The sequence below is a fragment of the Pollicipes pollicipes genome, unplaced genomic scaffold (assembly GCF_011947565.3).
Source record: "Pollicipes pollicipes isolate AB1234 unplaced genomic scaffold, Ppol_2.1 Scaffold_6686;HRSCAF=7923_pilon_pilon_pilon, whole genome shotgun sequence".
In the NCBI taxonomy this organism is placed as follows: Eukaryota; Metazoa; Arthropoda; class Thecostraca; order Pollicipedomorpha; family Pollicipedidae; genus Pollicipes; species Pollicipes pollicipes.
In genome coordinates, this window is record NW_023596921.1 from 14469341 (window position 1) to 14520009 (window position 50669).

Genomic DNA, 50669 nt, shown 5'->3' on the forward strand with positions numbered 1-50669 from the left:
CCCTCTAAGATGGAATGAGAGGAGATGTCCATCCGAGATGAGAAAGGAGGAGATACCCCTCCCAGATGCACTTTGAAATTTTGATTGCATTGGCTTACCACAGCCTTTTCTTTTCACACATTTGCTTTAGTTGTCAGTGCGGATGTGTCGCTGGTGTCCAGCGGGTACCGACACGAACCACCGCAGTCGTCAATAGTGATGACATCGCTGCCTGCTCCGCCGTGTCCCGTCTGGTGGTCCAGCCGGCGTGCCTGTCTGTCGCAGCGTCGCCGCTGCCGCCGCCGTCGGCCCCCCGGCCCGGCTCGCCCGGCCGCCGCCAGCCGGGCGTGCAGGACCGTCTAGAGTCGCTTAAGGCCTGGGGCGTCACGACCTACAAGTGCTCGCGGCAGCTGATCGCCGAGCGACTGGGACGCGCCGAGCCGACTGTGGACACTGGTCAGTCTGCCAGCCGGTCGGCGGGGGGCGCCGCCGGTAGGGCTCTAACCGAGCCCTGTCCGCCGGTCAGACTGCCAGCCGGTCGGCGGGTGGGCGCCGCCGGTGGGGCTCTCACCGAGCCCTGTCCGCCGGTCAGACTGCCAGCCGGTCGGCGGGTGGGCGCCGCCGGTGGGGCTCTACCGAGCCCTGTCCGCCGGTCAGACTGCCAGCCGGCCGTCGGGTAGGCGCCGCCGGTGGAGCTCTAACCGAGCTATCCGCCGGTCAGTCTGCCAGCCGGCTGGCGGGTGTGCGCCGCCGGTAGGGCTCTAACCGAGCCCTGTCCGTCGGTCAGACTGCCAGCCGGTCGGCGGGTGGGCGCCGCCGGTGGGGCTCTCACCGAGCCCCGCCCGCCGGGAGGCTCGCGGCCTCAGCTTGTGAGGCGTTTGGTTTTGTCCGCGTTACTGTTGGTGGTTATGGGCGGGTTGTATTCTTATGTGCTTGATGGGTTGTGCGTGCGTCATGCATGCTTTTTCAGTCTCTGCCAGTGTGAGCGGTCCGACATACAGGAACGGGGGCGCGCTTGCTTGTCAGTAACTTGCGTGCTCTGTATAGCTCATACTCATGTAAGCAAAACAGCATTATGGAAAGTGTCGCTTAAGTGCGTACGCCTACGACGCTCGCATATTAGCAGCCTAAATGTGTATAGGATGATGTGTTTAACATCCCCGTGACGTTTGTTTCAGAAATAAATGCTCAAGTAATTGTTCTCCGGGATACGCAGGCGCGATATCGTGACCTCGTGAGGGTTTCGCAAGCACTGTCGTCGCATATAAGTAATATGCTTGCCTCCCAGGTAGGTGGTGCCTTCATGTTTTAATGTACCCTTCTGTATGCCGATTTGTGACTCTCGAATGTGTTGTCTAAATAGGAAGAAGGGCATCTTTCTGGGTTGATTAAAGAGAGGGATCTGCCCACACAGGGCATGAGTATGTCAGGTCAGTTATCAGGTCACTTTGACCCAGCTCACACAAAACAAATGTGCCACAGGGTTTGGCATATAGCAAGGTGGGGTTAGATCGTAGACATATCAAGCATGTGACACGTAACACACAATACGGCGTCGGACCAGTTCGTGGAGGTGCAAAGATGGCTTGTCCGCCGGTAATGATAGCTCCCTTGATGTGTTGGGGACAGCGAATCGGGTGTCTCTTTAAGGAGCGTGTGAGATGGCTAGCAGCCGGCGACAACAGCAGGCAGCTAGTGGCCAGCGACGAATATTTTCATGAAAGCTCCAGATTTTGAAAGACGAGGCGTGCCAGATAAACCGTGTGATGTTTGCTGTATTAAAAGGGAACAGAATATAATGGTCCTGCTAGAGTTCTTCAACACTTACAAATTAACTTACTACCAAATGATTGAGAGAAAATCACGAGCATGAACAGATCAACTCATAATCACACGACATTAAAACATGATATGTCGCGACTTCTGCGCCCTCTCCGGCCGTAGTGCTATGAACTGGAACGCTGCGGCAATGAAAGAGCGAATTGTACTTGCCTTCCTTTATCCCGTGTGAACGTTCAAATGGTACGGAATTGGTACAGCTTAAATGAAAAGCTCATAGCAGGACCAAGGTACCCAATGTGCCAGGAAAATTAAGATATGCCACAACTTTCTGCACAACGCATGGATTTTATGACGGGGTGAGCCCCTTTGAACTCCTTTGTAACCCCCTTGTAGTCAAAATTGTGCCTATCTACTGCCGCGTTAAGGCCTACACTGAGGCACGGCAGTCGGCGGTCAGCTCGCGCTCGGCGGCAGCTGCGGAAGCTGCTCGGCTGCAGCCGGGGAGCTGCTCGGCTGCAGCTGCGGGAGCTGCTTGGCTGCGGCTGGGGAGCTGCTCGGCTGCAGCTGGCCGTCGGGGCCTGACCTACGTCCGGTTGCAGCTGCAGTTGGGTGAGCTGTTTGAGAAGCTGGGGCAGCGCAGTCCCGAGCTGCGGGACGAGTTCGGCTGTAACGCCGCCTCGCACCGGGCGCTGCACGAGAGCGGCCGGCCGCTGCGTGAGGCGCTGGTCTTCTTCGTCTCGTCCGTCCAGACACTGTGCGAGCAGACGATCGAGGACACGCTCGCCACCGTCAGACAGTACGAGGCCGCCCGGTGAGTTGCTAGCAGGCGATCTAGGACACGCTCGCCACCGTCAGACAGTACGAGGCCGCCCGGTGAGTTGCGAGCAGACGATCGAGGACACACTCGCCACCGTCAGACAGCACGAGGCGGCCCGGTGAGTTGCGAGCGGACGATCGAGGACACGCTCGCCACCGTCAGACAGTACGAGGCCGCCCGATGAGTTGCGAGCAGACGATCGTGCGACGTCTGATCGTGTCGGTCGTGACGTAGTGCGACGCGCGCCGTGCCGACCCGTGCGCAGTGAGCTCTTACTGTCATGGTCAGACCAGTGGCCGACGGAGGGATTTTTTCCACGCTTTTTATTGCTTATTAAAACCGACTGCCAGAAACCACCTGTATCAAAATTTCAAGCACGGTGAAACGTTCAGTAGGCCAGAGGGCATCTGACTTGCATCGTAACTTGCATCGTTAATTTACTGAATGGGAAGGGTAAGTTAACGATGCAAGTTACTTGCAAAGGACAGTTCGTGTCAGCATGGCTCCTAACTCTACAAAGCTGCAGTAAAAGTAAGGGCGGGCTGCGAAAAATGCAGACGGACATAAATTACAACAAAGTTTTCAAAAGCGGATTTTCCGGCTCCGCTGTCTGGTTGAAAGATCGAGGACTGACTGTCAGCGGCAGCACTGTGCGACGCGTAAAACTCTCCGCGCTGCTGCCAGAGCGCAAGCAAACCAGCTGGTGGGCAGGGCGGTACAGCTTGGGTGGCCGGTTTAACGTACACTGTGGCAGGCTCTGCTCAACCAGTATACTACACCCTGAGACATGCACCCGAACCATTCGGAGTAAAGTAAAAAGTATTGATGTGTACAAAAAGAAGGCAGGAACAATATCCCCCATTCACGCGCATCATGTAAGCTCAATTCTAAGGTGCTGAAAATTCTGGACTTTTGACAACGACAAATTGCGACAGTCTTTGCCGGCTGGCGAAAACTGCTGCACGCAAACCTAATGCTACACGTCAAAATGTGGTAATTCAATCACCCAAGCCACTCGAAATGTGATATCAACCTTAGAAATGCAATGCGATTGCTTATTTGCCTTGTAACCGCGTTGTAGGTAAGGCGTCGGTTGTTTCATGTCGACAGCTTGTCGCTGGCCATCAAATGGCGAGATGTAAACCTAGAGCATATTTGTTGTCAACCAGATGGGAAATACAGGTCTGGAAACCCTGAAGCAGGCTTGCAAGGTATGGGTTTTGATCCACTACATGTTTTAGGGGTTTGCAGGTTCAGCTTCAGACTACATATGCATATCACGAAGGCAATGCAGTGGCACCGACGTTTATTATTCACATGATCAATGTTATATTGACATACAAGTTTCGAGGCATCAGCTAGTAGTTACTGGCATGCAGCAGATTATTCTACATTCAGCCGTCCTTCTGGTTCATGTGTGTGATATTATGCGTCTGTGTCAGCTGGTGCAGGAGGCATCCACGCTTCCGGATGGTGCACGTCGCGGCTAGCAGTCAAGGAACACACAGGCCATGGTCAATGGTCACACAAACCATGGTCAATGGTCACACAGGCCATGGTCAGTGGTCACACGGGTCGTGGTCAATGGTCACACAGGCCGTGGTCAGTGGCCACACAGGCTATGGTCAGCGGTCACACAGGCCATGGGTAACGGTCACGCAGGTCATGGTCAGTGAGGCCATGGTCATTGTTAGACAGTTCATGGTTAATGGCCACACAGGCCATGATCAGTGAGGCCATGGTCATTGTTAGACAGCTCATGGTTAATGGTCACACAGGCCATGGTCAATGGTCGTAGAGTCAGTTCGGATATTTCCTTACTTAAGTTAAAGGAAATATGATCCATTCTGATTTACGACATCAGGACATAAAATTAGCTGAAATTCTGCCACTTTGTGCCGATTTTAACCAGTTAAAACCAGAACATTGCGGACAGTTATTTTAGCTGTCTGAAATGCCAACCATGCGTACTGTTGTACCATAGCGTAGTACACCGCTTGCGGCCCTGGTCCGGTCTGTGGCTGGACCCCCGCGTCACGGTGACGTGTGGCGTGCATCGTGTGAACATCCGACAACTCGCCGGGGTGGAGTACGTCTGTTGACTGCGCTGTCCGGGTGGAGTACGACCGTTGGCTACGCCGTCAGGGTGGAGTACGTCTGTTGACTGCGCCGTCAGGGTGAAGTACGACTGTTGACTGCGCCGTCAGGGTGGAGTACAACTGCTGACTGCGCCGCCAGGGTGGAGTACGTCTGTTGACTGCGCTGTTAGGGTGGAGTACGGCTGTTGATTGCGCCGCCGGGGTGGAGTACGTCTGTTGACTGCGCCGTCAGGGCGGAGTACGACTGTTGACTGTGCCGCCAGGGTGGAATACGACGCGTACCGGGCCGACCTGGAGTGGGCGCAGCAGCAGAGCCAGGCGCCGGCCGGCGCGCCGGCCCTGCTGGCCGAGGCACAGCGGCAGCATGACCTGCGGCGCGCCGAATACGAGCGGCTCCGAGAGAAAGTCTCCGTCAAGTTGCGCCTTCTGGATGAGAACAGGGTGAGTCGGCCTGCTGATGTCACAAGGCCCGCTGACGTCATGAGGCCTGCTGACGTCATGAGGCCTGCTGATGTTATAAGGCCTGCTGACGTCATGAGGCCCGCTGACGTCATGAGGCCTGCTGATGTCATAAGGCCCGCCGACGTCGTGAGGCCTGCTGACGTCATGAAGCCCGCTGACGTCATGAGGCCCGCTGATGTCATGAGGCCCGCTGATGTCACAAGGCGCGCTCACGTCACGAGGCCTGCTGACGTCACGAGGTCTGCTGATGTCACAAGGCCCGCTGACGTCACGAGGCCTGCTGACGTCATGAGGCCTGCTGATGTCATAAGGCCTGCTGACGTCATGAGGCCTGCTGACGTCATGAGGCCTGCTGACGTCATGAGGCCTGCTGACGTCATGAGGCCTGCTGACGTCATAAGGCCTGCTGATGTCATAAGGCCCGCCGACGTCATGAGGCCTGCTGACATCATGAGCCTGACGGTTTCCGCTGACGGCACGGACACTGGACAACTGTGGAATTGGGATGAAGGCGTTGGTGGGCGGGGAAGGCCGTGGCACGGATGCCAATATATGTTTAGTTATCAGTGTGATGGACTAGGAAGTTTGCTTTTCCGGTTACTAGGGTGCAATGAGGTTGCCAAATGAGCGTACTTAGAATTATTATTGGCTTGGGGACCCGGTAACTTTGTCATAGAGGTGTTGCTGACAATTATACGCTGACAGTGGAACATTCGTCGAAAGGCCGGAGGTTTAAGTTTGAGGAAGGTTTTAGTTGCCGGCTTAATCTCATATTCTTACGATGTATAGGTGTGAAAGACGTTGAATACCCGACGCATAGCACTCGTTTTCGTTTCGTTAGAGCCAGCCTGTACATGCCGTGATATAGCCGTGCCGTCTTATTAGCATTACAACTGTGTGCACTTTGGTTTGGAGTGAGCAATACCAGCGGTCTGGGCTTGTTTGGGCCGGACTGCCTTTGTCGACGGTATCGTCACGCTGTGACCGGATGGCGCCATGACTGCCAGGTGAAGGTGATGCAGAACCAGCTGATACTGTTCCACAAGGCCGTCTCCAATTTCTTCTCCGGGAACTCGGTGGCCGTGAAGGCGACGCTGGCGCACCTGAGCGCCATGAGTCTGGGGGCGGGCGACGGCAGCACCGCCGGCCGACCCGGCGCCGCCTGAGGCCAGAGGTCAGCGGGAGGTCACGTGAACTCTGACAGCGGTCTCGGCGGCCGGCTCAGCTCATCACTCGACGATGTGTCAGCCGCGAATGAGGCAACAGCTTGACTCCGGGCGCAGAAGGGCTCCGACAAGCATCCGTAGTTCAGCACGAGGCGGGGCGGGGGGGGGGGGGGGGCGCTCGAAGCCAGGCACAGTCGCCGAGATATCAACCGGAGGTCAGTCACGTGCGAGTGATGCCTCGGCGTGAAGTCACTGGTTACTCCACGGCTAAGCAAAGCATCCGTACTGCGCTGGGGCGAGCTCGGCCTCATCTCGGCCTTGGGCTGGTGATCTGACCATTGTGTTCTGCCCTCATTGGTGCCTCGATATGTGCATTTGGCGTGCCGGCGCGCCGCGGAGCAATCGCTGCTCCCCAGCCGGATTTCACGGGATCCAAGCGTCTCGACTTCGCAAATCGCTGCGTTTGGTAGTTGTCAGCTGGCTCCCAGATTACCCGTGGAAAGACTGGTTTTATATGGGTCCCAGGTGATGCAGCCGTTGTTTTCTGCGGGTGCTTGAGCGTTTGAGGATGGCCCTGTCGTTGCGCGTCCGTCCACGGTTTACAGCTGTGTCCTAGTCCGTGCAAGCAATGCATCTCACACACGTGACAGTGGGGCTTAAAGCCTACAGTCGGCAATCATTTTTCGGTGTACTTTGCCTGATGACCTGTAAATTTAGCAGTTAGATCAGCTTATCTATGGGAAAGGCAGCGCGCGGGGATGTTTCAAATTAGGCGCATCCGAGAAAGGCATGCTTTCGCAGTGCCTGCCACAGTACCTGCCTGCCGCATTGTGCTGCGGCTCCTGGAGTCGCTCCTGTGTGACTCAGGTGATCTGGACCCCGGGAGTCGCTCCTGTGTGACTCAGGTGATCTGGACCCCGGGAGTCGCTCCTGTGTGACTCAGATGATCTGGACCTGGGAGTCGCTCCTGCCGCGGCTCCAGGAGTCGCTTCTAGTGCGACACCGCTTTGTGCTGCGACCCGGGGAGTCTTTCCTGCTTCGACTCTGGGAGTCTCTCCTGCCGCCCCGGGAGTCTGTCTCGCTTCGGCTCCTAGAGTCGACTGTGGCGCTGCGACTCCGGAAGTCTCTCCTGCCGTGGCGCTGGCGGGCCTCCGTGAACGTTGACTTGCCTGTCAGGCTGGGCCGGTAGCTATCATCGTGGGGAGTCCGATTGGCAGCCATGTGTCGCGGTTTACCATCCGCCCCTTGCCGGACGACGGATAGCAGGCTGCTTGGCGTCGTCCTGCCGACGCGCGCCGCCTGGTGCAGCCAGCTGGCCCACGCCGCCGGCCGCCTTCCTCGAGCAGCCTCCTGTCAACTGGTGCATTCCCGAGACTTAGATGCTTTGTAAATGCGTTTCTGCGTTATAGGCTTTTGGACAGCCTGTTTGTTACAGTGCTCGCTTTCATGTTCTCGGCAGATATATCATGCTGTAATCCACAAGAGTTTTTTGGTTTTGTTTTTTGTTGCCACACTCGTCTACTTCGCATTGTCCACTGGATTGTCGGCTGCAGCAAACTGCTGGCGATGTTGATTCACGTCGTTTTTGCACGTGTGCATTTTTCAAATAAGTATCTGGTGTTTTTCCTGTTAAATTGCATGGCAATTGAATGTTTATGAAGTGATATGCAATTATTTGTGATAGTACGTGCTACTTAATAAACTATATATCATTTGAAAATAAATAAGTTGGCTTGTGCAGGGACTGCTTGGTAACTTTTCCATGGGATCGCTCTGACCGAGTGGGGGAAGCGGCTGACCATGGGACCACTCTGACCGAGTGGGGGTAGCGGCTGACCATGGGACCACTCTGACCGAGTGGGTTAAGCGGCTGACCATGGGACCACTCTGACCGAGTGGGTTAAGCGGCTGACCATGGGACCACTCTGACCGAGTGGGTTAAGCGGCTGACCATGGGACCACTCTGACCGGGTTGGGGTAGCGGCTGACCATGGGACCACTCTGACCGAGTGGAATAAGCGGCTGACCATGGTCGGCCGCTCTCACGCCGGCCCTCTGGGGAGACGGTGCTGGGAGGGTCTCCTCGAGGACGTTTTTAATGGTACGGTGGTGAAATTTTCGTATTTCGACCGTTTCGTACAATAGCTCGTCCCAGCTCTTCGTGAATCCATCCCCTTCATGTCGCTTAGCGCAGTCCCTGCAGTCAATCACTGTGGGCTGGGATGGCCTGAAGGTCAGGCATGGGAACGAAGACAAGCTTCTGGCTTCGGAGCCGAATCCGAGACAAAGACAGGCACACAAAGCCTAAGTCGAAGCAGAATCCGATGGCTGCGAATTTTGAAAATGCCGAACCGAAGCTGACCTCGAGCTATATAAACTCAAAGCCGGAACCGAAGTCGGTGGCTTCGTCAACAAGGAAAAATGAAACCAGTCTGAACCCACCAGTGTGAAGTAACGAGGCCGAGATCGGACAAGGTCGTTCTGCGACACCAAAACTATTTTCGTTTTTGCTAAAGTGTATGGGATCAGACGATATCATGGCGCGGTGGCGTGGTTATGACCAGGTGTTAGCATTGCGACTGATATTTTTTTGAACTACCATTCTCGTCTCGTGTTTGCCATGTACGTACACAAAGTTTCGCTAACCAATTGTTAGATTTCAGCCGTATATATGTCGCAGCCTAGAAGAGTTGTCGGTAAGTATTTAGATGGCTAGGACGTGCCAAACTGCCTTTGTAATGTTTAGTCGCAAATGCAGCGAGAAATTGCTACAATACCGGGCCAGCGACGTAAGTTCGCATGAACCCGAAGCCGGAACCATAGCTCAAAATTTGTTCGAGTCAAAACCGAAGACGGCAGTTAAGGATGGTGCAAGGCAAGAGTCGAAGCATTAGTCAACCGTTTAGAATGGCATAAAGTCGAAGACGAAACGTAGGATAGTCAGTCTAGGAAAGCCGAAGTGAAAATGGAAGCTAAATTCACTTCAAGACTGCTGAAGGCTGTGCATTTTGTTTCATTGTTCAGGATATCTCGGAGCTTTTGCACTCGCATCCATTCCATCCTGAATGTCTGTGTATCGTACACCGGCGCAGTGACCGCACGGTCCCGTGAAGTATATTTTGCGGATGTCAGGCAGGACGTTGAACACGCGTCGTGTAGTCTCAGTTATACCTCAGCAGACGCCGCTCTACACACCGATAATTGAAACGGGGATCGTATTTCTAACCGTAAGTGCCGTTTGAATACACCATCACCGTGAAGTGCGTGTTAGTCAACCCTGAGAGACGGAGCTCGCGGAACTCTGCTATCGGTTGCAAAGCTGGTGCCCCGAAGGAGCCTGCATCCACAAGTTTCAGCTACAGAACCCTGTAGAACCCCGTTCTCATCTACGTAACGAGAACACCCGCACCAAACGACAGCACAACCCATGAGGCGCCGCTGCCGACGCTCAGCAGGAGCCGCACGCCTTCTTGCAGTGGACGGTCATGTAGTCCGGGTTGGCGTCGCACTCGCCGGCGGCGGCCCAGCGGGCGCAGCGGCCGTCCGTGTCACCGCAGCCGGTGACGCCGGCCGCCGCCGCGGCACCGCACAGGCCGCACGCGCGTCGGCAGAACACGCTCATGTAGCTCCAGTTGGCCGTGCACTGGTTGGTGGCCGCCCACTGGGCGCAGGAGCCGCTGCGGTCGTCGCATGCTGTCCCGCCGGAAGGCATTAGGGTCAGCAGGAGGTCAGCATCAGGGTCAGCACGGCTGAATCTCAGGCGATGCGCTGACAGTGATACGTGCCATAACATTGAGCGATATTTGATTCCGTCGTACACGTTTTCCAAAGCTGCTTAAAGCATGTGTGTAAACGAACACGGTTTGTGCTGGACACGCCCGACATAATGGATGCTATTTACCGAGAAACATAGCGTCGGGGATTTCGCATAGATCCGCAGCGCATGAACTGGATCAAGGCAGTTCATGCTGGTGCTTTCTATTGCGTAAATAAGCTGGTCCGCAGTGTCATAGCTTAGCCGCCAGGCGGTATACGGCATGCAAATCCAGAAGCGCGCCGCGGTGTCCATTGTGGGCGGGAATGTGTGGCAACTATCCGTTCGTAGATATTGTAATGCACATGGTGCTCATGTTTATGAACTTTCCTCATGAGGGTACCTGATTTCAACGTAGATAACCAATTGTTCTTCATATTTGCTTGGATCTTACGAGCTGGTTTGTATGCGCGAAGCATTTCAAGTGGGCCCATTTTTAGGAAGCATTTTGTCGCCGAACTGATCCATGTTTTGGCTCGGACAAATTTGAAAGCAGTTTTTTTTGCAGCTCTCGAGCAACACTAATGCATGGCCGATTAAGTGTCCGATTCACTGGTAATCCAGGAAGCGATGACGTCATTTTAGAGTTAAGTTTAAATCAGTTTGGCCGCGTTTGGAGAGTCTTCTTTACCTTATGCAGCCGTGAGTTTGGCTATGCACTGACCACAAACATGCACCACTGACATGGACAGCCTCGCTGAGCAAAAACAGCTGCGTAATTGTGGGCTGTGGTCCGGCCCCTTATAGCCCACCTCCTCGCCAGCGCCAGGCCGAGCCACTTACCGCCGCAGGCGCCGCACGACTGTGCGCAGTTGATGGCCATCCAGTTCTTGTTGCGCTCACACTCTCCGCCGTCAGCCCAAAAGCGGCACCACTCGGCGACGTCACGGCACGTGGCTGCCGGCGGCGCGGCCGTGGTCGCGCCCGGACCGCCGACGTCGCAGCCGTACAGCCGGTTCAGCTTGGCCACGTCCGTGGCGGAGAAGCCGTTCCGCTGACCCATCTCGGAGCTCGACTGCAGCGGCGTGATGGTGGGGCGCGTCGGGTCGGCCGCAAACGCCCGCGGCCCGTAGTGGAGCACCGAACCCACGTCGTACGGCTCCCCCAAGTCCAGCGTTTGACTCCAGGGCTTCTTATGGAAGTTATACTCCATGCCGGCCCGGATGTTGTCCCAGTGGATGAGCACGTGTTCGTCGCGGTCGGCGCGACTCTGCTCGTGCCAGAAGCCGGCGGCATGCAACAGCTCGTGGATGACGATGCCCGTGTAGAGGCAGCCTTCGCCCAGCGACAGCTCCTGCCGGCCGCCGAGTACGCCAACGTCGCTGCTGCAGCCGCGACCCCTCTTCACGTGCACGTAGTCGGCCTGGCCGTCGCGCGGCACGAGCCGCAGGCAGGAGCGCGTCGCGAACGCCTGCGCCGCGCGCGCCACCACCGCCCGCTCGTGCGCGCTGAACGACGACGAGATGGTGTAGGGGATCTGCCCGCCGGGCCAGAGCCTGCTGGGGTTGAGGACAGCGTTGCGCAGGAGGGCGCCGTCGTCGACGAGCGTCTCGTCCCAGTCGGCCAGGGCGCCCAGCTGCTCGGCGTCGGCGTGCGCGATGTCCCCCTCGAATAGGCCGGCCAGCTCGATGGGATCCGCGCCGCCGGCGCCGCTCCGTGGCGCGTCGTCCGACACATGCTCCGCGTTGTCGAAGTCCTCCGGCGTCAGCGGCAGTCCGTACTCGTCATCGTCCTCGGCGCTGGGAGCGTTCCAGGGCGCCTGCGGCCGACCGGAGCCTCCCGAGCGCTTCAGCCAGACTGGCGGCGGCGGTGGCCGGCTCGAGTCGCTCTCAGAGCGTTTGCGCCAGGCTGGCTGCAGTGAGTTGGAAGCGGCGGCGACGCGTTTGCTCCAGATGGGTGGCGGCGGCGGTGGCGACGATCCCTGCCCGGCCCGTTTACTGCCAGCTGGCGTCGGCGGCGTGCCGGCCCGGCCCGTGACGTTCCCTGCGGCGTTCCCGGCCGCTGTCACGGCACGCTGCTCATCGCCGGCGCGCTTGTACCAGCCTGTCCACCTGCGGGGGCCGAGCTCGCCGCGTGCCCGGCTCATGATGTCGAGCACGTCATCGGGAAGGCGAAGGGTGGTGGCAGCGGCCAGCGTGGCGAGCAGCGCGCCCACTCGCAGCGTCTGCATGGTGACTGGTGACCCCCGCCCGCCGGGCGCGGCCGCCTATATAGGGGACCGGCGTCGACAGGGGTGCCGCCATAGGGGCTCGAAGACGACAAACACGGGCCCGCGTGACGGTTGGGCTGTCCGGGCCGCTGGCCGGCGGCTGGTCGGGTGCAGCTGCCGACGCCCGGAGCTCCGGCGCGGCCCCACCCCTCGGCGACCCGGCGTGGGGCGGGCCGTGCCGAGGAGGTAAACAGGAGGGGGTCGATGGACGATCGAGCTCCTCCAGCCGGCCGCGCCCCAGCCGCGTGCCGATAACTACCGAGAAGGCTCCACGTGACGCGCCCGAAGCGCACGATTTGTCCTGGTTTGAAAATGACCGGTTCTCAGGAAATTGGTGCTTAAACAAGGAGGCGCGTGTCCAAATATTTGGTCGCGCGGCATACCGGCAGGGGAGCTCCGGAATTAGTAGCGTTTTGTTCGTTGGGTCGGACAGTCGGCTGTTGGAACACACTTCATTGATGTAGATGGTGCGGGTTTGCCTTATCTTTATTTAGTGTTTTATGATTCGTCATGATTTTTCCATGTTGAGTTTAGTCTGTCGGGTTTGAACATCGCTTTGCAGTGGTGGGGAATTAATACAAAGGTGGTGAAAAAGTACAAAAATGGCAGAAGGAAACGGAGAGGGCGGATCTCTGACGATTGTGAACACGACAGCGGGTTGGCCAGATAAAGTCTTCAATCACGTTACATGTTTGTTCTCTATCGTAAATCACATAGGCGTAGGGACGTCTCAAAAAGGGAGGGGGCCAAACTCACGGCGTACTTCAGGAACTTTTCTGGAAAACAAGCCCGATGACCGAGGGGGGGGGGGGAGAGAGTAGAGATGGAGGTTATCGCTCTTTATTCAAATGCAAGGGCTGCTATTCTAGATATGCATCTAGAGCTGATTCTCACTGGTGCACACTCTTGCCTATCCAACTCATCTGTCATTCGGGAAATAAGGCTTCCAGCTTCCCAAGATTATTCGTCCATTTCAACGATGTCTCCCGGGGAGTCGAAATTCCACGAGCGGGTAGGCATTTTGGGACATTGAGAAGGCATCTGTCTCCACAGGGTAGATGCCAAAATATGGCCTACGCATAGGCCGGTGAGAATTTTGAAAGTGAATGGATGGCTCACATCGCAACAGATTTTGCATGGGCCTTCATTTCGCTGGCTGCATTTCAAGACATAGGTCTTGTCGCGGTATTTTAGGTGGAAACAAATTCAGAAGCTTGGAACTGCCAGAAACCATGCGACAAAAGCCATGGAACCGGAGATTCTCCTTTGAAAACCAAGCTACAAAATGAAGGCCCTTCTGTCGTATATTCCTTGTCTGAGCCCTGCTCCCGTTCCCCGTCGGTGGCCACTTTCCTGACACGGCTGTCTCCGAATGACTGACCGCGAACTGATGACATGGCTACTTTGTTGCACATGCAACAGTACCTTTTTCCGAATTATTTTTCCTAACACCACACTATCCCAGACCACCGGGAAGCTGCCTACTTTAGGTATGAATTGGCCCAACGGACATTTAATTGCCCGTCATTCAACGTAGATGACTTGATCTGCTTTTGTGTGTAGGCGGGGGTAGCCAGAGCCTTGCTAAGAGGAACACAGGGTTGACAAAAGCCCCCTTAATGGTGATCCCCCACAAAAATATCCCCGGATGTAGTTTGCTTGTTAACAAGAGATACAGTTTTCTTCGTTTCATTGTCATTTTTACGTTGTAGCCAGAACAGAAACCAGGAGCTACCGTGAAACCAATTTTGTTTGCATTTTGAACACGCGCGCGGGTGGCCGGTTAGTTTACCCTTCGCTCGGGTGCGGGTCAATTTGACCCCCCTGAGATCTCGGGACATAAGAGAGCTAGAGACACCAAATTCACAGGGTATGTTGACCTGTACACGAAATCACTTAAGTCAAAGTTTGAGGTTCCTGGGTCATGACTTTTGGGTCAAATAAGGTCAAACAAGGTTAAATTCCAGGTTGGTCTCTAAGTGTCCCCAGAACCTACATAACTGTTTCTAAGCAAAAGGTCACATGTTCAGTTAAGGTCAGTGACCTTGTTTGACCTTTTGAAGGTCATGGTGACCAAAATCATGCAAGACTGCTCTGAGTTTTGCATTTAAATAAGCGAGAAAGATTACGCTAGGCAGTATGTTTCTAAAAACAAAATGTTGACCTAGGTCATTTTAGGTCAATGACCTATTCTGACCTCTAAGAGGTCCATGGAAGATGTATAAAGCGGTTCCTGCTGTCAGTAAATTATAAATGAACACCAGAAACTATCCCATACGGCAAGCCCTAGAGTAGTAAGACAGGTTGGTTTTGACCCTGGTCTGACCCTTAAACCTGACCTTAGGCCAACGTAGTTTGCTCATTCAATATTTTGGTTGCCTAAGAAAGCATCTCAGTGATGTATGGCTGCGTCTAATACTCCATTGTTGCATCAGATTAAACGCTTCCCTAGAAGTTGACTTCGCTGAAACCATGGCCTGACTTTGACCTGCCGTAGGTCAGCGACCTTACAAAGTACATCTAGTTTTGGATGCCAAACGATCTGCTATTCAATTGTCTACAGCTATACAAGACATGGCACGGCTGCGCCACGCCGTTCAGAAACCATTCTGGAAAAACCTTCGGGGTGCGAGTCAATTTGACCCCCTCCCGAGCGCGTGTTAAGGTCAGTAAACTGCACAAATCAGGCGTTTAACGACCGCATGGAATAAATCACCCGTGTTCTTAATTTGCGAGGGCTTAGTAGATTCTATCTAAACCGATATAATTCAGAAGGTTTTCCATAATGTTTTACCCGCGTTCTACAGACACTGAGGACATCGCGAAAGTAGATTGTAGATAGATATGTTTGATCGAAATTTGAGGGTGAAAGTCTTGATTGTAGATCGAGTGGACAGCAATGTGTATTGTCATCGCCAAGCCATATTTGTCTGGATATGTTTAGTATTTAGTGAGCATTGATTAGTGATGCAATTTATAGAACGTGGTTTTGACATGCGCGCTCGCAAATCTTAACAAAAAACCTCGACACCAGGCGTTGCAGTTTCCCTAATCCGCGGATTGGTTATGTGGTTGACTTTTCGTCATGGTCCACCGGTGGACGAAAATGACAACGGTTCTGAAATAATTACTTTTAAACACTTGAATCGGTTAGTAATACAAGTTATGTAAGATAATTTTGAACATGCGTACTCGCAAATCTTAGTTTAAAAAAATATCGACGCCAGGTGTTGCAGTCTCCGCAGGCCGCGCAGCGTTGTCCGAGCAGCTGATACTGAGCCGTGGTTAACGGGTGGACGAAAATGATGACGCTTCGGAAAGAAGCACTTTGAAGGCTTCAGGACTTTAAATATTACATCTAGAAGGCAGTCTGGGCTCATATTTCCCGTGTGCGATTTTTAGACTGATCACAAGCATGCATTGACCCTTAACGCACCGCGAAGTGGGGCTGGAATGTGGTGGTGGAACTGGAAGAGTAAAGGTATTATTCCGATTTTTCGTGTTTCGGTAACTATTAATCTGTCAAGAAGACGGATTAACACGGCTTCCGCCGTCTGGTGGCACTTGCAGAGGCTGACGCCGGTCGGTTTTACGGATGCTGCAACCCAGACCATCGCTGTCCTTGTTCTCGAGGGTCGCGGGCGAGTATGTTCAAACCTTTTGATGATTTTTTTCACCAATCCATTCTGAAAGTATGAACGTTCTTAGGCAAATATGGGATGGCCTTGCTCGTTTTTAAAAAAATTAATTCCGACCTACTGTGCTCAACAATAATGTGGTCGAACTGGAAGAGTAAAGGTAAAATCTCTGTTTTTCGTGTTTCCACAGCTATTTATCTGTTCGGAAGACAAATTAACACAGCGCCCGCCGTCTGGTGGCACTTGCAGCGGCCGAAACTTTTCAGTTTTACGGAAGTTGCAACCCAAACCATCCTTGTCGTTGCTCTCGAAGTTGCGGGCGGGCATGTTCAAGCCTTTTGATGTAATTTGTTTCCATAAGACATTCTGAAAGAAATGAACGCTCGCAGGCAAACATGGCATAACGTTGTTCGTCTTTTAAAAAAAATCATTTCGACCCGTGCTTTTCAACAATAACGAGGGCCCCACCCCACTCAGCAATAATGAGACCCCTTATTTCCTTCCGGGTAAGGGGCCTCTTGAGTAGAACACCAGGGGTACATTACAGTTTCCGGTCAAGGGCTGAATGGTCATTCCGTCCCATCGCGAAGTGTCTTCTGGCTATCATTCTGGTGGCACGGGGCGGGATCTCCTGGTCGATCCGGAGGCCATTGGAAGGATATATGATATCACATTGTTCCTCTCCCTGACACGGGAGGCCTTCTGACCCGCGCAGTTGGCCCCGGATGAGCACAGGGACCCTCATTGACGCAATAACATCCCTGATCGGCTAAGGTGGTCCAGTAATTGCCACACAGGCTCCAGTTCCGTGTTTTTCCGTTTTCTTCAGAGATAATAAAGAATCCATGAACGTAGATTGTAGATGAAATGGGATTCTAAGCTTGTATTAACATGGTAAAACCATGTCCATGTTAAAATGTTCAAGATTGAGTCAGAACTGATTACTGCCAAAAACTATGTAATATGGTTTTGAACATACGCGGTCGCAAGTCATAGCAACAACAGCCTGAGCGCCTGGTGTTGCACTCTCCATAGGCCGCGCGGCGTTGGCCTGCGGCCGTGACTAAGCGATGGTCAATAAGCAAACGAAAAAGACGACACATCTTGAGGAAGATGGCTGGTGAACTAGGTAAATCGGCATGTGTATTTAAATGTGGTGCAAAAGTAAGCTAAACACAACCTTGATCTGAAGAGTGGGGGGCCAGTTAACAACGCTGGCCCTGCACCTTGAAAAGGGGAAGGGACATGGCCCCCTGCCCCCTGCCCCTGTTCCTACGCCCATGGGAAATCAGACTGAGGTCCGGCTGTAAGCTAATCGCTATAGTTATAGGGCAGACAATCAGCTTATCAAATGTGATTTTCCCAAAGGTGTGCTTTCGTTCGCTGTTCAGTTGCTTCGTCTCGTCGTTCTTCGTTTCGGTTTTCGTTTTTAATCGTTTTTATAGCCTCATATTCACGCACAGAAAAGGCTTGCACCGCATTTTATGGACCCGATCTTTAATGTTTGTTTTCGACTATACACGAACGCCCTCGCGAGTTTGTGTTTTCATTGAGCCGGAAATTGCCGGCTGGAGCGGAAGAACATCCTTCGATTTGGCTGACCGGCGGCTATCTGCCCACCAGCTTCGGTCGATAACTCCCAGATGGCAGCACTGACCAGTACACGCACGCCGGGCCGATCTAAATGTTCTTATGTCTCCACGTAACACTCAATGGCAGACAGACTCGTGCCGCGTACCTCCCACATGTATCCGTACGTGAATATGAGTGCAGGTTGCATATGTTGCAGTTACACCGTAATATGTTACTTGTTACGGCGGTCGATGCGAAGCTTGAGTTGCATCCTTCTTCCCGAAATCAATCTGCGCTTGTCTCGACAGGCAGTTCGTTGTGAAATCGGTGCGAAACAGCTCGTGACTACACGTTCAGCGGCACTCTGGTGCTGCTGAGCATCGCACCTGTTGGTCAACGTAAGGCTTCACGTGGCGGCGTCAGTCAACTGTCAGCTTTGAGTTGTTCACAGACAATGGAAGCAGAGCCCATCAAAGACTCGGGTAATAGCTAGGTCTTTGAACATGAGTGTATATGAAACTTATTCCTCGAGCAGGTCTGTTTTGATAATCGGCTTATCACCGCAGTGAAGAAGTTGCAATAACCTGGAAGCTCTTGTTATGAAGCCCTGGCTCGGACATCACAACTTCATGCGAATGTGCGGAAATGCAAAAGTGTGCTAGTTGCGCTATTACGTCATCGACATCTAATGACAAAGAGCCTCCTGTGTCTACAGTGTATCCACTTGTGTTGCCGAGTGTGATCTACTGCAGCACTGTGGCGGCATGGCGCCCTCTGCAGGGTTGCTGCGTTTGATACGTATTTTTCGAACAAACGATAGCAAACTGTAGAAAATGACCATTGTCACTGCCCCCCGGAGTTAGTAGGTTGACTGAACATGGGTTAGCTCGTTGAACATGATGCTGAGTGTGCCATGGGAGAGGAGGAAGAGTTGCATTATGTTTTTCTCCGCGCTCCCACATACAAAAACTATTGTGGATGAGACGAGGATTCTGAAATCTGGGGATAGCTACAACCTTAAACTACATGAACAGTGATGCAACTTTGAAGAGCATGCCTTAGCTGCTTTTCTTGGCAGATGGCACCTGAATGAACGTTTTCGAATAATGCAACACACAGGGGGTAAATTTTATGAAACGGTGGGGAGATTGCATTGATGTTTTTTCGCAGATAGTAGGCTGCATCGTAAGCAAGCTGCATGCGTAACGATATGTCAGCAAAATGTCCTCGTATGTGCCGTCGTAATTCGTCGGGATTGCAAGATGACGGATTCCTCCCTTTTTAATCAGCTAATGTTTGTTAACAACTTCTGCCATCTCGACTTGGGCTGCTCAGATAGGAATCAAATACATACGTGCTGTAAATGTTGATAAGTGTCTGGATGACATATTTCATGGCAGTCGTCTTGGTCAATCATAGAACGTAAATCAGTGAATCACATCATTGACAGCAAGTCAGTCAATGACACCACTGTTGGTGCATTGTATCACTGGTAAAGTACCCCTCATGCACAGCTGGCACAACAGGTATCGCCTGACATCCGGGAAGAAGGTTCCCGTCACCCAGTAATAGCAGACAGACGCCAGATGTTCTACGGAATTTGCGGCACATGTACTTCCCCACAATTTGAAATAGTACTCCGAGCTGCTTGGTTATGCCGTGACACCCTAACCACAAATTTCCACCGATCGCTAGAGTTTCCAACGATATGTTAAACACGCGTTTGTCGTGCTCCTCCCAAGACGCGCGCACGTGTGAAGCAGAAAATACATTGATAGATGGCGCTGCTGCGGGTCAGCTGAGTCAGCAGATACACCATTCGTTGTCTGTGGCGTAGATTTAGAGTAAAACGCCTCGATACTACTTGGACATGATGCTAATCACGCCACTGCCCCCCCCCCCCCCCCCCCCCCCCCAGGGGCACAGTCGCATGGTCAGTGAAGAGCCAGCTCAATTAGCAATCCTGTTTCAGTCAAAGCGCGTGGCACGTGGCATTGACACAAATGACTTTTTTTGCCACGTATTCGAACTGAAGCGGGTGAGGACCGCTTTTCTTGTAGGCACAACAGCTTGGAACCGTGTTCCCAGAACTGCGGCAGGCCCACAATTCGTCCTCATCGAAATGAGCGGTGAAAAAGTATTATCACCAGGAGAGCATCTGCCGAAGCGTATCTGGGGAAATGCTGGGGAGCATCTTCCTAAATGGCGCGTGCATGCGTGTTGTATCCTTTGTTTTACAATGCATGAAGTACACGTTTTGTTGACGAAACCTGGTGTCTTGAGAACGTGCGTTTAAACGAGCTGTGATTGCCTTGTGAAAACTCCTGTTCGGTGAGTACCTACATACAACGATTCATAATAGATCATCTAAGCACATCCGGGTGAGCCATGCGCAGATTTCACATGCCTGCGGGCAAGGGAGGAGCACCGCACCCCTTCTGCTTCACAGAAAAGGTGCGTTGTGGGAGGCTGGTACCAACTGCCAGGCTACCGTGTGTGCATCTTGTGCAATAAAAACATTAGATGCAAAAATAAGTGTATGTTGATGCATATATATATATATATATATATATATATATATATATATATATACAGTAGATGATGTTAACATAAGCCGGCGAAATCCAAAAAGCCCTTCGTACTTACCCCTTTTGGCGACCTTGATTACTGGCCCTCAACCATTTCGTTACATCGGCACCTATGAATGTGCCTTAAATCTTGCGAGTTCTTGTCTGATTTTCGGTACCTAGCACACGTTCAAGTAGTGATGCAAATTTCTTGTGTATTATAGTATGCAGTCTGCGCATTGTGGTCAGAGGTGTCTTTTGAAAACAGTTTGTCAAGCTAAAATATGCGGAGCTGATTCATGCTCTGTCTCAGTGTATCATCTGAACTCAACCTCATCCACCAGACTGCTACTTTGTCTAGTTAACCGAGCCAACGAAGCAGGGGAGTTCCGTTATTTTGATCATGCCTCGTATTTCTACGATAATTATTTGCTGAAATATGGCTTCCATGGTACAGACTTTCATTTATTCGTTGAATAAGCCCTCCCGATTCCGTCTAAAATCTGTACATTCTTAATTTGATCGATTCACAAAATCTTCCTTGAACGGGCTCTGACAAATTTACTTCAAATTTCACGTAATCTCGCTACTTTGCTTTTTAGGAAGTTTGTTAAACTGCCTCAGTTTAGTCCCTGCACTGAGACACATCAAACCACACAACTTCGTCACTCAGAACCATGGTCCGTAATTGAGTAACCTGACTGTCCAGTTCTTGAACTGCGGCACATCAAGCCAGACAACCTCATCATTCAGAGCCATGGTCCGTAGTTGAGTAACCTGTCTGTCCAGTTCCTGAACTGCGGCACATCAAGCCAGACAACCTCATCATTCAGAGCCATGGTCCGTAGTTGAGTAACCTGTCTGTCCAGTTCCGGAACTGCGGCACATCAAGCCAGACAACCTCATCATTCAGAGCCATGGTCTGTAGTTGAGTAACCTGTCTGTTGCCCACCATACTTCACTGCGCCTGCATGCCATGTGCACCGCGGGGTCACGCACCAATGCCTGACAGGACTCGGATCAGTGGAACACGGAACAGTGGAACATGGCGGAACTGATCTGAACAGAGGTCGCTCAGTGGCGCTTGTGACTGGTTCCACACCTGCTGTACGTGACTTTGTATTATGGGTGTAGATAGGACAAACAGCCATAAACACACACGAATCACAGGCGTGGCCGTTGTCTCCAGCCGAGTCAGCGTTCACACACAGCAGACGGGGTTGAAGGTGAGGTTCAGAGTCTTACTATGACATGGAACATCCTCAAGAGTCGTTTGGAACTTAAGACCTTAAGGCCGGCTCCCAGTGATGTCTGCAAAGCTGACGAGTACGCCAGACGGGGACGCGACCCTTTAGATGGCGTAGACACGGACGTAGTCGACCTGCATGGCCACGTCGTCGCCCTGCCAGGTGGGCAGCCACTGGCCGTTTCCCTCCCAGAAGTCCTTGGGCGCCGTGGGCGACGTGTTGGACCAGGGTTTGGCACCGGCGCCGTTGACAGCTGCGTCCGGGAAGAAGCTGTTGGTGCCGCCCACGGCCACGTTCAGCTTCAGGTAGAACTGTCGACCAGCAACGCTTGACGTCAGTGAGGCAGATAGGAAACTGCGGCATGGCTGGGGGCTTTACCAGCGCGCACCGCGCCCTGCTGGCCGATGCTATTTAGCTGATGACGTCATAAGCATCGGCCAATGACGTCATTAGCCAGGTACATCTGACCGCACCTGGCACGGGCAAATCTGTGGTTGATCCCAGCTGGCTAGTGCTACATGATCGCTCGGTTTAGATGCTGTGGGATGGATGGGATTTCCACAAACGTGCCAGGCTAGAGCTGGCTGGTGACCACAACTAGAAACTCCCCGATTGTTTTCCTCACCGGAGATGTCCACGCCGTTCGCCAAACTTTGCCCCGTGTGCTTGCCACCCAGCTCCTGTTATGCCTGGCTTCAGTTGGAGGTTCGTTTTTGTCATGTCACCTCATGCTCAGTGCCTCACAATGCTCTAAATTCACCGAAACTGTCTCCTTTCTGAACGGATTGGCGACAAATTTAGATCTGCACAGCAACACCATCCCCGTAACGTCAGGTTTTAAACTTACCTGGAAGTGGCACATTGTGATTTCTTATTTTTCCATGAGCTTGACGGTTTCATAAAACCACGCCCACATGATGCCTTCTAAAATGTAACGTGGTGCAGGAACATAGCATTCTATCGTATAGTTTCTAACCAAAAACCGATATTACAAACATAAGAAATCCAAAAGAATTGGACGTTGTTATATAAAACAAATAACTGTAACTCCATTTGACGACGTTCGCAACATGTCGCTGGTTTGTTGATGCTCACAGATTCCTGGTATTGACACGCGCCCAAAGCCTACTTCCAGCTCGGCCCCTGTAGGTCGAGGGGGGGGAGAGGGGCGGCTGACAACTGGCTGTGAACGGCGATCCGGCACCGCCGGCACCGGCACCGATTTTAGAAGGATTTTATACAAAATAAGCTGTGAACGGCGTCGTTGTTCACAACAAAGCAACAAAAACAACATACTCAACGAGGTTCCTGATTTGGTGCTCAAGTGTAGGGTGAAGTAATTTATGCCAGTCCGGTGTCCATCTTTAAGCGTTGGACTGTGCCCATAGTGCTTCAATTGAGCTGCGATATGAAAGCATTACGGCGGATTTGAAAGCAAGTAATTGATCTGTATTTGCCTGGTGCATGTATCTAAATGTATCACCACAGAGAAAGCATTTATGGCTCGCAAGAATTACGTAGTACCCATGCTGGCTGTTTACCATTGGCTCAGAAAGAACTAACGGGGAATTATGTTCACCTCACTCGCTAAAATTAAGTGTGAACTGCGGTTTGTACGTACGCATGCGCTTCGTTTTGTGTGGTATGTGCACATATATGTCACGGTAGTGGAAATGATTGACGATGGCGAACAACACACATACCTATACGAGTAACACAGTACCTGTGGGTCTTGATATCACAGGGTTGGCAGCATGGTAGTTACTCTAAAATCTAAATTGATCTAAAATGTGATTGTATGGAATATTTCAGCTGGGATGCCAGATCAACTTGAGTATAAACATGTGAGCTTTTAACTCTTCTGAGCTGATAATTGTCAGCAGGCATGGCTTGCGCGGATTGTGATGTCTTGCTCAGTAGGATTAGCATGTGGACGTAGGTAATAAAGCACACAACTGATGGTGACGATGGATGCTGCGCATCGCCAACGGAGGTGGCGTCATCTGGTGACCCACCGGCTGGTCGAAGGGCGCCATCTTGGAGCGGCCCTGCCACGGATTGTTTCTCCAGGTATCCTTGTTGAAGCCACCCAGCTCCCAGAAGCCGCCGGCAGGGGGAGTCACCTCACCCAGGGCCGTATCGTCCACGCTGAACTTGATGCCCTCTGGGGATGGGCGAACAGGCACCTCAGCCCGTCAGTCGACTCGGCACCTCAGCCCGTCAGTCGACTCGGCACCCGCACACGTCTGGTCTGACCAGGCACCTCAGCCCGTCAGTCGACTCGGCACCCCGCACACGTCTGGTCTGACCAGGCACCTCAGCCCGTCAGTCGACTCGGCACCCGCACACGTCTGGTCTGACCAGGCACCTCAGCCCGTCAGTCGACTCGGCACCCGCACACGTCTGGTCTGACCAGGCACCTCAGCCCGTCAGTCGACTCGGCACCCGCACACGTCTGGTCTGACCAGGCACCTCAGCCCGTCAGTCGACTCGGCACCCGCACACGTCTGGTCTGACCAGGCACCTCAGCCCGTCAGTCGACTCGGCACCCGCACACGTCTGGTCTGACCAGGCACCTCAGCCCGTCAGTCGACTCGGCACCCGCACACGTCTGGTCTGACCAGGCACCTCAGCCCGTCAGTCGACTCGGCACCTCAGCCCGTCAGTCGACTCGGCACCCGCACACGTCTGGTCTGACCAGGCACCTCAGCCCGTCAGTCGACTCGGCACCCGCACACGTCTGGTCTGACCAGGCACCTCAGCCCGTCAGTCGACTCGGCACCCGCACACGTCTGGTCTGACCAGGCACCTCAGCCCGTCAGTCGACTCGGCACCCGCACACGTCTGGTCTGACCAGGCACCTCAGCCCGTCAGTCGACTCGGCACCTCAGCCCGTCAGTCGACTCGGCACCTCAGCCCGTCAGTCGACTCGGCACCTCAGCCCGTCAGTCGACTCGGCACCTCAGCCCGTCAGTCGACTCGGCACCTCAGCCCGTCAGTCGACTCGGCACCTCAGCCCGTCAGTCGACTCGGCACCTCAGCCCGTCAGTCGACTCGGCACCTCAGCCCGTCAGTCGACTCGGCACCTCAGCCCGTCAGTCGACTCGGCACCTCAGCCCGTCAGTCGACTCGGCACCCGCACACGTCTGGTCTGACAGGCGCCTCAGCCCGTCAGTCGACTCGGCACCCGCACACGTCTGGTCTGACCAGGCACCTCAGCCCGTCAGTCGACTCGACACCCGCACACGTCTGGTCTGACCAGGCACCTCAGCCCGTCAGTCGACTCGGCACCCGCACACGTCTGGTCTGACCAGGCACCTCAGCCCGTCAGTCGACTCGGCACCCGCACACGTCTGGTCTGACCAGGCGACTCGACACCCGCACACGTCTGGTCTGACCAGGCACCTCAGCCCGTCAGTCGACTCGGCACCCGCACACGTCTGGTCTGACCAGGCACCTCAGCCCGTCAGTCGACTCGGCACCCGCAACACGTCTGGTCTGACCAGGCACCTCAGCCCGTCAGTCGACTCGACACCCGCACACGTCTGGTCTGACCAGGCACCTCAGCCCGTCAGTCTACTCGGCACCCGCACACGTCTGGTCTGACCAGGCACCTCAGCCCGTCAGTCGACTCGGCACCCGCACACGTCTGGTCTGACCAGGCACCTCAGCCCGTCAGTCGACTCGGCACCCGCACACGTCTGGTCTGACCAGGCGACTCGACACCCGCACACGTCTGGTCTGACCAGGCACCTCAGCCCGTCAGTCGACTCGGCACCCGCACACGTCTGGTCTGACCAGGCACCTCAGCCCGTCAGTCGACTCGGCACCCGCACACGTCTGGTCTGACCAGGCACCTCAGCCCGTCAGTCGACTCGGCACCCGCACACGTCTGGTCTGACCAGGCACCTCAGCCCGTCAGTCGACTCGGCACCTGCACACGTCTGCTCTGACCAGGCGACTCAGCATCCGCACACGTCCAGTCTGACCAAGCGACTCGGCACCTGCACACCTCTGGTCTGACCAGGCGACTCAGCATCCGCGGATGTTTAGTCTGACCAGGCGACTCGACACCCGTACAGGTCTAGTAAGACCAGTCGACTCGGCACCCGCACACGTCCAGTCTGACCAGTTGACTCGACACCCGCACACGTCCAGTCTGACCAGGCGACTCAGCATCCGCGGATGTTTAGTCTGACCAGGCGACTCGGTACCCGCACACGTCCAGTCTGACCAGTCGACTCGGCACCCGCACACGGCTAGTCTGACCAGTTGACTCGACACCCGCACACGTCCAGTCTGACCAAGCGACTCGGCACCTGCACACGTCCAGTCTGACCAGTCGACTCGGCACCCGCACACGTCCAGTCTGACCAGTCGACTCGGCACCTGCACACGTCTGGTCTGACCAGGCGACTCGACACCCGCACACGTCTAGTCTGACCAGTTGACTCGACACCCGCACACGTCCAGTCTGACCAGTCGACTCGACACCCGCACACGTCTAGCCTGACCGGGCGACTAGTCTGACCGGTCGACTCGACACCCGCACAGGTCTAGTCTGACCAGGCGACTCGGCACCCGCACATGTCCAGTCTGACCAGTCGACTCGACACCCGCACACGTCCAGTCTGACCGGGCGACTCGGCACCCGCAAGCTTCTAGTCTGATCCGAGCAAGCTGTCACAGTATAGGTTGTCACATTCTTACATTGGTAACATGATGACCCCGTCGGTTCCCATAATTTTGCTGTCACAAGCCCCGGATTATACCCTGCTTGCACCTGTGTTTTGAGTGAAATACTATTTTAAGTCTAAACTTGACCCAACGTGTTTCGCTTCCGATACCCTGCTGTTAACAGCACATCGTGTCGTGTACTGTACCAGGACTCCATTCCATCTTATAGACGTGGAAATCTGCGTTGAAGCCCGCTGCGTTGTTGGTCTCGAAGTGCGTGAGCTGGTAGCGATTGCTGGCGAAGTCCGGACCCCAGTGCAGCGTCGATGACACTTGCTGGTTGCCTGGACGACGGACAAACGGAGTAAGCGAGCTGAGCTGGCAGGCGTCGGCGGCAGCAATTAATTTGCTGGAGTTTATCACGCTTACAGAATGCTGAAATATTTCCTTGATTCTTTTAGTACTGAATTATTGTTTTATTGGTTAACATACACAAAACGCGGAAACTGGAGCACTATGCTCATAGCCTACGGGCGCGCGCGTGTCGCGTGTGCGCGTGCGTGTGCGTGTGCGTGTGCATGTGCACGTGCGTGTACGTGTGCGTATGTGGGGTGGGGGGATGGGCATGACGATGGCGCACAACATGGGCATTTACATGGATCACAGCCCCTTTGCACACAGGCAACGGTTTCAACCCTTGTGTCGATGCACTGCATGATTTTTCACCCTACTGACACTCTGGTGTCCCGTGGTCTGCGAGGAGGGAGCAACAACTAAAGGCAACGTGGACGGCGACATCTCGAATCGCTTCACATTCGTTATCCTCGTCCCAGGATAAACACACAAACGTCATCATGGGACCTGGTTTGAACAATATTTAAGAAAGTTGATTTGTTGTGATGATAACCGATTCTCGCCGAAAGAAAATTATTTCGATCCTGGTACGCGGTGCGGGTCATCAAAACCTTTCACCCTAGAGCGTGCATGTTTGGGGAGACGCTTAGCAGTACCGTGTATTGGGTGTTGGGACGTGGGAACCCGAATACCCAGGGTGATCGTAAGGTCCGTGCAGTGTTCGTGGGGTCTGATGTTCATTGTAAGTAAAAATAAAATGTTAGAAATGGGTCGTCATTACGTTCTGGTTAAACTGCCTGTGTTTCGTGCAGCCAAGAGCGTAGAACCAGGTGCAGCGGGTGTTAGGATGTGGGAGAACGGACTATTATTATTTTGATATCTTCATAGTGGTAGTGCATGCACGGATTCAATTCATTTCCTGGACTCACGTGCCCCTGTTTTAGGCGCATTTTTGCTAAACTTTGGTCAACCTTGTGACTCGTGACTCTCGTGACTGTAAGCACGGCTTGAAAAATAGAGATGTGAGAATGAAACAAAATATTTGCTGTATAACATGGTTTAACCAATACCTCCTGGTATGGGTATTCAAGGTCCATAACTTAGCAGAAACTGCCCGAATTTGAAAAAAAAAACGTTCAAAATAAGGAAAATCAACCGCGCCTAAATCAAAGTTTGAATCAACAATCTACGGTATTTGAGGGTCGCTCATCTTTAAAGTACTGTTCCATCTTTTACGGAGTTTTGAACTGAAATAACCATTATCCAGAAAATTACCTGCAATTCTAAGCCATGCCCCTTGCAATACTTAAACTCCTCTCCGTTTGGGCCAAAAGCATGCCAACTTCTGCAGATTTTTCGCGTCGCCTATTTTAAAGTCACCCAGTCTTCATGACGTCATGGAGACGTCAGACGAATTTCGCCTCTCCAATATCCGTCTTGTGTCCGAGGTCAAGGAAAATACGACCATTCACTTGTTTATATCTGTAGCACATCTGCACGAATTGCCGCATCGACGGAGATCAGTTGGCTTTTATCCAGCCTAACGCATTAAATGGAGGTCTCGATCACAAACCGCGTTTTGTGAAACATAACAAAGATATTTGAGCAGCCTTGCCAGTTTTGACGGGCATGACACTGAGGATCCAATAACTTAAAGGAAGCGCTCTCCATTTGAAGCTATTTAAGCAAGCCTCATATAACATGAACTGAGCTACTTATAACTACCGGTATAATTTTAAGTGGAAAAGACTGCTGTCGACAACACAATTACTTTATTTCGTAAATATGGTCCTTAATATGTCTTTGTTTGATTACGTCATGGAATTTAGCATGCCATTTGCAACTCTTCAATCTCCCGAGATATAGCAGCACGGCTGGAAGTGTTCGCTGAGCCAAATCTCGTTGCAATCGTGTTTCGGCCCTTTCTCGTGGCGTTCTTACATAATGATCCAAGAGTTTCAAACGTCCACTTGCACCCATAACTCAACTATAGCGTCATTCTTAGGTTATTCGATCACAAGTCTCATTTCCGTAACGATTAGGAAGAATGTATAACTATTAGGTAGCACAACATGCGATTCTCATTAGAATCTTGCATAACTCGCGCAACATGGATTGAGAGTCAATTGACGGCTGTTATATATGGAAGTCAAGTTCGCTAACGCCAGATATGAATGACTCGACAATGAAATTTGTATCAACCTTGAACGCCGCATGAACAGTGGAATGGCAGGATTTGAATGACTTTTTTATGGCGTCATGAATGTCTGTGTCACCTTGAAACAGCTTGCACGAAGCGAACTGCAGATCTTCGCGGGCTTGTAGCTCAGACACCAGAGGAGTTTAGGTTTTAATGGAGGTGTTCCACATTTTGTGAGATTTTGAATTGAATCAGCCATCTAGAAGATCATTCGGTACACTTCACAGCCTTGCCCTTCTAAAGTGAAGCAGTTCCTTCAAAGAGAATGTTTTGCGTGTTTTTTACGACTTGGATTGGATTGGATTGGATTTGTTATAGATTTTCATCAGATGTGATCACGGTTAGCTGTGCAACATCGTAGTTAATCAACGTCATGCTACAATTTCAATGACACCGAAGGGTTTTCAGTTGCCGGTAGCTGATGCTGATTACGGTTGATCTTAGGAACAGTTAATGTTGTTGTCAAGTTGATACATGTGCACGTATATCTTTATTTATTTATTTATATTTTTGTTTATATTTATACTTATATTTAAACATGTTGGTGATTTCTTTTTTTAAATTACATAGAATCCCTTAGTGATTTGCGGTCAGTGATTTGCATGTTCGCTTACTGACAACGTACTGGTGTATGCGACCTTCCGCCACATGTGACCTGCCAGCTGCCTACCTAGCTGTATATCAGGCGCCGCCACATGCTCCATCTAAATCATCGCTTCCAATGAAACTGATGAGACCGCCACTCATCGACAGCTAACTTCGGTTAGTTGAAGGAGTTATCGATATTGTGTAACATAGCTGGACTTGATTGGCAATGATGCATGGTTTAATACCGCCTCTGGCTTCGAACGGATCATTAGATACAGATATACTTAAACATATGGCCAAGTGTGCTAGTCGTACTTTTAGCAGCCGATAGCCACTATCTTAGTGCACTACGCTGGGAATTTACACGCATGTAACGATGAATGAGATCTACGTCATACCATAATGCTAAAGAAATAGGGATGGGCCGTTGTGTTGTCGATTGTGAGAAACATGCGAGTGGCCAAAATGTCATGCTGACTTGACTCATGTGCCCGTGATAATGGATGGCACATGATGCACTATGGCAACCGCGGGCAGGCATGGACCGCTTTCGTAGCGTCATGCTTCAAGTTTCACACCGGGCTTATTATACGAGGAGTGAGCGCATCATCCAAAGATTTTGTAACCAGCTGTTTTCTGCACGCGTTCCTTTTATTTTTCCAGTGCTGCTGAACAGGTGCTCGGGTGGGATCAATTTGACCCCCCCCCCCCGAAGGTTTTCCGGGCTAGTTTCCGAACGGCGCGGCGTATCCACGCCAAATTTTGCATGGCCGTAGGAAATTAAATACCGGATCGTTTGACATCAAAAGCTTATATTTACATCGTTAGGTCGTTGACCTATTGCAGGTTCAACTCAGGCCATGGGTTCAGCGAAGACAATTTCTGATGTTCTGACAAATTCTGATGTTCGTTCAATCTGATGCAATAATGAAGTGCTAAGCGAAACCATATATCTCTGAAATAGTTTCTTAAGCAATAGAACCATTGAATGACCAAGTTCCACTGACCTAGGGTCAATTATGAAGGCCAGACCAATGCCAAAATCAAACTGCTTTATTACACTGGAGCTGCGGTATGGAGAAATTTCTGGTGCATTTTTCAAATCTATTGATAACAGGAATCGCCTTATACATTCTCCATGAACTTTTTAAAGGTCAAAATAAGTAACTGGCCTAAAATGTCCCAGACTCACATTTCGTTTTTAGAAGCATACTGCCTTGCGTAATGTTTGGCGTTTATTCAAATGCAAAACTCAAAGCAGCCTTGTATAATTTTGGTCACCATGACCTGCCTAAGGTAAAAGAAGGCCACTGACCTTAAATGAGCACCAGCAATCTTTTGCTTAGAACAGGTATCTAGGTTCTGGGAAAATTTGGACACCAATCTGGCGTTAGACCTTGTTTGACCTTGTTAGACCCAAAAATAATGGCCTAGGAATGTCAAATTTCGTCACAAGTGAGTTCACATACAGGCTAACACACCCTGTGAATTTGGTGCCTCCAGCTTTCTTATTTTGTGAGATCTCAGCTGGTTAAATTGAGCCCCGCTGAGCGAAGGGCCAACAGGCCACCCAGGCGCTTATTAATCGCCTATGGCCATACAATCATGGCCAATATATCTTTTTCGGGTTGAAGTGAACGCGTCCAGTGAGAGAGGGCCGCCATAAGATAAGCGCCATGGAGAAAAGTGGACCACTATAGACCGAGTTAACATACCAGGGTAAAACATGAACCGTCTTAACGACCAAGCGGGTGGACTGGGTGGGCGGACCGCACCGCTCCAGTTCACTATGACACATGAAATCATGATAAAAATAATTACCGCATATAGTTGGATACGAGAGCTTTCACAACTAGAGGAGAATGATAGGCTTGCAGTAAATGGGAAACTGTGCAACCAACACATCTCATGATATCAGGACCCCACCACGGCTTTTGCAACATAAAGAGTGTTTGGAAGTGCAGCGCTGGATCAGAAAGTCTTCAGAATTTTCCATCTTACCAACAGAGTCCCTCGCGGTTTAACACCAGGAAAGATAGCGCAACACATTACCGTGTCGAGGCTGACTGCCTGGCTCTGTGGGATCCAGTCGAGCACCGGCCGTCACTAGCGCCGCTGGCCGAGCCACTCACCGATCTGGGTGCCGCCCACGGAGAGGTCGCCGTTGCCGCGACTCTCCAGTATGTCGATCTCTCCGGAAGTCGGCCAGTTGCCGTACGGTTTCATTTTCGGCTTCATCCAGATGGCTGGCGGGCCGGACACATGTCACTCACTACATCTCCAGATCGCACCGCGCGGCCGACCGGCACCACTCGGAATCAGCAGGCAGGGCACGCAACATCAGCATCGCACCACGGCACGCGGTCCACCGGCACCACTCGGAATCAGCAGACAGGGCACACAGCACCAGCATCGTACCACGACACGCGGCCGACCGGCACCACTCGGAGCCAGTAGGCAGGGCACGCAACACCAGCATCGCACCACAACACAAACCGCGTTTGAATGTACCTACACACGCAGCGTGAGGCGCGGAGCGGCAAGCACTTCAGATCACACGAGTCCCTCAAGACATACCGCAACACGGGGGCTATTCAAACGAGCTGCAGGAAACACGCCGTGGCATGAAGTGTATACATGGAAGGAAGCTGCGCCGGACATATCTGAGGTCGCGGACAAAGACCGCTTATGTGGTTATCACCTGGCCAGATCCAGTCGCCTGCGGGCATCTTGGCTCTGACCTCCACGCGGCCGTACGTGAAGGTGAATGAGAGCGCTGTGCGGAGGGAAGCGGACATGATTGGGTTCAAGATGTCGGCCTGACTGCCCTGTCTGGAGCAGCCGAAGTTCAGGGGTGATGTGCATCTGAAACGGATACACACGCACGGTTATGCGACCAAAGACACGGTCGGAGATGTAGCAATACATAGGACGGATGAAATCGGTTGGTGCGATGCGCGTCGCCAATGCAGGCGTTCGTAGTCTTCTAGCATTGTTCGAAACTGTGAACAATTAGCGTAAATTATGGGCGAAGTGAACTTGAAGAAGTGAGAGAAGAAAGAAAGAAGTGATTATGACAAGACTCCACAACCTGCTTTCTCTTCTACGTTGCAGCCTGATTGTGTTTTATGACTAAAAATTGTTGACAATGAGCCTGACTGTTTAGTCTCCCCTCCGTTTGGAGGCTCTCACTGGTCGAATGGGTTGTCTCCGTTCATGTCCAGAACGCCGGAGTAGAGGTAGTCATTGGAGAATCTTTCAGCAGTGAGCGTCGGCTTTACGAATAAGATGCCGTCCCGCACAAAGCTGTTGGTCCGGTTGTTGTTGTATCCCTCGAACTCCCAGTTCTGTGAAGACAGAGACATGCAGCATTTCTATTCAAAAGTACTCAAGGCATGGCACTTGCGAGCAACGAATTTCATTTCAACCCCAGCAGAAATGTACTGGAATGAATCAAACGGTCAATAGTCGATCACTCTTACCCAATCTGGAGGTTTTTATAAGGTAAGGGTAGGGTGGGGAGATGGGGGCCATTTCTGGTGTCTAGTTTAAAGTCATGTAGTGTTCCAACTGCGTGAAAAGGAACTAAATACCCTAAAAATATATAAATGTCCAAAAGTCCTGCCTTTTATCTTATGTTTTGGATGTTCAACCGCATCCATAATCCAAAGCTGAGAGGTGACCGTCTGCGCGAAACGAGCATGTTAAGGGAGGCGCGTAATTGAGTGTACACTGATAGGGAGATAGAAATGCTAAAAATGAGTCAAGAGAAAATTGAATGTGAAGGCGAATGCGCTTAGCACAATAGCATCCCAAGACAACTGTTTAAACTTGACAGGAGTACAGTTTTGTTATATCCAGCAGACATGAATGACCCCTTCGATATCATTCAAGCTTGCCACAGAACCATGCACCACTCCCCAATCACCCAGCTGGACCGACTTTTCCCCGCAGGTAGGGGCTAGACCGGTTAAGTTTACCGAATATTCAAGCGAAATTTTAACGAAATTGCGTTGCCTTAAGCACAATTTCCTTCTCTCCGCGAGAAGTCCAGAATTATGGTTTTCTCCTGCGCGTATATTGCGTCAATATTGTTTGATTCGCACGAAAGATAATCTTATAAGGCGGTCTTACAGTATGACAATCTAGAACAACACCATACCATCGTTTTAATATAGTTTCATATTTGTTCTGTATATGAGATAAGTTACGCCACGAGTCAGAAACGAGTCGACTCCGCGCCGCACTTCACCATTGAGCTCAAAACGCAAATGTGGCTTGACCGGACCAGATAAGAGGTCAAGTCAGATCAAACAATCTATGAGCAAAAATAAAATAAAACTACAATTAGTAGAGACCTAGAGACATTCTTGATCTATTGTGGGTACTTTCTTTCAGGAGAGGTCTAACATTTGCTTGATATGGAACAACGTGTGTAAAAATAATGTTTTACTAGTCTTTTGCTTTTTATAGTACCCCACGGAATGCATAATATATTTACAGTAAACAAACACGAGCACGTTGATCTTCTTCGGAACTGCTGCAGGTGCTGCCCATGTAAAGGTACGTGAACAGAAGAGTTTGTTCGTTTATGCAATGCATGCCGCAACATTCAGAAGTCACGATATATTGCATCGATATTCCACTCTAGCCAATACGACCGGTCATACCGATCCATTACTATGCTTTGAGGCGTTCCCTCAGACAATGCACAATACAGAAAGTCTACTGAACCTCACGACTGCATCCGACTTTAAAAAAAAAACCAAACGTCATCTCGTCGACCCAGAACCAGTCAGGCAGGGCGATGCCATCTTAAGCAGATACCCACGGATATGATCTGATGTTTAATATGCATATGATTTTTTTTTAAACCGGGGTCGGGTCAGTCACGATGTGTGACGGTACTTGCATCTCTTCTCTATTTTGTGTTCGAATAATGTTGACCAACGAGCATGAGAGCAGCCAGTCGCCTAATGCCCTATTTCCTGTGGAGATTGGTATAATCTCTGTGCGCCGGCAAATCACGACTCATTTTATTTTGCATAAAAGGGAATTTTTCTCAATTTGAGTTGTTAAATCACGCATCAGACATGATAAAATGAGCTCACTTACAGCTATCGATATACTTTTAAGGGAGAAAGATTGCTCTAGACAGCACAATTTCTTTACATAGTGAATATGCTCCGTTTGCCATTGTCATTGCTTCATTGTGCCATGGGATGTTTGTGAGACGTTAAAGTGTAAATATAGGTTTGGAGCGTTATTTGCGGTGTGTTCTGAACTTTTCTCCTTGTGTTTTGGTGCATTCTTTCGGTAATGGCATGTCTTTGACCCGCATATTATAAGTTAAGTTATAACTAGTAGTTGCCCAAATGCCATTGGCATTTATCATAAAGCGCGGTTGGTGATCAGTTCTTGTGACTGGTGGCAAAACACACCGTATCCGACCTTGTTATCCCCATTCCTGCTTTATCCTGAATACCCGCGGCTCCCCGCCTATCAGGGTCAAGCTGCATGCGTCAGTCACGAATGGGCCGCGATGCCCCCTGGGAGGGATTTCCCGTCCGGGCGCTCGAAGCACACCGCGCAGAGGGGTCCCCCGCGGGCTCAATCTCGGCCATTGAGTCCCCAGGCAAATAGAGGCTTGCGTCACCGTTATCCATTCTTCTTCATCCCATAGCTCTGAAATTGGCCATTACTGATCGGAAAGACTCTAATACAAATAACGACGCTATGATCCAAACAGGCAATCACAGCTCGATCTGGCTATTAGCTAGTTACGTTTTATCGTTGGATAACCTGATCTTGAATCACCAAACGCACGAATATTTCAGTGGCGATCTTTTTATTAACCATAAATCTAGTACGGCTAATTGGGTGGGGTACTCGCGTGACGTTTACATCAGGACATAAATGCCCGGCAAACTTTCAAATAGGCGGCACGAGGTCGTCTTCACAAGTTTGCGTGCGGCAGGCTTAGAAGCAAGAGGCTTTGGAGCCTTGATATTGATATATTATTTTGAAGTTATGATATTGGTGACATTTTGAAGTTAAGGTAGTTAACCAAGCAACACGCATGAAAAAGTAAGCTTACGTTTAAGTATTTATATACTTCTCAGTGGGAAAGACTGCTCTAGACAAGACAAGTTCTCTGTTAAGTAAATATGCTGCTCAATATGTCGCTGTTTGAGCCAATACAAAGGTGGAAAGCTCTCTTAAAAAAGCATGGCTTTTCAACTGACGGGAATTATGTTGAAAATGGACTATCTCACCTTAATCTCCACGCAAATATTGAACAGTCGCTTTAACGATGATATTTCATTGATGTTCCATTTTAAGTACCTGTTTCTTATTTTGCGTTATGTTGTTCATATAGCTAATATCCAAGTCTCCATATTTACTGCAAGACTATATATTGTAACCTATCGGGTGGAAAGTGGCGATCTCTTTCCATTTACAATGCTCTCACCTGTCCATGTAAAAAAATCAGTCAGCGAGCGCATTGATACACGCATTGAAAACTGCAGCCACCAGATATCATGATACATTGGATCAATATTTGACATGTGGCACCACGGCTGGTTATAACAGGCCAACTGCCACGTTTTAAAAATGCTCAACTTTGCCAAAACATAGCAAATCTACTTCGCCTCACCACTGGGCTAACAACTCAATAACTAACGAATCACCTCAATGACACAAGCAGGAGGGTATGTGAGTTCATTTGATTTTATTCTGACAGAACGCATAACCTGCTTGTTGGTCGAAAGCCGCAATTATCATGTACCATACGGTAATTTTCTTTCACATTCGGCCCTGTGTTCACGTAATATTGATCAGTTTGAAAGACAATAATTTTTGTGAGGGTCTATTCATATATTTCCTACACGAGTTTATATAATACCCCAGGGGTGGGGAATCGCGGCCTCGCCTAAAATCACAGCCCCGTCTCACCGAGAGTTCCTGAAATTGCGAGCGGTACACACACACGTGAGCCATTCATGCACATTCCTCGATTCATGCGCTGAAGGCTACGACCTATACGGCTTACGATATTGTTTTTTTCATATTTAGACCATACCGTTTGAATGGTTGGATTTTCTGGGATCAGACCCCACGCTGGGCAAAGCTTGTTGCGTCAGCCCTGACCCCCACCATCCGATCGCGCAATTCCAAGGCAACGGCCGAATTCGGAGGCAAATATTTAACGTGCCGCAACGCTCGCCACGGTCCGTCCTGCTCTCTGACACCACCTGCCTTTTAGCGCGGTGCTGCCACCGATAACAGGCCATATCTGTCAAGGGCAAATGGCGAGCGCCTCAAGCGACTCGAACGCATCCTACTACGGGCGAGTGGATCGTAGGGGCAGGCGGACTAACTAAGTCATTAGGATGGAGTACATTGAGTATATGTGAATAGATTACGCGACATGTGATAGTGACCAAACGCCCGGTCATGATGGCAGTTGCTACATTTTGCCGCCTTGGCAGCTGATAAAACATGCGGGATCGACTCCGCCACTCGACTGCGCCAATAATAAAAGCCCTAGGCTCCTTCCTAAACCTCGGGGATCTAGGTGCTGGGAATTGTGTGGTGCACAGTCCTTCTAGCACATGCCTGGGGCATCCTTTTTCGGTGCACGCTCCTTTTGGCGCGCGTTGTTTCCGGTACACACTTTTTCTGGTGCACGCTGTTGCTGATATGTGCTGTTTCGGGTACATGCTGTTTCTGGTGCGTGCTGTTTCTGGTGCGTGCTGTTTTTGGTGCATGCCATTTCTGGTGCATTCATGCTGTTGAAGTTGCATGCAGCCGGTATGCCAACGGAAAGCCACGGCCGTTCTGGATCTAACGATGGTATTTGCCTTAATGTCTGGTCTTTCTGTGCCATGATATCCACCAACACGCGTCAAAATTACTACTTAGCTATCTAATAATGTACTGTCGGCTCGGATCTTGCATGGTTTTCATAGGATTGCATTCCGAAGTACCCGGCGCGCTGTAAAACCTCAACCCCTTAATGTTTTATATTCTTAACATCGCATCTAACGTCTCTACCAAGACGCGCCGGCCGCTGAGTTCATTAGTCCAGGAATTGACTGCTACTTCGATATAGCATATCGATGTCTGACACCGAACGGTACGGGTCGACATGCCAGCTCGTTACAACATTTTAACGTAACACAAGTCTGCCAAGATATAATAATTCGATTCCGCGTAACCAAGACACTTAAGCTTGAAAAGTTCGCGTTTTACCTCAGAAACCTAGGCATAATGTCATGTGAGGCCAAGGCATTCCTTTACATGACCTGGTATGGCTACAAACCTTTTCCGTCTGGGTGACACCTGAGCTTTTCAATTATGAGTACAGTCGCAAACGGAATCGATTCTCTACGCTCTGGCATAACCAGCAATGCCTAAAAACTTAGCCAAGGGTTAACGTCTTTAAAATTGTCGAACATTGATATAATATATATTGATATTTAGTGGCCACAGGTCTCAGTGTATGAAACAATAAGTTCGGGCGTTAACACATCCCTGTATGGGTGGAATCTCCAGTGAGTCGAAAGGACGCCGACGTGGTTTCGGTTTCTTAGCTATCAGCGTGTTGCTGCCAATGGAAAGCAAGGAAAAAACAACCAGAAATCAAACGCTTAATAAACATCTATATATATATATATATATATATATATATATATATATATATAAATCATCTATCTATTTTCACATCTATCTTCTAGCATCACGCGCCGAGCCAAATACTGCCGTTGAAGGAAGAATGTTAGCGGGCTTCGTACGACATGCCTCTTTTAGTCGTTCCGACCGTTAGATAACCTTATCGGCCGTGACCTCATGTCTAGATCGGTCACGCAGCTTTTTGTGCATTATATTGATGGAATCGTGAGGCGGGTTTTATTGTGTACCTAGAACATGATTTGCAAGACATGAAAATGTGGTGTTATGGTGGACCGGGCTGTAAGAAACGAATCAGCTTACCATTGTTCCAGAGTATGAAAAACGACATCTCCCGCGTGCGACACGAGAGGCCACCTATTTGGAGTGTCCACAGAAAAGAATCAAATAATATTTTTGGCACTAATTTTTTAAGGTAACGCGACGCACGTCGTCGCACACCTTTTTGTAGCAGGTCAGCAACTGCCCTATCATATTGAAGCCCAGGGCGCATGGCGCAACCGGGGTTCGGACGGGGTACCCTTCTTGGGAGCTGAAGGTCTTAACCACTCCGCAATTACGCCTTATAACACGATACACCTATGTGCATACCTTGACCCGAAAACTTGATGGCCTCTAGACATCGACCTCTCGGTGCATGGAAAAGTTTATGCGAGTGATTGCTTAGGAAGCTTTTGCCTGCTGTGCGTCAAGCGAAAGCGAAACCAAAGAAGTCGATTTATGTTCAATGTGGTTATCGAAGGCCTGCCAGGTTCGCAGAATGCATAGGAAAATAATCTGCACTAAAACTTGAAAAGGTTCCCACGTTCATCTCAGCACCCAAAAGTTAGGTCAACAACAGTGTGTATCGGAAGAGTGATTTAACTTGCCGACCTCAGTGGACACAAGGCTCTCCAAAACAGGGGTATCCTGAGTTGACACTTCCCTGCAATTAATGCTGGAGAAGCTCCCAGAACCAAGTGACACCCATATAAGTAAAGCGAAACATAACATTAGATATCAAGCTGCTCTTTTGCTGCTTGCGATCGCTCTAAATCTTCGCCTTACCCTGTTTTTTTTTTTTCTACGCCGTTACCCAAGAACAGGTAACCAGGCGTGCCCCTCCCTCAATCCCAGCGACGCAGTAAACCGTACGTTAACACCAGAAAACATAAAATCAGGTCGCGGCACCCCCAGCTAGGAAGATGAAACAAACTTTAAAAAAAAAACAGGCGAGGAGGTGGAGCAGACCCGAGGGAATTGCGTTATGTGAGAGGTAGGGAAAATCATAGATGAAAAGGCTTAAAGTAGTCATTAGCCAAAATCAGCTAATGACAGCCCGCTACAAACCGCCCAATAATCTACAACCACTCAATTCCCCGTCTTAGTAAGAGTTATACAGTCACAAGTCGGAGGGGGCAATTACCTGGTCATTTTTGTGCTGGGTTTTGAGCAGGATTTCCAGGGAGTCCACCCAGCTAAGCAGAGCTTGTTGCTGGGAGAACTCCCGGAGCCAGCGCCATGAGTTTGGGTATATGTGCATGACTTTATATCAGAAATTGATTATGAAACATGAAGGAGGTCAAATATGAAGTGCGTTGGATATGTACAGCACAAGGATGGCAATGTCTTCAAATATGTTTGTTACGTCAATATGTGTTCACGAAATGCTTGCGGATGATGTTCTTAACGATGGTTTTCGATACAGGGATATCAGCTATTCTTGGAAAATATGAAACCATAATGTCGTTCCACAGCTTAGGGCCAAGGCAGGATGCTGTAAATAGTCTATAAGTACGATAAGAGAAAGGTTGTTCTACATGTTTTGCTCGCCTCATATCCATGTCATTGGATTCGTAGAGATTGTAAATTAAATCGAATGATGCAGGGAGCTGTGAAGTTAAAAATTTGTGCATCACAATCAACATTTGAGATTTAGCAATGTCCGATAGCTTCAAAATTTTGTATCGTTTAAAGATTGGCTCTGAGCTTTGCGGAGGATACACATTTTCTATAAGACGCACAGCCCTTTTTTGCAAAATTACCAATCGATCTAGTTGAGAAGCATAATGTATGCCCCAAACCAAGCAGCAGTAATTTAGGTAAGGAAGAATCAAAGTGTTATAGAGTAGATGTGACGTTGTTTTATCAATAAAGTACCTAACCCTACTTATTATTCCAATATTTCTACTTACTATGCTCGCAACAAAATTAGTGTGGCTTGTAAACTTAAGAGATTTGTCAATGATTACACCAAGGTATTTAATTCTCTTTTTTCTCTTCAATAGGTGAATTATTAATTTGCACATTTAGTCGGAAATGCGAAGAAAGGGTTGTGTAATGCTGTGTGAATGTTTTTGATACGTTCAGGGAGAGAAAATTAGCAGCAAACCAAGAAGTCATTAGAAGCAAAGCGTACTGACATTGTTTTGAAGTTCGACAATACTTTTATTTTTGAAAACAATCGCAGTATCATCAGCATAAGACAGACAAATCATGTTACTACTGCTTAATTTAGGTAAGTCATTTATGTACATTAAAAAGAGGATTGGGCCGAGAATGGATCCTTGGGGTACCCCCATTTTTACGTTTTTGATTGTTGATAGATCATTCCTGATTTTTACACATTGAGTTCTGCCAGACAAATATGAAGAAATGATTTCATGAGATTTTCGTCGAATACCATATTTAGTAAGTTTACGTAGAAGAAGGCTAATGTTTACAGCGTCAAAGGCTTTTTTCAGATCTAAATATAAACCTCACACATATTCCCCATTTTCAAAAGCCTTAGTAATAGTTTCCTGCAGAAGAAGAATTGGCATGTAAGTACTTTTGTTCTTCTGAAATCCGAACTGATTTTGGTGAATTAGCTGTTTTTGGTTTAGATGAAGGACGAGTCTATTATATATGAGTTTTTAAAGAATTTAGGACATAAACGGCAAAATACTGATAGGTCTGTAATTATCTACAAGTTGCGAGTCCCCACTTTTAAAGATGGTTTAATCACGGCTTTTTGAAAATGCTTGGAAATATCCCCGAGGACAAACAGCTGTTGAAAAGATGGAGAATTGGTTTGAGTATAACCTTATAAGATAGCTTGAATATTTTTGAATTAATATTGTCTACTCCAGCTCGGACGTTGTTTAGCCCATCGATGAGAAGAATTAATTCCTGTTCATAAGTGGGGGGCAGATCCATTTCATTTTCGACATTTTCGACATTTGTGATGAGCTGGAGGGAGTCGAATGATGATTTAGGCATCTCGTCTTTTAACTGTTGTCCAATCTCGCTGAAGAAGAGGTTAAGTGATTCTGCGATATCCGGATCGTCTGTGATAATTTTATTATTAGTACCAACAATCCTGGTCGGATCTGCATCCTTTTTTGTTTTGAATTGATGAGAGTGTGTAATGTTCTCCATGTTTCCTTGGAGTTCCCAGCATGTTTACTGAATTCATTACTGTAGTATTTCTTTTTGGCTAGCCTAAGAGATGTAGTTAGAATGTTACGGTAGCAAGTGTATGTTGCATTATTTCGGGGACTGGGGTCCTTCAATTTCTGCCCAAATAACTTGCTTTTACGTGTAATTGATAGAAGAAGTGCAGGTGACACCCATAGTTTGCGTGAGCTTGTCTTTCTAGAATGTGCCTTGTGTGAGAAAACCTGGTGATCCCAGCATTGTAAATATACACAATTTGATTTGCAATAGCATCAGGTTCTGGCTCATTATCAATATCAACAAGATGGTCAACAAGGAATTGTTTAAATTCTTCCAGCCTTCTGTAATCAAATGTGGTAATGGGTGTTCGAACATCAGGGGAGTGTGGGTGTGGAAGAAGCAAAAATAGCAAATAATAAATAGCAAAATAGCATGGGAAGCAAAATAGGGAAATGATCAGACAAATCATGAAGGAGAATGCCTGTATTCATCACCTTTAATAAGTCATTGCAAAATATGTTATCTAGAAGAGTGCATGATGGATAGCAAGGTCGAGTTGTCCTGGATATTGTAGGAAAGAAGCCATTTGAACACATGTTAGTGAAAAATGCATGCACATTAGGATTGATATCAAGTGAGAACAGATCAAAGTTGAAATCACCAGTAATAATGTAACTGTTCATTTTATTAAGCCAAATTAGGCATTGCTCTAGCTTACCTTACCTTACCTTACCTTATGGTGATCGGGAATTGTAAAAGGCCACTAGGCCTGTAGGTCCCGGTCTCGTCAGGCTCCCGGTCCGGTAACCAAACAGTCTCAAATTATGGGAATATTCAGTGTGGGACGGTCGCACATGATGTCGGCCCAGTGCGTATCAAGCCTAGCCTTGAACTGTTCAACTGAGGTCGACGACACGACCGGGTGCGGAAGAGCGTTCCAGTCGTTGACAACCCGCGTGCTGAATGAGTTTGCGACGGACGAGAGTCCTTGATCGAGGTTTTTCTGAGCTTCCATTGGTGCCCTCTCGTCACCATCCGAGTTGTGCCTTGTCAGGAACTCCTCTTCCGATAGCGACATGCCTCCATGAAATAGCTGGTACAAGACTGTTACCATGTCTCCCCTGCGACGACGATAGTACAGTGAGGGCAGCTGAAGGAGTCTGAGCCTCTCAGGGTATGGCTGGCGCCTCACTTCATAGACAAGCCGGGTAGCTCGTCGCTGAAACTCGTTCCAGCCGTTTCTGGTCCAGTTTGCCGAACGGGTCCCAGATAACGTTGCCATACTCTAAGTACGGACGTACTAAGATCTCAAAAAGCAATGGCAACGTGCGAGCATCGATATTGGCAAAAGACCGCCTCACGACCGCCAGCATCTGGTTGGCCTTGGAGATCGCTTCCGCCGTTCTGCACGTGGAACTGGAGCCGGTAATCCACGAAGATCCCGAGGTCCTTTTCAGTGGACTCGACCGCGATTTCGGCACCGTCCAAGAAGTACGTCAGCCTCGGGTTGCAGTTCCCGATGTGCATTATTTTGCACTTTGCTGCACTAAAGGGGAGCAGCCACTCCTTTGACCACTTGGCCAGGGCGTCGAGGTCAGCCTGCAGAGGTGAGTGAGTCAGGGGTCTCGGGACACGACAGTAGACCTTGGTGTCATCCGCAAACATCTTGACCACGCTTCGCACTTGCTCTGGTAGATCGTTCACGAAAATAATGAACAGCGTTGGTCCAAGTACCGACCCTTGCGGGATGCCGCTGACGACGTCGGTCCAGTCCGACTTCGAGCCCTGGACCCGCACTCTCTGCATCCGATGAGTAAGAAAAGCCCTGATCCAGCGTAGCAAAATTACCTCTCACACCGTAAGCATGAAGCCTGAAGAGCAGACGGTTTATGGGGAACAGAATCAAAGGCTTGCTGAAGTCCAGATACGCACGTCCCACCGGTTCTCCATCCTCTACCGCGGCGCTCCAATCCTCCATAACCTCTAATAGCTGGGTGGTACAGGACCGCTTAGGGAGAAACCCAGCTGGGCCGCATGAAGGAGTCCAGACTCTGAGAAGTGATTAAGTAGGGCATCACGGACGAAAGTTTCGAGTATCTTGGAGGGAATAGCAGTAAGGCTCACTGGGCGGTAGCTCTCGCCGGAGATTGTCGGTTACCCTTCTTGAAAATCGGGACCACCTCACCAGCTTCCAGTCCAGAGGGAGCCTTCCGGATGCCAAAGATTTTCGGTAAAGCATGCTGGGGGGTGGCTGCCAGGGCATCTGCGCACTCGCGAAGAAGCCTTGGATGGAGATCGTCTGGCCCAGGGGCGCTCGAGGACTTCAGAGGCGGCCAGTTTCCTTGCCACTGCCTGGGTAGAGATGGCCACGTCATCCAGTAACGGTCCAGTAAAGTTACACGGTAACACAGGCATGGCACTAGTCCCTTCGTCCGTGAAAACGCTGGCGAAGAATTTACAGAGGACGTTTTGCCTTCCCTTCGCTACTGCTGGTCAACACTCCATCATCGTCAAGAAGGTCTTCTACCCTGCATCTTGTGCGTAGTCTAGAGTTGGCGTACCTCCAAAAGGCCTTGGTGTCTCTTTTGATGTCTGCTAATAGTTTAATCTCATACTCTTTCCGAAGGTGCCTGGTCAACTTCCGCAGGTCATTGCGACAACGCACAAACCTGGCATGGTCCAGAACATCCTGAGTCCGCGTGTACGTTCGCCATAGTCTTTCCTTAGCCTTCTTTAGTTGCATGGCCCTTGGGTTCTTGTATAAGTTCTTCTTAGCTTTAGCCTTTCTCCTGACGGAGCAAACCTCAGTGGGCCCTGGCGATTCTTTCCTTGAAGAACTTGTAACAAATCTTCGAGGGCGAGGCTCTCCATCAGGGACCAGTCCATTGACCTTAGGGTGTCAGCCAGATGCTCGTAATTTGTGTGTGTCAGCTGGCTGGGACGAGGGTTTTGTAGCCCAGAGTAGCAGGACCAAAGTAAACCTGATAACCACATGGTCCTGTTACCCAGCCCTGGCAGGTATTTGATTGGCTACACCATGCCCTCCTCATTTGTGAAAATTAGGGTCCAGAACACTAGGAGCTTCACCAACCCGGTAGCGTGTTGGCTGCCGGACATGCTGAAACAAGAAAACAACCCTGAATGGTGTCTATCAAAGAGTGGGTTGGGTGACTCTCTGGAGCTGACGACCTCTCTGTTGCCCAGGCGATCTGAGGCAAGTTAAAGTCACCTACAACCATCACGTGAGAGAACTGGGCTCTGCATGCTTCTGAAGAAGGTCTGTCCAGTTGGCTCACACTGTCCTGGATGTTGCCTGATGGACTTCGTATAATGCAGCCAAGTAACAGGGCATCCTTCCCACTCAAGGCCATCTTCAGCCACACTTGCTCCAGAGGACTTGACCCAAATGAGTGCTCATCTGCATTTAGTAAGTTGGACACAATAGACACATATGCCTCTTCTACCACTAGATCCAAGGTTGGGCTGAGAGACATTAAAGTTTGTGTACAGGGTGTACCCGGAAATTGATAGGAGAGATGGTGCAATAGGAAGCTTCTGGGCCTTGGGAAGAGCCTCAGTCAACAGCATGATATCTGGCTTATCATCAGAAATGAGCATACATAAATCATCCCTTTTACTAAGGAACTGGTCAGCATTGGTGTACAATATCTTCAGACCTTGCCTACCCTGCACTGATGAGCATTATGCAGTCATTGCGGACCGGGGGAACCAGCATCAGCCTGAACTTGAGTATGCTGATTGCGGATCCATCCCCAGTGACTGAGGTCGCTGTGTTGCTATCACTCCTGTCAGAGCCCCTAGAACCCCTGGGAGCCTGAGCGGGGTGACCCACAATACCCTCACCAGCAGGGTCCAATAAAGGGGGACACCCCGCTTCAGAGCCCCTGGAGTTCTCACTTGGGCTTGTTGTAGGTCCAGAGGCAACCGGAAGAAGCATGCTGGTGCCTCTGAGACCATCAGCTTGGCAGACAGCTGGAGCTGTTGACATTTCATCACTTCGCCGGACACCTGGAGCTGCCGCTGGTATGGTAGAGTGAACCACACTAGCTCTGCTCTGAGTTGAAGTGGTGTTTGTCAGTGTTGGGTGACCTATAAATTTGGCAAATGATAAGATTAGCATTATCACAGAGTAAGTTCAGCATCAAACCACTTCAGCTGTAGAGAAACTGGGTTCCAAAGTTGTATATGATGAAGATGATCAGCAATGTATACTGCTGATCCACCACCTAACCCCTTTTGATCTGCTGCAGTAGAAAGCTCGGTATCCAGGTAAGTCATAATGAGATTCCAAAGCTGGAGACAGCCATGTTTCAGATATAGAAATAACATGCCATGTTATAACAGTCTGGGCAAGTAGACTACTTAGATCTTCCTGCTTCTTCAGGATTGAGCGAATGTTAACATGCATAAGGTTTAGTGCACTGGTATTATGTGGAATAACAGTTTTTATCTTTTCAGGTAAATAAAATGTGCATGCTTCTCTTAGTTTTTCATATTCATCATATGATTCATCATATTCACCATCATATTCATTTTAGAAATTTCATATTCATCATCATAGTCACTAACCAATGGACCCACTACTTTTTAGAACTTGAGAGCCTGGTCTCAGGCCCAGCCCGCCTGCCTTCAACTGTTACAAACTCTTCAAGATTAGCAGCCCTGTTTAGCACATGACCAGCAGGAATGCGGTTCAGGGTCTGAGAGTATATGAATCTATTCTGGCCTGCTACACTTCTGTTCGCCGAAGAGGACAGTGTGGGTGAGTCTGTCATGGCTTTAATGATCTGTTCACGTGTGAACCATGGCTGTATGCGTGCATATCTTTTGTCACGTGAGTTCCTTGCCAGAATGATGCCGTTTTTAGTGTGGAAGTTCATGACCTGGTCATTTTCACGCTTCATATCGGCAAGAACCTTGACTTGTCGAGCTCGCTTATCAGTCAGGTTTTCATGAATGATGATGCCTGGGCCATCAGTCTGCCGGAATTTAGCCTGGTAAACATTGTTCCGATCGTCCATGTCCTGGAATTTCACCAGCACCCTTTTTTTGTTTTTCAGACGGTGGAACGCCACCACGCCACCCTTTACGTCTACCTTGAGTTTTTCTTTGATGACCTTGAGGGCAACACTTCTGGTCCCCTCAGTGGTTTCATCTGCCTTTGGCTCAGGGATACGGACAGGGATACTATCTCCACTCAGAATGAGGGACGACTTGCGCGAGTATTGCTCCGCTTCATCGACAGCAGCCTTCAGATGTTTCACCCATTTCACGAAGCTCGGAGTTTTTCCCGTTTCAGTTTCTGAGTTTCATCTCTCAGGAAAGCTATCTCACGTTTAAATAGCTCCATCTCTTTTCCCACCGCCTCAGCTACGAGATCCTTGATTTGTTCCATCTCCACCCCGGAACCCCGGAATGAACTGGTTTGGTTAAGCTACATTAGATTTAACTATTTCACATGAAAAAGTGGCAAAGTACACCTACTTGATTACATGCAAAGAAAAGAAAGAATTTACCTGAAGATATACGTTAGCTACCTAGTACAAACCCTGCCTAAATCACTGAGTTTCGTTCGATCCAGATGAGATTCGTCGCGTTCGTCACAACGAGGCACGTCCGCACACATGAAGCTCTGGAACACGAATGTTTGTTTTTTATCTAGTGCCAACATCAGAAGTTATGTAACAAGCTTCAAAATTCAAATACCCAAAGCATGTCAGACGGGTGAAACCCCTGAGGACGTCTCCCTGACGGCCCACGTGTGCGTGTGAGCTGCTACTTACGCCGCCACCTCGGAGCGTCAGCTCGTGCTGCCAGGTCTCCAGGTTGAGCTCGTCGAAGTTGTCCTCGAAGATGAGCTCGCCGGACTCGGCCGTCCTTGCCGCCATTGTAGGTGGTGACGCTCGTCGGGTAGCGAACGGCCGTGGCGCCGGCCGCCACCAGAGACAACAGCAGTACGGCCAGCATCGCTGCAAGCGAGGTCACACACTGCTGCATCAGTCGCCAGCCGACGCGCGGACCGGCCTCGCTCGGCGCCGTGACATCAACAGCCCGGTCGCGCTCGGCGCCGTGACGTCAGGGCGCCGAGTCATCTCGCCAGCCCGGTTTTTTACGTGCCATTCTGTACGAGGCTTTTTGGTGCAAACTAAAGGCGAAGCAGTCGGTTGATGACGGAGGGGGGGGGGGGGGGGGGGCACGAAGTATGCTTTAGGCCCATTGGATTGCTGCGACGCCAAAGGCGTGCTTTTAAATTTCGAGATGATCGGCTGGCACGCCTCCTCCCCGCCCTTCTCCGGCGCCGCCGTGTCGGCAGCATTTGCGTGCCATCACGTGTTGCCGGCCTTGCACTGCATAGTGTCGTGGGTGTCGAATGACATTCCTTTGTGAGGGTCCTGACCCCGTAAAGTTGAGTTGCCCCCCCCCCCCTTACTGTCGGCTTGATCCTCCCCCCTTATGTCTGGCTGGAACAGGGGCACAGAGGATGTTATGCTGTGCTGGCGCGGCGTAACCCTACTACCGACCACCGGAATGCGGGCCTGAGCACAACACACGGGAGCAAATCGCTTTGTGGCCGTGGGTTCGCGACGGTGCTAAAACGCAGCACACAGACGGCAGTTTCATCATCCTTCGACGCATTTAAATTCGCTTACTTCCGACTATTACATGCTACATGTTCGCTTATACCGCATGGACGTCTTCAAAACTTCAATGCCCTTGTCTTTAAACTTGAGTACCTTGCATATTGTGTGTCTAGAAACAAAAATGGCGTAAAGGTAGCTCGCGAGTATTAAAAATACCAAAAGGCACCAAGACGTCCCCACAGCACTAAAGCTAGCCAAAGCCCTCATGGGGCCGACGGAAACCCTTTTATCTTAAAGGGAGTGTGACTAGTTCTTTCGATTTAAAAAGCATCCCTGCAGATATTTCAGTCAACCTTTTGATATTTACAGCCATTGCAGGCCCATTTAAGGCTTCTAGCAATGGTGATTCAATGACGTCACTTGTTATCATCCATCGTAACGATGGCCGTATGGGCTGTGCGGGCGCTAACACAGCTTTGTCGCCCCCATGGCATTTTCAGGCGCCATGGACAACCTTATAGTATACCCAGACACTTTTCCGGGTTTGGGAGCACGATATCATTTGTACGGTGGCCTAACACGATGGAAAATTTTCAGATCTTACAGGAATTTTCCTGCAGTTTTGCATTTTTATTTAAACCTTGCGAATATTTTCGGACACCAGGGGTACCCTGTGGCCATTTGAGTTAGCTTGTAAACATTTGGGATGTCCTTTTTGTTCTTAATGGCGACCTTCCTCGCCCTAAGGGCACATTTCCAGACCTCAAGCTGTGACGATTCAGGAGCAGTGACGTGAGGTATTCAATGATTCTGTCAAGTTCTCCAACGTAAGGGCAAAGTCGCTCTTACTGTCCACGTTCATTTAATCGTATAGGTTATCGACGTGATTTTTTTACTAAAATGAACGATTTGAATCTAGGACTGACAAAATGTGCCTATGGAAGCCAAATGCAACCCTTAGAAGTGATTTCTGTGCATCTGACGCCCTCTTGATATACACTCATGTCATTGGACTCGTTGAAAAAAATACATTTCCCTATCTGGAGCATGGGCCCCCACCCTCAAAATTTGCCATTGGATGTACAGCTGCTCCATTTTCTGCTGCTTTTGAAAGATGGGTTCGACTTCAGGACTCAGCACAACAGCTCTGGAAACGCCTAACTCCGGCTTGACGCGAGCGCACTAGTCTTCCTGCTGACGTCAGAGTATGTTCACAACCAATATGTGTTTATCCTGTGCCTAGAATAAACGCATCGTGGTGCACACGGTGAAATGCACACGCCTAGCTGCGAAGCCTTGCATAAACGATTACATGCGGCTTTTGAGTACAATATTTGCATGCACGGTGTAACGTGCAACTTTACAACCCAGCAGCTCGAACATAATTGCATTCCTAAAAATAATCTCAGGAATTTAATGGCAACATTTTGGTCAGGCGGACAGCACCCCAATTAAGTCGACGAGCATGCGTGGACTGCACCCCACCGATTTTTGCTAGCCTTGGCTCACCGAATATATCATTATTAACATGAATTTGGTTTGAAAACAATCTCTAGAATGATGCTCTAAGCCAAGCATAGCGAAAAATAGCGTACGTCTATCATCGCTTAGGTTTCGTGCACCATTCTCAGACGTACCGGACACAGCCAGTAACAGTGACACTTAAAGGGCTGCCCAGCATTTGTGTGGGGTTTGCAGTTGAAATAGCCGTTTTAAAAGATCATTCGGCATAGTTCACCACCCTGTGCTTCTTAAGACCTACAATCCTCTAGTCTCCCTGCTACGAAGGTGTACAAAGATGCACCCGCAAAGATGTGCATACTCTGTCAAGTCATTTAGGGATGCAGGGCCCCCATAACGTTATTCAAATCCTGCCACCCAGGGGAAAGAACACTGAGTACTCCAAAGTTTTGACTAGTGGGCATCGATAAATACTTCAAGTATACAAGAATCGGAATTGAGACCAGATTTGGGGTGTTGCATGCACCAAAATTTTGGCAGTACTGTGCTAGCAGCACCTCCGGGTTGTTTGTGGCGATTAAGTGCAATTGCGTATATCAGTCGCAAAATGCTTGAAGTGCGATGCCTCTGAACTCGGTGGTATATTCATCGATTTATTCGGCGGCGCATTCCGATTTTCTCTGCAAAAGGATTCAATGTGCATTATGGCACGAGAACATCGAAATGACTTTTGTTTTGCAATATCATGTTGACCATTGAGGCCAACAGCTTGGTCAAGAACGGGGAACCTGATATCACCCAAAAATTGCCGGCCGATTGCAAGCTGCAAGCATCAAAATGTTCATAAGCGCAAGGGCGAGCGTCCGTCAAAAGTCCTGACCTCAATGTCACCCTTCAGGGTCAAACGCGGGCACAAGGCACGGGAACTCCAAATTACCGAAAATTACCGGCCGATTTTGAACTCGCAAACATCAGCATATTCACCAGAGGAAAACTAGCGTCCGTAAAAAGTCTGACCTCTCAATATCATCCGTCAAAGCCAAGCGTGACCTCAAAGGACGGGGAATTTAAAATCACCAAAAACTACCGGGCGATTTTATACTTCCACATAAAAGGATATTCACCTCGGAAAGAACTAGCGTCCGTCAACAAGACCTGACCTCTCAATGTTACAATTTAGGGCCAAACATGGGCTCAAAGGACGGGGAACTCAGTATCGATCTAAGATCAATGGCTGACGTTAAACTTGCAAAGCAGCATAATTGCAAGTTTAAGGTTACGTCAAGCCCCAAAGGCGCTGGAACAGCAGCAGTGTTTATCCCCG

The 50669-nt window shown here is 50.1% G+C and overlaps 3 protein-coding genes across 3 annotated transcripts; 1 reads left to right on the top strand and 2 right to left on the bottom strand.

Moving 5' to 3' along the window:
* The first annotated feature begins 353 nt into the window (after positions 1–353).
* On the top strand, positions 354–6987 carry LOC119107054 (arfaptin-2). Its single transcript, XM_037230407.1, has 5 exons — positions 354–435; positions 1158–1267; positions 2361–2572; positions 4941–5118; positions 6147–6987. Exons 2-5 carry the CDS (start codon positions 1253–1255, stop codon positions 6303–6305), a joined length of 564 nt encoding a protein of 187 aa, XP_037086302.1. The 5' UTR covers positions 354–435; positions 1158–1252; the 3' UTR covers positions 6306–6987.
* A 2414-nt stretch (positions 6988–9401) lies between these two features.
* On the bottom strand, positions 9402–12289 carry LOC119107750 (zinc metalloproteinase nas-13). Its single transcript, XM_037231299.1, has 2 exons — positions 10903–12289; positions 9402–9998 (listed from the first exon to the last, which is right to left on the bottom strand). The coding sequence occupies exons 1-2, from the start codon at positions 12287–12289 to the stop codon at positions 9754–9756; spliced, it is 1632 nt and encodes a 543-aa protein (XP_037087194.1). The 3' UTR covers positions 9402–9753.
* A 9167-nt stretch (positions 12290–21456) lies between these two features.
* On the bottom strand, positions 21457–47191 carry LOC119107958 (beta-1,3-glucan-binding protein). The gene is made up of 7 exons (XM_037231549.1): positions 47087–47191; positions 32364–32518; positions 31873–32036; positions 31304–31417; positions 26236–26373; positions 23368–23516; positions 21457–21663 (listed from the first exon to the last, which is right to left on the bottom strand). The coding sequence occupies exons 1-7, from the start codon at positions 47189–47191 to the stop codon at positions 21457–21459; spliced, it is 1032 nt and encodes a 343-aa protein (XP_037087444.1).
* Between the last annotated feature and the right edge of the window lie 3478 nt (positions 47192–50669).

What these genes read in the sequence shown, in the direction of transcription:
- LOC119107054 (XM_037230407.1), top strand. An exon ending in AGACAGTACGAGGCCGCCCG is followed by an intron (nt 2,573 to 4,940) that starts GTGAGTTGCTAG and finishes CTGTGCCGCCAG; the next exon opens with GGTGGAATACGACGCGTACC. An exon ending in GCCTTCTGGATGAGAACAGG is followed by an intron (nt 5,119 to 6,146) that starts GTGAGTCGGCCT and finishes CATGACTGCCAG; the next exon opens with GTGAAGGTGATGCAGAACCA.
- LOC119107750 (XM_037231299.1), bottom strand. Translation starts at nt 12,289, where the DNA reads ATGCAGACGCTGCGAGTGGGCGCGCTGCTCGCCACGCTGGCCGCTGCC. An exon ending in GTCGTGCGGCGCCTGCGGCG is followed by an intron (nt 9,999 to 10,902) that starts GTAAGTGGCTCG and finishes CCGGCGGGACAG; the next exon opens with CATGCGACGACCGCAGCGGC.
- LOC119107958 (XM_037231549.1), bottom strand. Translation starts at nt 47,191, where the DNA reads ATGGCGGCAAGGACGGCCGAGTCCGGCGAGCTCATCTTCGAGGACAAC. An exon ending in GGAGACAACCCATTCGACCA is followed by an intron (nt 32,037 to 32,363) that starts GTGAGAGCCTCC and finishes TATCCGTTTCAG; the next exon opens with ATGCACATCACCCCTGAACT. An exon ending in TAAGATGGAATGGAGTCCTG is followed by an intron (nt 23,517 to 26,235) that starts GTACAGTACACG and finishes GCCCATCCCCAG; the next exon opens with AGGGCATCAAGTTCAGCGTG.